Source organism: Haliotis rufescens, unplaced genomic scaffold (genome assembly GCF_023055435.1).
Source record: "Haliotis rufescens isolate VD_foot unplaced genomic scaffold, xgHalRufe1.0.p SCAF_7, whole genome shotgun sequence".
NCBI classification, from domain to species: domain Eukaryota; kingdom Metazoa; phylum Mollusca; class Gastropoda; order Lepetellida; family Haliotidae; genus Haliotis; species Haliotis rufescens.
Window position 1 is genome coordinate 48,945,492 of NW_025964361.1, and position 72,089 is coordinate 49,017,580.

Below are 72,089 nucleotides of genomic sequence, written 5' to 3' on the forward strand. Positions count from 1 at the left end.
CTACCCGTATGTATCTATCCACATGTCCGTGTTCAATGTGGTCATGATCCACCCGTATGTGTCTATCAACATGTCCGTGTTCAATGTGGTCATGATATAACCGTATGTGTCTATCAACATGTCAGTGTTCAATGTGGTCATGATATACCCGTATGTGTCTATCAACATGTCCGTGTTCAATGTGGTCATGATCTACCCGTATGTGTCTATCAACATGTCCGTGTTCAATGTGGTCATGATATAAGCGTATGTGTCTATCAACATGTCAGTGTTCAATGTGGTCATGATATACCCGTATGTGTCTATCAACATGTCCGTGTTCAATGTGGTCATGATCTACCCGTATGTGTCTATCCACATGTCCGTGTTCACAGGTGGGGTCATGATCTACCCGTATGTGTCTATCCACATGTCCGTCTTCAGTGGTGGGGCACAATATACCCGTATGTGTCTATCAACATGTCCGTGTTCACTGGTGGGGCACAATATACCCGTATGTGTCTAACATCATGACCGTCTTCAATGTGGGGCACAATATACCCATATGTGTCTCACAACATGTCCGGGTTCAATGTGGTCATGGTCTACCCGTATGTGTCTATCCACATGTCCGTCTTCACTGGTGGGGCACAATATACCCGTATGTGTCTAACAACATGTCCGTCTTCAATGTGGGGCACAATATACCCGTATGTGTCTATCAACATGTCCGTGTTCAATGTGGTCATGATCTACCCGTATGTGTCTATCCACATGTCCGTCTTCAGTGGTGGGGCACAATATACCCGTATGTGTCTATCAACATGTCCGTGTTCACTGGTGGGGCACAATATACCCGTATGTGTCTAACAACATGTACGTCTTCAATGTAGGGCACAATATACCCGTATGTGTCTAACATCATGACCGTCTTCAATGTGGGGCACAATATACCCGTATGTGTCTCACAACATGTCCGTGTTCAATGTGGTCATGGTCTACCCGTATGTGTCTATCCACATGTCCGTCTTCACTGGTGGGGCACAATATACCCGTATGTGTCTAACAACATGTCCGTGTTCAATGTGGTCATGGTCTACCCGTATGTGTCTATCCACATGTCCGTGTTCACTGGTGGGGCACAATATACCCGTATGTGTCTATCCACATGTCCGTGTTCACTGGTGGGGCACAATATACCCGTATGTGTCTATCCACATGTCCGTCTTCACTGGTGGGGCACAATATACCCGTATGTGTCTGTCCACATGTCCGTGTTCAGTGGTGGGGCACAATATACCCGTATGTGTCTGTCCACATGTCCGTGTTCAGTGGTGGGGCACAATATACCCGTATGTGTCTAACAACATGTCCGTGTTCAATGTGGGGCACAATATACCCGTATGTGTCTATCCACATGTCCGTGTTCACTGGTGGGGCACAACATACCCATATGTGTCTAACAACATGTCCGTCTTCAATGTGGTCATGATCTACCCGTATGTGTCTATCAACATGTCCGTGTTCACAGGTGGGGTCATGGTCTACCCGTATGTGTCTATCCACATGTCCGTGTTCACTGGTGGGGCACAATATACCCGTATGTGTCTATCCACATGTCCGTGTTCACTGGTGGGGCACAATATACCCGTATGTGTCTAACAACATGTCCGTCTTCAATGTAGGGCACAATATACCCGTATGTGTCTATCAACATGTCCGTGTTCAATGTGGGGCACAATATACCCGTATGTGTCTATCCACATGTCTGTGTTCAATGTGGGGCACAATATACCCGTATGTGTCTATCCACATGTCCGTGTTCACTGGTGGGGCACAATATACCCGTATGTGTCTATCAACATGTCCGTGTTCACTGGTGGGGCACAATATACCCGTATGTGTCTATCAACATGTCCGTGTTCACTGGTGGGGCACAATATACCCGTATGTGTCTATCCACCTGTCCTTGTTCAATGTGGTCATGATCTACCCGTATGTGTCTATCCACATGTCCGTGTTCACAGGTGGGGTCATGGTCTACCCGTATGTGTATATCAACATGTCCGTCTTCACTGGTGGGGCACAATATACCCGTATGTGTCTAACATCATGACCGTCTTCCATGTGGGGCACAATATACCCGTATGTGTCTATCAACATGTCAGTGTTCAATGTGGTCATGATCTACCCGTATGTGTCTATCCACATGTCCTTGTTCACAGGTGGGGTCATGGTCTACCCGTATGTGTCTATCCACATGTCCGTCTTCACCGGTGGGGCACAATATACCCGTATGTGTCTAACAACATGTCCGTCTTCAATGTAGGGCACAATATACCCGTATGTGTATATCAACATGTCAGTGTTCAATGTGGTCATGATCTACCTGTATGTGTCTATCCACATGTCCGTGTTCACAGGTGGGGTCATGGTCTACCCGTATGTGTCTATCAACATGTCCGTGTTCACTGGTGGGGCACAATATACCCGTATGTGTCTATCCACATGTCCGTGTTCACTGGTTGGGCACAGTATACCCGTATGTGTCTAACATCATGTCCGTCTTCAATGTGGGGTACAATATACCCGTATGTCTATCAACATGTCCGTGTTCACTGGTGGGGAAGAATATATCCGCATATGTCTATGAAAGTATAATTTACCCGGTTTGGGCTTGACATTGTCCTTCCCTTGGGGGTACATATATGAATGTGCGCGTGTATCTGGTTTTTCTAAATAGTATGTCTTAAATACAAATAAACGACATGTTTCAATGACATTTAAAAGTACAACCTGAAGCACATAAATACGTCCTGACTGTCCCAAAGAACAGCAGAGCATATACGATTACCATGGTTACTGAGGCCCGAGGGGTCGAAGGTCACGTTTACTTAGCCCTGCTGTCCGCTGATTGGTCGAGTTCACTATCCGGGCGCAGTTTGGCGTAACAAGATTATAAATGCAATTCGTTCCCAGTGAACAGGTATGACTACTCGAATGCTAGGTCCAAGTTTCCATTTCATCCCCGTTATAGGGCTGTATTCGGTAGACGTGTCAGCCCGGCTGATGAAATCCGAGTGTGGTAACCATACCCGTGGTTGGCGAAGCGGCAATACAGCTCAATCATTGCAGTCGATAAGGTCAATAAAAACATAAGCCAGTCTTGTATTCGATTTGTTGTATTCATATCAGAACAATACGGATAAAAATATACACAATTACCGTCGCCACCCAACATCGAACAGTCGGACTGGTCGACAGATTCGGGTGACGGCTGACAAATGATCGCAGGCTGTACACAATAACAGTTGTCGTTAGGCGAGCAGCAGCGGGGCGGGCTAAAACCCACGACAAATAAAAAACATATATTAACGTACAAGAGTTGAATACGCAGCGCCGATTTACCCACATGATTTGATTGAAGAGGTCGCTGGCAATGCTGTTGTCTCGCTACGTAAATTCAGTTCTTTACCATGACCATTTACAGAGTTCAGGGAATATATATATTTGCATCTGCACTTAATTTGCATAAAATACAATTTGCCATTTGTGACACCGTGTTGATACATCAACGCCATCATAATGCATTCAAGGAGACGCCACGTCAGACCACTCTGAAGACAGATTTTACGATTTAACAAACTCAAATATTTAACAGCCACAGCCCGGTGAAGCCCTCATCATGAAGTCAGGACAATCTTTTACTACTAATCGCGATATGGCTTCAGTATTGCCATTGTGATGTAAAATTTTAACTCACTCACTCACTTGACCTGTGATACTGATGCAGTAGTTTGATTGGTAGACACGCACCTCTGAACTAAATGAAGCACTTCCGCCATCACGATGAAGAATTGAGATGAAGGTTAAAACATGGTGAAGGTCGCAATGACATGGGTGAGTGTATGATACATGAATTCGCCCGACGTCGAGGATCCACGCTCTGACCCTCTCGGCTCAAACATATTGTCGGATGAAGGAATATTTGACCCCTCTTCGCGACGCCAGGGATTCCAGATCGAGTGGTAAAGCATACCTTTACATAACAGAGACTGTAGATGTTCAAAGGCCTGGTTATTTCGACAAGCCTGGGTTTTCACGTTTACAAATGATGATGTCAGTGTTTGGAGTTGTAACGTGGTTACAGACTATTGTCAGACCTCTCTTACACACAGCAACGTTTCCACATTGTTGGCGGTCAGAACTACAAGGAAAATGGAGGGAGAGAGACTGAGGGTGACGGGTAAACTGAGATTGACGGGTAAACTGAGATTGACGGGTAAACTGAGGGTGACGGGTAAACTGAGGGTGACGGGTAAACTGTGGATGAAGGGTAAACTCTGGGTGACGGGTAAACTGGGTGACGGGTAAACTGAGGGTGACAGCTAAACTGTGGATGAAGGGTAAACTGTGGGTGAAGGGTAAACTGAGATTGACGGGTAAACTGTGGGTGAAGGGTAAACTGAGGGTGACGGGTAAACTGAGGGTGACAGGGTGGTGGTATGGACTTGGTGTGGAAGTTTGAAGTTATTTGATTGGACTGAACAACTAAGAGTGCTTAAGTGAGTGGTATGAGTGTGATGCTCTTTGAACAATATTTAAGTTTTATCACGGCGCAAAGGCTTAATGAGAGGTGAAAAGGTCACAGTCAGGATGAATCTGGATTGGAAACCGCGATCATCGGATCCGGAGACGCCCAAGGGACGCAACTCTACAGTGAACTGTCGCGCTTAGACGATAGGACCATTCTACCCATTTATACTTTTTTATCGGTCGGATAATGCATTCCAAAAACTTTTTAGGTTCTTTGAAAATGATAAAAATGTATAGATACTGATAAAACTTTACCATTGACCAGTTAAGTTTGGTCACACAGGTAATGTATACCACGTTCGCGCCTAGAGCCACACACTTCACCGTACAAGATAGCTAATGTCATTTACAAATAACTTAGGGTCATTTAAGATGAATATCCTCTCATAAATTGATAAAATTCACAGAAATGTCACCGGCCTCGTGCTCAATACCCCTCCCAGCCTGCCCCCTACGTCGGTTCATTCCCTGCTGTGTGTGCTCAACTTTGCCAGTACTTATTGACCGATGTTCAAGCTCCGGCGATGATGTATACCTGGCTAATAGTTTCCTGAAACACTAACCACGGCGTTATCATTGGTGTAATATTAAAAACATAACATTCCCACTATGAAAGTCAATAAAACCCGCCGTTAATTCTCAATACAGATTCGGTGGCAAGGTTGACCTAGGCCCCCTCATATTAATAGACTCGGCCGGTTGTTGGAGCGGTTTTCCACACGACGTATAACGCACGAGTCGGACACGGTTTGCTGCAGTTGAAACTGGTTGTTGATGATTGTTGGTGACCGTCTTCACTCTCACTCAACACGACTTGGGCTGGACGAGTACAATCGATGTAAACAAGTCATGTAGGTCAACCCGTGACCTCATAGCCGGAAGCAGCACGCAGAGGGATTCTCCTCACACAAACATACTGCTTTCCTATCGCCTAGTGTTAGAGTAGGCGCCTGGGTGCGATCCCGTGACGTCACGCGGGAGAATTGTGTCACCGACAATAGACAGGTCGGCTGATTGTCTCAGTTCACTGTAGGCGTCATTCGGAGCCGACCTCCGTCTGATTGATCCGGCGCGATCAGTTTGGCCAAACACAGATAGAGTGAGCGCTTCCCGACTGCGAGTGCAAGCCAGGCCGCGGGACAGTGGTGGCGACACAGCAGTGTGCTTGCTGACAACTAGGTCGCTAGGCCACAGACGAGCCCCAGGTTATAAAAGCTGCTTGACGGACACCCCTAAAGTTATCCAAGCACCGGGTGTCTGATATCAAATCCCGTGACCACAACATCTGCCATAGCACACGGTGTCACATATCTATCAAGGAGTCTTTCATATTCACCTAAACGCCGCCCTGACACCAGGTGTCGGGCATCCAGACACCCATTCAAATCCCAACCTCAACACAACTACTTTTTATTCCAAAATACTGTTTGCGCGTGTATGGGATTGGGGTGTTCAGTCCCTATTACTGTCTGGGCATACAACTTCTTTCTCTGTGTACTGGTATTTGTTGACGGTATCTAGAAGTCAGTAACAAATACACTACCGTTGTGTCTGAACTTACATTAAAACTCCCTGATTAGAATAGACTCGCTGGCGGGTCCAGAGAGAGGTTCCCAGCCACACCCTTCTCCAGAGAGGTTGCACGCCAACCCATCTTGCATATATTCACTCCGAGACTTGGGTCAAGTGCGCTCCCTCCCCTCACCCCAAACCTATTTCAAAATCATGAATCCCCTTTATAAATTCATAATATAAAACAAAAAGTTATCTTTCAAAACGATTCAATATTTGTGACACCGAACAAGGACGGCGGAAGGGGGTGTGTTCCAGGCATCCTATAGCCCTGTCTTCATCCCAGGTGGTGTTCCGTGGCTTCAGCACGCGGGCCATGCAAGTGCGTCACTCATCCACCGCAACCACCTTCCCTCCGGAGGGGATGTTTCTGAGTCGTAATATCAGCCCTACGTCACAGTGCCTGCAGTAATGTGGCATTTCAGCCCGGCTCCCGGTCTACCTGCTACATGTGAAATACATTTACACAAACTTGCGCTCGGTTTAATATGACTCATCATACCGCGAAGGTAGTCGGGTTTTTAGACTGTAATTACCCAATTTCCGACAGAAATGAAAGTGTCATTAGATAAACTCCCGCCCCCTCCCCCTGTCCCCCTCCACGTGCTATATGCACTATTCCAGTTTGCATTGACGTATATACTCCACTAGACAAATTTGCCTCACCAGTAAAATAAATCAGCCTTTTGACAGTCAGTCAATTGTTTTTATATTCAAGTGAGAGAGTCGGGTCATTATCGTTCCTGCTTCGCTAATTACTTACTTTATTAGCCTAGGGAGTAATGTAATCAACGAGGAACTGCCAAATGACATTTTTTGCGAAAAAATCAATTCGTCTGTCTGGTTTCTAGAATATGTCCAGTCCATTCTCAGAATTAATCTGCGAGGTGAACTTGTGTAATTCCGAACGCGAGACTGTCTGAGGCGCGAGTTTCTCAATAGACGGTGTCAGTTGTGTCAGCCGCCGAATGAGGCTCACTGTGGCCGATAAGCGAGTGAAGGTAGTCGTTATGAGTACAGTATATACACGGCTGACAGATCAGTGTTCACTTTGGACTCAACGTCTAATGTACGAGGACTGGTCCTGCCGAGCATCACCGCAGCATAAACAAATCAATAAAATTCAGCATAACACGCTTGGCTGGGTATTTGGTGTAACCGAGTTCGGAGGCAGTTAACGAACTGAGCAGAGCCGGTGACATTGCTGCTGAAGACGAGGTTGACGCGCATCATTAAGTGCATGCTTTCAAGTCTTTCGGAACTCATTGAAAATAAACAAAATACAAGCTTTTTAGTTCAATATTTCCCCCGTTGATAATGTTGGTGATACATTAAAAAATAGAAATTATGAAAAGGGACACATTTGAACAATTTCATTTCGGCAAGGTGAAGTTGATACGTTGGTGACCACTAACGCCATGATATGAGTAGGGATACGCTTCTTCAAGGGTTTGCAATGAGTTTTGGACAAAGATGCTGATTAATCGAATATGTAACGATACATCTTTCATAACATGCCGGTCAGGGGTACATTACTTCCGGTTTAGAGACTACACGTAGCCTCAAACCCGTCGTTGCCATGGTGATGTCATCCGGTACTTCACCATCGTTTTCTATATACGCAAGTATACAAGACTACACCTATATTTTACCCTTGGTAGAACCGGAGACCTTGACTTACACCAGCCAGGGTCAGTCCATAACGTATGACAGGGGTGGGGTTACATGTGTGATATATACTCGTGGTCGACAACAGATGTGGCGTAGAGAAATATAGTACCTTTTGATTTAATCAAATCAAGCGTCAATTTGCTATGATGGCGCCCGAAGGCATCCTATGCTTGGTTGCGACCAGCCTAGCTGCTTGTTCCACTGTTGCGGGTGGAAGCACATACCACTGTTGGTGGAGTAAGACGCGGGATGGGATCCCCTGCCCTGCATATCCCGGTTGCTAGTGGCGCACGCGAGATGTGGGGCGGACTGGCGATATGAGATTCAATACTGATTAATAAATGATACCCCCATAAGCGATAACAGTGGTGCTTGGCGGCCTGCATGGGATAAAGACGTGAATAAGCGTTCTTTGCTGTACCCTCAGATACTCCAGCACAATAACTGGACTTCTAGCATTGTTACACGGACAAAGCCTTTGAAAATTTGAATTTTTTTTTTTCAATTAGCTTAATTGTCAATAAAAGCAGATAGATCACTTGTCAGTTCAAATTTAACAACAGCTTGATACTCGAGATAAAAAATAACATTAAACAGCTTTTACGAATCAATGAATATCTAACGTTCCTGTCATGATAGGTTAACGTGTGTAAAGGGTGTGAATAAACCACCGCCAGGGGTCGTGTTGGAGTAAGAGTTGGTGTTAGTTGCCAGGTAAACAGTACAGAAACAGCAGCTAGACTTCGCTCGCAGGAATGATAATACATGTTGGTAACACGATTGATAGCGATGTGGGTACTTGAGTTTGTGTCTTGTTGAGAATCGAACAAATAAATGAAAACTAACAGCCACAGCCATTTTGTCAGATTTTGCATTCAAGTTTTTTCTTGATAACAAATGGCAAATACATTTACACCAACCCCGACGAGGTACTTTGGTGTTTTAAACAAATGTCCGTAAACCTGTAACATATAGAACACTTCCACTTCGTTAGTTGGAATATATATTTATACTTGACATCACGCATTTCACCCAAACCTTGTGTATTTAAAGGCATTTGTAAGAGGTATGCAGATTTACGCGTCAAAAGGAAATCGACTGGATTGTGAACGTCATCATCATGTCGTTGAGGTTGTCGGAACAGAACTTCATGTAACCACAAGTCATGTAGACTGTTTTATGTCAACAATTCCATTAATGTCGATTTGGAAATAATCTCAACTTGAGATTCGACACTATTCAACATGATGACAGTTACCGTTAAAATAAATACTCACTACATTAAAACCTAGTGAGTGTTACAAGGGAAACGTCCCGCTAACACTGTCAGCAGCGGCCGTCCCGAGCCTAATGTAGGGTCCTGACAAGTATACTCTCCCCGTTACAACACGAAAGGGCCTGGGTAGAGTTGTTGATAACAGGCCTGTTTGAAATTGGCGTGACATATTTATAGCTTTCGTGTGATTTGATATTGATATTTCGTGGATCCCTGCTTACATCGCTTGACTGAACCTGATTGAAATGTCAAGGTTCAATTCGATAGGTTTTGATATACGGCCGCAAATATCTCAAATCGATCGAGGATAAGCACGATGGATTGCCATATTAGTGTTTGACTGGGAAAAGAGTGCTAGTTCACATTCATTTTCAATCTCAACAAGACATAAGGATGCAATAAGTCAATATATTCATCAAATACAAAAATAATTTGATTAAACCAATCTAAAATGTATGTCATCTATTTGAGCTACTGATTCCGGACCGCCCGTCCAAGGTATTAGCGTCCTCGAGATACTATTTGCTACAAAACTAGTTCACTGTGAAGCACAGATGTCCGCGCCAAGAACTAACCTCGGCAGAATGACTTGGAGTAAGTAAATCCAATATGGCGTCATCCGCCATCTTGAGATCGTCAGCAGTGTCTGTTACCATGGTTACCGAGCTATGGTCCCTGAAAACCTCGGAAATACACAGAAGCGGGTTCAGATGATGTCCGAACTATAGTTCATGCAGTAAGTCCTGCGACGCCATAACACCATGCACGTGAATGCGTCCGTCACGTGTCCAAGTATCACTTCTCAAAAGAGCGACATCACTAGTCCTTGTCACTCTGCGTCCTGCGTTGCTGAGGATGTACGTAGCACAAGATGCCATACTCCCTAGACTATCCACAATATCCGAGACCCGCTCACGCCGCCCGTCAGGCCAGCGAAGCGGAGAAAGACACACACGAGGTAGATAATGATGATGGCCGTGTACTCAACACAGGGGGTGTCATGTACGATCGTCCAGCGTTACACAATGCGTCCTCCCAACAAGGTTTGCGTATGATGAAAACATCACATTCAACGCCATCGTGCCAAGTCGCTAAGTCACGTCAGCACTCAAGATTCACAATCGTGGCTGATTTTTGCAATCACAAATAGTGAATTCCGTGTATGTACATATACACATTGTGGAACGACTGGCGGTATTTGCACTGGAACAAATCCTTCCACACACACTTCTATGTGTCAAATATACAGATCCTGTTCCCGGCAAGGTGGTATCATTGCTTACCCAGAATTTCGTCAAGCAAATTAAAATTGTCACCTTGCACTATGCTATCAAAGAAATCTGGGCTTGTATTGTGAGCATTGTCTAAATAGTTCATGAAATCGTCCTGCGTGGACCCCGTGGCGGGATAACCAGATTGTCCTTGGGTAGCACTTGTTGGAACACCCCCTGACGGCACGGCACCTGACATCACTGACGACGACATGTTATAGGCGGCAGTGGTCTGGGAGTTGGGGGCAGCGCCTGGCCTCATCGTGACTCTCTGGGCCATCTGCTGTTGCATCATCACCTGGCTGCCATTTTGCATCATGGCCGCCTGACTGGGCGGCATGGAGTTCATCTGTGGCCTCTGCTGTTGCTGTTGCTGTTGCTGTTGTTGTTGCATCATGCCAGTTTGGCTTGGGCCACCACTGTTTGGATAGGGTCCGTACTGCATCATGCCTGACGCAGACATAGCAGCTGCCTGAGTCATCGTCGCCTGTCCCGGATGTCTTGTTCCAGGCATCATCGGCCGCGGCCACTCTGCACTTCTTGGCTGGGAAATATTTAGGCCATCAGGCCCCACATTCACATTCGGAGGTCTCTGATTGCGCATTATTGCACTGGTATACGTTGATGTTGACTGTGACCTTGGGGCGGCCTGGGGAGGAGTGGGTCCATTGCCTGCCTGGTACTGGGGTCGCTGCATCTGCTGGCCCATCGGTCCAGGACGAGCAGGTGCCCCTCCTCCTCCCGCCACTGTGCTGGACTGCATGGACTGTATGGCAGACAGGTGAGCAGCCTGCATCATGCCATTCTGAGTCTGAGAAGATGTCACTTCACTCTTAACTGCACCATATGCAGTTTGATTCACCATGTTTTGCATCGTTCTCAGGGGATTAGGGCCCCCTCCCGCAGAAGTGCTGCCGAACTGACCACTAGCATTTGGATGCATGTGAGGTGTCGACACAGGGGGAACCTTATACTCTGGAGGAGGGCGATTCATGTACTGGGCTGGCATCTGCCCAGCTGACTGAGATTGCTGCTGCTCAATGAGGTGCAGCCTCTGTTCACGCATCTTCTCCATCTGCTGCATGTTCATCTGTTCACTCATCATCTGCGGCTGTTGCTGCTGGCTCTGCGGCGGGTGCGGCGGCGTCATCATGAAGGATTGCTGCTGTGTTAGTGAGATCTGTTGTGGTGGCTGTTGCATCTGTAGCTGCTGCGTCTGCGACAACTGCATGTGATGCTGACCATGTGACACTTGCATGTGCTGCGTTTGCGTAATCTGCATCTGCGGGTTGGGCGATTGGTTAAAATGAGTTCGCACCTGGTTCTGAAGTTGCTGAAGGGAGGACGGTTGCTGCTGCTGTTGCCCATTGCCGTGGTCCGAGAAATGTGTCAACGGTTTGGTTCCCCCATACGTCAGCATCTCCTTGTTCTGTATATGTTGCGGATACTGTGATGACTGAGCATCTGGCATATGTGACTGTGGAGGAAAGGGGAAGTTCGCAGCCTGTTGGGACTGTCCCTGCTGTTGCTGTTGCTGTGGCAAGGGAGAGTACCCCTGATGCTGCTGGAAATTCACATAGCCATTACCCCTTTGGTAGTTAGGGTCACTGTAAGGGTCAATAGATGGCGATTTCATTGGGTAACCTGGACTGTGAGACTGGTTCTGGTGATGGGCTGCCATTTGTTTGAGGGTCTCAGCAGCGGGCCCAGTGCCCTCAGACATGCTAGACATAGATGGATTCCTCATAGGAGGAGGAACAACACTATTTGATTCATACATATTCAAACCACTTCCCGGCTCGGGGAAGGGTTTTGACAGACCTGGAGACTGAATAGTAGGACCGAACATATCAGTCTGTGATTCACATTGTACCTTCACATTGTCATATATCTCATCAAATTTATCAAGTTCCTTTATTATATCTGGAGGTATTTCACCCTCCTCTTTCTCCAAAGTGTCGAGGATGTTCTGAAGCTCCTCTACATCGCCAACGTCAAAGATTCTATCCTGTGAAGCCTGTGCTGACTGATTGTCAGTATGACTATGTCCGTGAGTATCTTCAGGGGGCTCCTGTTTACACTCAACGCTTGTGTGGATACTACTGACACTGGGTTTGGGGGAGTCAGCCGCCGAACTATAAGTCTTGGTACTGACTGTCACGTTTGTGTGGATTGTCTGAGTATTCTCTGGTCGGGATTTGATCTGTTGGACAATCTTCACCGACAAATGAGGCAGTTGGTTGTTGTCAATACACGAATTTCCTCCCACACTACTCTTGTTCACAGGAGATTCCTGTTCGTCAAAGTTGTATGCGCTCTCCGCGGGGTTAGGCTCGGAAGCGGTGCCGTCGATTTTCTGCTTGAGTTTTTTCTGAAACAGACGAAAAAACACTTTGACATATAGTTGAAAACAATACGATTGGGCGAGAAGATTAGAGTACACAATAACTCATCTCATTTCGTCTCTATGTCAATAAATCTGCAAGGCACTAACAGTTAAAAGCGACCACTTCTCATGAATAAGCAAGCACCAACCACGTTTCAGAGAAGAGCCGATATTAACGAAGACCGGCCTGCTTAGTCTGAAATCGTTCAATAAAATTGCTAATCAGAGTGAAGTCCCTCTCGGCTGACGCGAGCAGTCGGGGGACAATGGCTTATAATAGGGGACAGAGTGATCGCTCTTCCCCAACCAAGGTACACGGTGTCGACGAAGAAATTACTGCAATTTATCACAGCTCCCGCTAGAACTAATCTTGAAATGTACACTCGCGAGTTAATACTATAATTGACAATCTCTAGTATCATATTTTCTAGACTGCAAATAAAAGCTACAAATACTCCCTTCTTTTGATAAGAAGAGGCAGAGATACTGAGTGCGAAAACCCCCGACGACATAAACAGTCTTGACGCAGATAAAAACAGATTATTCTCGATTAACTGCAAAGCAATATTTATAAATACACTAAATCGTAACTGCTGTGCGACTAAAAACGTATCTTAAATGACAGTTCGTTGGATAACACTCATCGCATAAAAGAAGTTAAAATAAAACAGACTAAATATGGTGCTAATATACAGCTATTGTGCGATGAACACGACATATCAATCAGGTTTTCTATGTGCAAAAGGTATGCGCAGGGAGAATGATGTATTACGATAATAAATTCCCGTCTCTTATCAACGTATGAAAGATAATTCTCAAATAGCATGTGTAGAAGAAAAATCGGGCTTAGAACACCCACCGAAAGCTTGTGTCAACACAGCACCAGATCAACGCGAAATTAACTTCCAATCTTTTAAAAACAGAAAATACGTTAATTGTCGTTGAAATTACACCAGGGCGTGAGTGAGGTTTGACGCAACTTTCAGCAATGTTCCATCAAGTTGGGGTACATGCGGTTCAACGTAGCTTCTATATTAAGGTGAGTGAGTGAGCTGAGTTAAACAGGACGATAGCGAGTGTGAGTTAGTTGTTTGTTTTTTATTCAAGCCGCACTCAGCAATATCACAGCTATATGACGGCAGTCTGTAAATAATAGAGTCTGTACTAGACAAGTGATTGATATCATGAGCATCGATTCACGCAATTGGGGTACGATGACATGCATCAACCAAGTCAGCGAGCCTGACCACCCGATCCCGTTAGTCCCCTCTTACGACAAGCATAGTCGCCACTTACGACAATCAAGGTTGCTGAAGACCTACTCTAACCCGGATATTCTTGGGTGTGAGTGAGTTGAGTTTAACGTCGACGAAAGCGTGAGTGACGTGAATGAGGTCTAACGTCGCGATCAAGATTAAGGCACTCATATAGCGACATGCATGCATGCACGTGTGTGTGTGTGTGTGTGTGTGTGTGTGTGTGTGTGTGTGTGTGTGTGTGTGTGTGTGTGTGTTTGTACTAATCCAGAAAAATGCCGGATTAATTGTGCTAACCCACTCAGATACCATGCCGCAGTTTAACATGGAAACCCCGACACAGTGTACTGATTGCGTCTCCTTGTCCTCAATGATTCAATGCAGGAAGGGTAACAGCTAATACAAATCATTTCACGTCTCTATTCACCGACATTCCACTCTCCAGGCGGACGCTCTAGCCACTAGACCACGGTCACATTCTCTCAATAAAAATCACCAAAAATAAGCTATATTTCACCCATGTGTGGAATCGACCCGTTCCTTAGATGTGAAGAGCGAACGCTTCAAACACTGGGCCAATCAATCCACCGCCCCCAGTAGTGAACCAAACTCATTCAAAATATGAAGTATCCTATTGTTGGTGACTGTCCTTAGCCCTTAGCTTGAACGGTGGACACATGCCGTATCTAAAAAGTCTTCACAGCTCTCGTGATATATATCAAATATCTGAAAATGGATCTCACTCACTAACAAGTGTATCAACACAAGAACGACTATTTCAGAAAATACTCCCCACGACTTGCTGTGTCTGCGCAACTGCTGAGCATCATTGTAACAGATGTTATATTTGGGATAACACTTCCTTCGAGTCTACAGATTTTAGTACTTCTTTACTTTATCTGTACTTTACTAAGAAAGCGTTATCCCAAATATATCATTTGTTACACTTGACCGCTTTCTAAATGGCATTGTGTGTACATAGCATAATTGTAATGTGGAGTTAGCAAGTGAGTATGGTTTTACGCCGCTTTCAGCAAATCTCCAGCCACATCACGGATTGGGACAGCAAGAAATGTACCCATGTGAAGAATGGAATCTGGGCCTTCGGTGTCTCGAGCTAAATTGTATCAAAGTGCAGTGCACATTAAAACGTCCGCACATTACCTGACACACGCGCCTCCGCCTCGAGCCTGTCACCCTTCCACTTGGATACAATCGCACGTGCGCATTATGCGGTACCAAATAAAACAAGACGTTATTATTCTACAACCTCAGGTGTTGTTTAACCAATCCGTCTGCTCCACTTCAGTCATCATACCCAACCAATCCAACCAAAGCACCCATCATCAAAGATATATCATAACTCCGGACTCTATGAATGTATGCCTACAGTACTCGTAATAAATTATTTACCGCATGTTTATTCAGATCTGCTCTGAAACCCTCCCCACCCCGTTCTTGAAGCTGCGCCTCATCAATGAATAACCAGTCAGCCTGGACCCCACCTGGCACGCTGAGCTATGTAGCTGTCCGAACTGCGAGTTCGTCACATATACATGAATAATCTTTTCCGTTAATAATTAACGTTGCATCTCTGGAAGACGGCCCGTGAGCGGGCTGATCAGTCAATCAAAACTTCGCGGCATCGCCGACACGGCTCTGCTCATATCTGTGTTCAGGAGCGTGACAGACGCCGTCTCTGGTTGTCGTAGAAGCTCCTTGCACCGCAGACCCTATTAATTTCTTCGTTGATATCACCGAGCTGTGTAACCGGCGAATCCTTGAGGTCAGCGTCCTGCGGCAACGTGGAGTGTTGACGAGGAGTTCGCGCAGAGTTTACACAGCTTATTTACAACTACAAAGAGTACAGGTAAGAAAAGGTGACAAGGTGTAATTTCAAACAGATCATTTTTTGAGTGCCCGCTTTAATACCTCGAAATTGGGAGAATTGGTGACAGATTTAGTGCTTTGGTTGTCTATTGAAAATTGCAGCAATATTTAACCACTGAGTAAAAACAACTGGGTGTTTGAACATAACGTCTTTATATCATCGTACATGTTGGGAGTCGACTGCGTTTTGGAGTTCAAAGCGAACGAAACAAACCACAAGGCTACTTTGCCTCACTGTTAAGATTAGGATATTTGATCAACCAACTACGTATGTCTGCGCAACTTTATATACTTTCACAGCCCGCTACCAGTACTGACTGTGTCAACCCGGAGCTTGGAGTATCAAATGTATCATCGTGACCTTCGGTTATGCCAAAAGAGCTTCGTTCTCAATTTGTCATAGCCCATTAACCCAAGAAAAAATATCAATGGCCATTCATTCACAGTGAAGGAAAAAACTTAAAATCCAGCAATTATGGTATCTTGCTTTCCACCGAGTCCAAATATGTCGCGGACCCGTCGCCGGCCTGTACCGAACATGACGAAGATGTACACAACTCGTCCGAGATTCAGCGAGATTTAGATCCAGTTGCGTGAACTCGGCCTTTTGCTGTTTCTATCTTCGTTTAGTTTTCACATTTTTACTTAAAGCGTCACTTTATCAACATTTGCTTCTTTCGAGCGAGATTTATTTGAGTAAATATATTGTTTTTGCTTGATTTATCAGCCGTGGTATTGGTTTTATCCAATGCTGGAGGTTTTCTTGCGCTGGCGGTCTTGAAACGTGAGATGTGTTCAAGACACAATCTGACTTAATGTAAGCAACCATCAAAGGTGTGTTTATTACACACTGGACACGTGTGAATGACTAGTTCTGTATTGTAACCTTTACCCCAAGAACTATGCTTCATACAACCACAATTCGATGTTTCTGTGGTGCGGGAGCATGTTTTGGGAGGAATTTTAATAACGCATTTCTGAATATAACCGTGAGCGAGTGGGGGCTTAATTCGCCGTGAACAGTGATTCAGTCACACCACTGTGTACCAGCTTCTGGGTGGAGGAAAACCCGACGCGAAACTGGTCCCTGAAGTTTCCCACTTTAGTGAAACCCACGGGTAGGGGTGCTAAGAGATCAATGGACATAATCGAGGCGAATCTGGAATTCAAAACCACGATCAACGAATCCTGGCATAACTAAGGGACAGAACTCGACAGTAAAGACTAACCAAGCGCGGGTAACTGTGCCTGACCTTAAATGAGAGATGACGATGCAAAACTGTGAAAACCCGTTTTCGGTATGGTTGTCTTTTTTTAGTTGAGAGGCTAAGTCAGCAAAATTTCAGCTATTTAACGCACGCCTGTAAATAATTGAGCGTGGGCCACGCCTTGGGGTTCGAATCTGATTATCCAACAAAAATGGATTTCCATAACACGAAATTCACGTAGGGTGGGCATATGTTATGGGGCTCCACATGTCATTCTCAGAGGGTGAGTGGCCCCATTACAACCCTACCCCCGAATCCGCCACGGTAAAGATGCAGGCTTTCTTGTTCCAAACAACCCATCGGATTCGTCCTTTCAAATATAATATATTACACGTTATCCCAAACGCTATGCGGCGTTAAACAGCAACAAACAAACCGCCGCCATCTATCTGGAATGTTGCTGAGTGCGGAGTTAACAACAAACAAACCGCCGCCATATAGCTGGAATGTTGCTGAGAGCGGAGTTAACAACACAAACCGCCGCCATCTATCTGGAATGTTGCTGAGTGCGGAATTAAACAACAAACAAACCGCCGCCATATAGCTGGAATGTTGCTGAGAGCGGAGTTAACAACACAAACCGCCGCCATCTAGCTGGAATGTTGCTGAGTGCGGAATTAAACAACAAACAAACCGCCGCCATATAGCTGGAATATTGCTGAGTGCGGAATTAAACAACAAACAAACCGCCGCCATATAGCTGGAATGTTGCGGAGAGCGGAGGTAACAACAAACATACCGCCGCCATATAGCTGGAATGTTGCTGAGTGCGGAATTAAACAACATACAAACCGCCGCCATATAGCTGGAATGTTGCGGAGAGCGGAGTTAACAACAAACATACCGCCGCCATATAGCTGGAATGTTGCCGAGTGCGGAGTTAACAACAAACATACCGCCGCCATATAGCTGGAATGTTGCCGAGTGCGGAGGTAACAACAAACATACCGCCGCCATATAGCTGGAATGTTGCCGAGTGCGGAGGTAACAACAAACATACCGCCGCCATATAGCTGGAATGTTGCCGAGTGCGGAGGTAACAACAAACAAACCGCCGCCATATAGCTGGAATGTTGCTGAGTGCGGAGTTAACAACAAACATACCGCCGCCATATAGCTGGAATGTTGCTGAGTGCGGAGTTAACAACAAACATACCACCGCCATATAGCTGGAATGTTGCTGAGTGCGGAGGTAACAACAAACAGACCGCTGCCATAGAGCTGGAATGTTGCTGAGTGCGGAGTTAACAACAAACATACCGCCGCCATATAGCTGGAATGTTGCTGAGTGCGGAGTTAAACCCCAAAAAACACCATGTAATCCCAGTGGGCAAATGGCCCAGCTTCCTGTCACACCGACGTCCACATCAACAATAACACTTGTAGTGAACGGCTATGCTAAGTCGATAGGAAATCGTATTTGTGCATCAACGAGTATCTCTGTCCAACAAGCAAGTTAACCAAATAAGTTATCACATTAAACGTTTAAAGTTTCATGGAATATACACACTCCTTTACAAAAGCGAATGTAAAGTCAAATGTTTATTTAATCGCCTGATTTATTCACATCTTTGCTCTCACCTCACGCGGTATTAATGTACACCACGGACAGATGGGTCACCTCCACTAAGCGTTTTCCAGACCCAGAAGTAGTTCTTTCTTAAAGCTGATTGTGATATCGGAATTGCGTGACTGAGGGGCGACCAGTACTCAGTATGCTGTGTGTGTGTGTGTGTGTGTGGGGGGGGGGGGGGGGGGGAGAAGAAGGTTCACCTTACACGGCGTCAACTCCATAGATGGGGGGGGGGAGAAGCAGGTCCACTACAATCGAGCTTCGTCACCTAGTGAAAGATTGGTTGGTTCTCATAGCCTAGACTTCCATTGTACCTACTTGTCCGTGCGTGCTTGCTTCAGACAGGCCACCATGCAATTAAAACGTGACGAGTTCACACCGACATCACTTCACAATTCACAATGTAAGCGTCCCTTGCGTGACAATAAATGCATAAAAACGAACGTATGTGTGCATTTAATATTGCCTTTAAACTGAATCACATAAAAGCTTATATCTTCATATTTTCATCCGTAGTCGCTCAGACGTAATTTAAACCACTCTGTAAAACTGATCAGTTGCATCGGGGCTATCGCCATCGTCATCCCCCAAACCATGTTGATCTTGAGTGTTATGGATACACAAAACCACAACTTTTACAGCAAGTAGCCCTCCGCCAGACTGCACAACAAACTTATCTTGTTTAACACATGTAAAGCGTACACTTGACGCTGCAAGTTATCTCAAAACGCGAAACACACGAGCAAGTAACGACCTACTACCAACCAGGCTCTATCATTAGTTTACATATTTAGGCGGAATTTGATTCCACTATTACTGAGACAGCGTGCTTTGTTTTCTGTGCTGAAGAGGAAACCTGGGCAGCAACAAGTGGGTTGCATCGGGGTCAGAAGCTGGGGGGAGGCTGGGGCACACACACAAGCGACGCTCCACACACCGCGGCGAGGAAGTGAACTCACTAAGGGGTCCTCAGCTCTCGGTACAACCGAGACACTTCCGTAATTAGCCCCCTGCCTGCTTGATACTTTTACACAGAGATTGCGCCATGCATCGTACAGGCTTTTAGATGTGTCAAAAAGCTTACTGATGTGTTTCATAATTTTTCATTATATCTCACGAACAGGTGCTTATGGATATTCGTAAGTGATAAACTATTAAATATAGAATCAAGAACGTTCAAATAATCACATTTTCTCTTAAATTTCAAATAACTTTTTTTTGAGGAACAACAAAGTCACGGGTATACATACACGGTGAGGTGAAATGGGGTTTAACGCCGCGTCCAAAATTATTGCATTAATATAGCAACGTGCATGCACGTGTGTGTGTGGCTGCTTGTACTAGTAGGGACTTCTGTCGATTTTATAGTGCTAGTCCACTGAGATGCCATGCCGCAGTTTAACACTAAGACACAGTTTACTGACCCCGAGCCGACCAGTCATTGTTTTGGCCCCTAATGCCGAGCGCCATGCAGGGTAACAACAAGTACAATCTTTTACCAACGTCTTTTGGTATGACGCGGCCGGGGATCGAACCCCGGACCTTCCGCTCTCCGGGCGGGCGTTCTACCACTAGACCACGGAGGCGGTCCCGTAGAGCAGTGGCGTGAGACATCCGGGTATGGTTTCACACGTCACATATTGCACATTATTATTACGTGCGCTCGTGTTACGTAAATAAGGAGATATACATTGCTTTTATATCCGCACACAACGTTCAGTAAAGTAATGAAAGGGTAGAGTTGATCGAACCCCGGATCTTCCGCTCCCCAAACGGACGCTCTACCACTAGGGTCGGCAAATGGACATGGGATGCGGTCGAGCATCAAGATAATAAACCATTATTTAAACAGACAAAAAGTACACGCATGTCTGTCATCCCCAACTTCCTAATGAATTTTACATTTATCAATATTGACGTTCATTTTTATATCGAAATCAGGAAATAGCACAGCGTACGGCAACGTGGTATTCAAGTACGGCGTTCCGTATCACGGGTACTCAAGTATCTGAACCAGACTCTGTTGAACTCCGCGCAGCGCCATACCCAATGTTTGTTTTGTGTGATAACGAGCCGATCATATGCTGGATGAACATGTAGGGCTACTGCAACAACAAGAACAGTGCGCTTACACAAGATGTGGAGGGCATACGCTACAGGTAAGTAGAGTCGCAGACGACAGATTTCTCCATACCTGGAGATGCCATTACCCGGAATAAATACCTGGTACCTAACACACCAAGTCTTCACAATCCCTTCGTTGCTTAACACCGCACTCAGCAATATTCCAGCTATATGACGGCGGTCTGTAAACAATTGAGTCTGGACCAGACAATCAAGTGACCGACATCGTGAGCATCGATTGGGATGCGATGACATGCATCAATCAAGTCACCTAAGTCAGCGAGCCTGGCCACCCGATTCCGTTAGTTGCCTCTTACCACAAGCATAGTCGCCTTTTACGGCAAACATGGGTTGCTGAAGACCTATTCTATCCGGATCTTCACGGGTAAGATAGACGTTGATCTAATGGGTAACCAACATATCCATGTCATTCCCTTCAATATGACAACCCGTCGTTTGGATGTTGACTTTAAAACGTAACCTAAAATATCCAAGTCTTTAAATATCAACATGGACGTTGACTTCACGGGACCTCTCAATATGACCACACACCGCTACATCAATACCAACATGGACGCTGACTTTAAGTGGTGTTCGTCGAATAAGAACGTTCAAATAATTAGATTTTCTCTTAAATTTCAAATAACTGTCTCGTGAGGAACAACGAATACATGCGAGCACTCAGATGAGATGAGGTGAAATAGGGTTTAACGTCGCGTCCAAAATTCTTGCACTTGCGACATACGAAGTCTTCACAGACTCTCAATATGACAACACACGGCTACGTCAATATCAACATGGACGCTGACTTTAAAGTTGTGTTCGTCGAATTAAAGAACGTTCAAATAATGAGACAACTTTAAAGTGGTGTTCGTCGACATGTACATGAGAACCTGCCCATATCAGGCGGATATCGTTTATTTACAGTTGTATTTACATATCATCTAAACCATTCTTTTATAGATGTAGGGCGGTCGTAAGCCTTGTGGTTAAAGTGTTCGCTCGTCTCACCGAAGACCTGGGGTTGATTCCCGACATGGATACAGTGTGTGAAGCCCATTTCTGGTGTCCCCTGTCGTGATATTGTGGGATATTGCTACAAGCAGCGTAAAACAATACTCATTCACTCATTCATTCATTCTTATAGATGTAGAGTTGTCTAGGGCTGAACTCACGGAGCTGTTCTCGAGACCACATACGTTACAACTTATAGTTTGTCTCAACACTGTATCTTCTAATTTGTATAACCTGTTCTCATTCCCAACAGAAAATTTTGTGAACAAATTCAGAGGGAGTAGGCTCGGTCAAAATGCCAGTCGTTGAAAGTTTGGTTCAAATCAAACACCACTCTCCTTACCTGCTAACTCAGTGCTGATAACCTTGACCTCGTAATAGATTACATACCATAATTACATAAAGCTTGTTTTGTTTGTTTGTTGTTTAACGCCGCACTCAGCAATATTCCAGCTATATGACGGCGGTCTGTAAGTAATCGAGTCTGGACCAGACGATCCAGTGATTGACATCATGAGCATCGACCAACGCAATTGGGACACGATGACATGCATCAACCAAGTCAGCGAGCCTTACCAACCGATCCCGTCGCTAAAGACCTATACCATGAAGACACTTCGTCAATTTCATACAAGATACAAACTACACATCCAGTCGGACATAGTACATAGACCTTAGACAATGAACCCTCATCTCCTCTTAATCAAATATATTTTAAAAAACCGTCTATCTTAACTGCCGAAGTATGTGTTTTGCCTTTTTATTTTTGATGCCGCCTTTATTACCGGATCGTTGTGCTAAGTCAGCGTTAATGACTCAATTTTCACTGCAACCCATAGCCCTTGGAACCCTGCGGCTAACTCGTATCAGTCCCGTTTTCAAACCTGTCCAAGGATATCTATTGATCTGAAATAATGGCGTCAACAAAGTGTCTTATATATCGCTCGAGAAAAGAGCTAAGAGTAATATTTTATGACAGCCTTGAGACGATTGCTTCAGCGTGCATTGATCTAGGCGGGTTTACTCAATTAACCCTGAATAACTGTCATTTGGATGAGTAGAACTAAACCTGGTGTAAAGCAAGCCATGCCATGAGTCAATAGCGTGATTATTGTCGGTACCTGCGCTGACGATGTCACGGCAACATTGTTGGGAATGCGACGGGACTTCCGGTGAAGTTTTTGTCACGAAGACTCCCATTACAAAAACCATTGATTCAGAGCTAATGTCCAAAAACACCTTTCGATCACCTAATACGATAAGTTACATTCCGGTAAGACGTTTCAGGTCACTTGACTTCCCATTGGAACGTTGTTGTTTTTTCACTCCACAATTAAATGCAGGTGGTTGTTTAAATTAACAGTGTATCAAGATAACGACTGCAATCTCGCGAATTAACCATTCAAACCTGTTCTTGTGTGTGTGTGTGTGTGTGTGTGTGTGTGGGGGGGGGGGGGGGGGGGGCGGCGGTCAAGGTTGTTTAAGGCGCCACTATTCGCCCCAATTGCCCTTCACAGAAAGATATTATACCTCTATATCCTTTACAGCAATATACTAAACCTATCTATCCTTTACAGCAAGATGGAACTTCATCAGAGATCCTTTACAGCAAGATATTAAACCTCTATATCCTTTACAGCAAGATGGAACTTCAGAGATCCTTTACAGCAATATATCAAACCTCTATATCTTTTACAGCAGGATTCAACTTTCCCTAAGATCCTTTAAAGGGTGGTATACAACCTCAATATCCTTTAGATCCTTTACAAGGTGGTATGCAACCTCAATATCCTTTTGATCCTTTACAGGGTGGTATACAACCTCAATATCCTTTTGATCCTTTACAGGGTGGTATACAACCTCAATATCCTTTACAGCATAAAAAACAAGACACTAGTCAATATGAATAGACTGACACTTGTTTTCTTATTTCAACACATGGCAAATATTGAGCAGTCCAAATGCTTGTATCATTAAAACATGCATAGACAATATCACTGTTACTGAAATAAGCTGAACAAGAAGTATATTTAGCTAGTCCACACCACCCACCCAGACAAGCACTGATATGGGGGCACAGGTTTAAATAAACCTCCCATGCAGGTGTAAATTGATGGGTAACCCTGTTGGTGTTGGTCATGTGAATTGTGTTTGAGGCAAGGTCATAATAATATGCACTCAACATACAATAACCTTCGTGCACTCCTATACATCCACACATTCCCTGCTACTGAACATAGAGGTCCCACTACACAATTCATGCCTCACAAACCACAAAAAAACATTCTCACACAATAAGACATTCTCACACAACAAAACATTCTCACATTATAATATCCTCACACAGCACTATGATATTACACAATATAATATCCTCACATAACATTATATCCTCAAACATAAAAGTCTCACCCAACAGCCATTACTACATAACATTGTCACACTGTACAATGTCCTCACTACATAACATTGTCACACTGTACAATGTCCTCACTACATAACATTGTCACACAATACAATTTCCACGCTCTACATAACATTGTCACACTGTACAATTTCCACACTCTACATAACATTGTCACACAATACAATTTCCACGCTCTACATAACATTGTCACACTGTACAATTTCCACACTCTACATAACATTGTCACACTGTACAATGTTCTCACTACATAACATTGTCACACTATACAAAGTCCTCACCACAAAACATTGTCACACAATACAATTTCCACACTCTACATAACATTGTCACACTGTACAATGTCCTCGATTACATAACATTGTCACACTGTACAATGTCCTCACTGCATAACATTGTTACACTGTACAATGTCCTCACTACATAACATTGTCACACTGTACAAAGTCCTCACCACATAACATTGTCACACAATACAATTTCCACACTCTACATAACATTGTCACACTGTACAATGTCCTCACTACATAACATTATCACACTGTACAATGTCCTCACTACATAACATTGTCACACAAAACAATGCCCTCACTACATAACATTGTCACACTGTACAATGTCCTCACTACATAACTTTGTCACACTGTACAATGTCCACACTCTACATAACATTGTCACACTGTACAATGTCCTCACTACATAACATTGTCACACTGTACAATGTCATCACTACATAACATTGTCACACGGTACAATGTCCTCACTACATAACTTTGTCACACTGTACAATGTACTCACTACATAACATTGTCACACTACACAAAGTCCTCACCACATAACATTGTCACACAATACAATTTCCACACTCTACATAACATTGTCACACAATACAATTTCCACACTCTACATAACATTGTCACACTGTACAATGTCCTCACTACATAACATTGTCATACTGTACAATGTCCACACTCTACATAACATTGTCACACTGTACAATGTCCTCACTACATAACATTGTCACACTGTACAATGTCCACACTCTACATAACATTGTCACACTGTACAATGTCCTCACTACATAACTTTGTCACACTGTACAATGTACTCACTACATAACTTTGTCACACTACACAAAGTCCTCACCACATAACATTGTCACACAATACAATTTCCACACTCTACATAACATTGTCACACTGTACAATGTCCTCACTACATAACATTATCACACTGTACAATGTCCTCACTAAATAACATTGTCACACTGTACAAAGTCCTCACTACATAACATTGTCACACTATACAGTGTCCTCACTACATAACATTGTCACACTGTACAATGTCCTCACTACATAACATTGTCACACTACACAAAGTCCTCACTACATAACATTGTCACACTGCACCATGTCCTCACTACATAACATTGTCACAGTGTACAATTTCCACACTCTACATAACCTTGTCACACTGTACAATTTCCACACTCTACATAACATTGTCACACTGTACAATTTCCACACTCTACATAACATTGTCACACTACACAAAGTCCTCACCACATAACATTGTCACACAATACAATTTCCACACTCTACATAACATTGTCACACTGTACAATGTCCTCACTACATAACATTGTCACACTGTACAATGTCCTCACTACATAACATTGTCACACTGTACTATGTCCTCACACTACACCTCATCACATTAAATAATTGGGTCTATGTACATATTATCAAACACTGGCTTTTCTGGTCCATACTCAATTTCTTACAGGCTGCAGACTTATAGCTGGAATTTGCAAAGTACGGCTTCAAACAAAGAATATCATCACACATCACAATTCCATCACTTGAGGGTGTCAACACACAACACAATGTCATAACAGCATCACAACATTCTCGCACAACATCACATCATCACACATTGTCATCACACAACATCCTCACATTACATGAGCACACAACATATCATCACAACCCCATTTGGACCGCCTCCGGGGTCTAGCGGTAGAGCGTCTGCCTGGAGAGCGGAAGGTCCGAGGTTCGATCCCCAGCCGTGTCATACCAAAAGACATTAAAAGGTGGTACTTGTTGTTACCCTGTCTGGCGCTCGGCATTAAGGGGTTAAAGCAAGGACTGGTCGGATCGGAGTCAGTATACTGTGTCTGAGTGGGGTATTCATGTTAAACTGCGACATGGTATCTCAGTGAGCTAGCACTATAAATCGGCATCAGTCCGGACTAGAACAAGCAGCCACACACACACACATACATGCACGTCGCTACATAAGTGCAATACTCTTGGACGCGACTTTAAACCCGATTTCACCTCACCACAACCCCATTTCATAATATCCACTCTATATACAGCCTACACCCTTCAAAACATCCACACACCTCAGCAACTATGAACACACTTAACACCGCAAACCACGATTTCAACACACTTAACACCGCAAACCACGATTTCAACACACTTCACAATAAACATGGGTCACTACAACTTTTGCTGATGTACAGATAACGTAGATATGTACAGAGTGAAGCTTCATTGGCGGTTTTCCTTATGTACTGTGGCAAATAGACCAGATGGTCAGCTAAGTGAGATCACCGTGACATTTAAATCCATGTAGGTGGGTTATTATCATTAATGAATCATTAAAAATCGGTTGCAGTAAATGGCAAGTCTAGCACAGGACATATTCCAACAGTGTCAAACTGTTAGCATTGATACCGACCCGTGAAGATCCGGGGCAGAATAGGTCTTCACAAACCCATGCTTGCCATAAGGGGTGACTAACGGGATCGGGTGGTCAGGCTCGCTGATTTGGTTGATGCATGTCATCGTATCCCTTATGCGTGGATCGATGCTCATGTCAATCACTGGATTGTCTGGCCCAGATTCGATTATATACAGACCACAGTCATATAGCTGAGTGCAGCGTTAAACAACAAACAAACAAAGCATTAATACCATCCATGATAATCCGTCATTATCCTCTTAATACAAAACAGACTCCGCATAAATGAAACTTAATCCATCAAGGCATCCCTCCACAAAGAGGTTAAGGCTACAATCCTATGTCTATGTTGAAGTAGGGAGTTAGATCACCTTAGCGCTAAGATCGTTTTATGGGAAGGTGCAAGGTCAACAATTAAATGATAAGGGCGATTGCTTAGTTTTGTAAGCCTGTCTCCACTGCTAGGCACTTACAGATCTCTTGTCACATTCAGGAAGTGACTGCAAACTCTGAAAGGTCACTGAAGTATTATGAAGACCTGTATGAAGTCTATCAACAACAAACACCTCATCACCAACATTCACCAATACGAGAGTCTGGGCGGAACCCTATTGACAAAGTAAATATCGTATATACACCTTTTGAAATCGGTCGCATTGCAAGCTGGGAAAGGCTGAGACAGAAACTTGTCCGTGGGATGATCGTCCACAATCTAAGGGGTTGGGAACAACGGGCAATAACAACCACCCCGGACCGCCTAATAATGGCAGCCTCAGCCCCCAGTGTGGCCAATCACGGGTATAAGTATTATGTACAGTGCATTGAGCAAGCGATTTTCCCAGCCTAGTTGAGTCAGAGCAGTCGACATTCAGCGTAATATCTTTGTTGTTTATGTGTAGCCGCTCGCTCGGCTAGCGTGGGAATGCGTCGAGCTAGTCTCACTACACCGATCTCACTCGTCAGTGATTTTACGGTGAGCGCTCAAACTTTGAAACGGGCATGGGAAGGTCGAGGCGGGCACATCGGATGAAAATGTAAATAAACGCGCATGGATACAGGTTAGCACAGGACCGATCTAATGTACACAGTCGAGACTCGACACACATTATTTTGGTGGTATGCTTGCTGGCGTGAGGACCGGAGATGGGGGGAGGTGGGGAGCGCAGGTTGTTTTCACCCTCCCACTGGCATGCCCCCATGTACCGCACAGCGTCCACTTTACCTACAGCTACTGCCTTCCGGTAAAAACAAAACTTACCGTCACTACAAGGTTGCGGTGGTCTCCTTGAGTGGAGCTGTCTTGTTTGACTTTGGATTGTTTCGCTGCCTTCTTGGCCTTACTTTCCAACCAGCGGTGGTGCAAGAGTTGTGTTTGCTGGCGATGTTCCTCATAAAGTCCGGAGTATCCCTCGTTGAAACGCCGGTGTCGCCCCAGCTGGTGTTGCCGATAGTGTTCTAGACGCCTACGGAGACGATCTACGACATCTCGTCTTTTGGGGGCCGAGTAATCCCCCATGCCTCCCTGTGACTGCTCAGTGGGGTAGTCGCGGCCAGTCTGACGGGCGCAGGATCACTAGTTAAACTCGGTCGATCCCAGTGAACAGGACAATGGAAGTCACGACATGAACGCCGAGTCCTCTCCCCTGCCCTCATATACTCCTGGTCCTTTGGGGAGGGGGTATTGCACAGTGTCACCACTGTCAGAGTCTCACAGCACAGCTCGGGTAGACTGGTGTCCCACATACAACTCACAACAACATTGAAGCCTCGATACAATGCTTACACTAAGCAGAATGATATTTCACGACACGCTTACTGATGCGGGGCGAGTCCAAGTGAGTGGTGAGGGGTGATAGGTTGTTGGGAGTTCCTGACTCCACTGCAGTTGTTCTATCAGATTTCTCAGAGCAAATCTCGGGTCGCTCTGATCAAATTTATTCTGTTCAGTCAGTGATCGCGTGTTGACTTCAACTCCAGTGTGTTTTCACTCCTATGGGGCTGTGAAAATATCCCTGAAGACGCGGATTTCGTGTTACAACCTCGACAAAGTGGTAATTGGGCCAAGCCTATCATGGCTTGATAACTGACTAAGCTATTCTCAGGGTAGGATGTCGATGTAATGTCACAGAAGAATAGCTTGCCTGAGGGGCCATATCGGCAAGTTAGGCCGCGCAGTAACGGGGGGGAGGGGTGATGGGTAACAGGAAGAGGTGCATGTAACGGGGGAGGGACAATAGCAAACTGTTGTCTCTGTCACCTCGGTCGAGATGAGACTCGAGCATGCGCGAGCGTCACTCACGAGCTTGGCTTGTACGCGCCAAAATCCACCAGACACTGCGGCCGGTGAGCAGACGACGGTAATAGCAGACGATACGGGGATTTAAATTTAATGATTACCTTTCAAATTGAGGCCACGCAGTGCAAACGCTCGTGAAACACATCTGAACTGCAGTCATTACACGCCCAATAAGTTTTACTGGTTCTCACTTAAATGGTACACGTGTATTTTGGTCAGATAAACACCTTCCTGTTATCTACAATGTCGATCTTTAAAAACATAATTTGTGTTTCCCAACTTGAAAGATATAGTGTCTCATCATTACTCGACCCTTAAACACTTTCAGAATAAATTGTTAAGAACATAACCTTCAATCAACCCTAAATCCTAATTATGCTGAAGAAAATCGCCATTTCTCTTGCGCTTACAGATTAGGCAAAGCAATTCAATTTGGGTCATGGCTTATAAAGAAAATGATAGTTGCATCCAACTCGCAAATAACCCTTGCCCCCGGCAATGAACATGACAATACAACCGAGATTAACCATTGTTAAAGTGAGTGTATTTAATTACATCAATCCATCTTTAGTCACAGCTAGTGTCGCTGTATACACACGCAGAGTACAGGATGGGGAAGCTTTTAGTATGTGTTAACTGCAAAGTGCTTTTGACAAGGGGAAATTCAAGACAATGTTTTTACACTCATCGTAAAGTGTAGTTCTAATGATCTATGTTTATTATCAATTTTAAGCCACCCCAACACCTAGCAATTTTACGTTATTGCAAAACCTGACAAAGCAAATTTCGTTGAATGATAAAGTTACAGCTTGTGTACAGCTGCAACCCTGCTGATGCGGCACAAAGCACTATTCACTCACGTTTCGTCACCTTCCTAACACAGCTCACATCCCCTCCATGTCCCCACGAGAGTCTCTCACAACACAGTAACTTTCAGTTTCAGGCCGGTTTCATATCTTATTGTTGACACGGAAAATATACACTTTTAAATGGCTACTTAATGCATTTCATCTTTGTTTCCACAAATAAACTGATCATAAAAAAACAGAATATGATTGTCTTCTTTGACAGGTGGCTAGCGGTCCTAAACATCTGTGGTTATCTGTGCATCAACACACTGACGAGTTTATCCGTGATTAATGTACTTAAGTATAAGCAATGGTTCGAGAACGGTGACCATTCAACCAAATTTACACAGTGGCCACCCAGTGAGCACTGTAGCAAGGAATACTGGAAGACTCATATCAATCCTACACAACGCATGGGTCCTGTTTTAATCGTGATAACGCACTATTGTCAAGGTGGTACATTGCTACAACGAACGGTTGTCACGGTGGTACATTGCTACAACGTACCATTGTGACGGTTGTACATTGCTACAATCGTGACAACAGTGCGTTATAGCAATGTATACTACCGTGAAAACAGTTGATTATAACAATGAACCACCGGGACAACAGTGCGTTACAGTAATGTACCGCCGTGACAACTGCGTTATAACAATGTACCACCGTGACAACAGCGCGTTATAACAATGTACCACCCTGACAACTGCGTTATAACAATGTACCACCGTAACAACAGCGCGTTATAACAATGTACCACCGTGACAACTGCGTTATAACAATGTACCCCCGTGACAACGGCATGTTATAACAATTTCTGCAGAGGATATTCACATAGGGTATACATTGGGGCGGTGTGGAAACCTAATGGTTAAAACCCGGGTTCGATTCTGGTGTCTGCCCCGTCCGGATATTGCTGGAATATTACATTGTTTGATAGGCATTACTTAGAAGTTGATGGATGCCAAAATACACAAAATGTATGGATAACAACTTCTTTATTATAATAAAGAAGTTGTTATCCATAACTTGTGTCTCTGGAAAAAAATAAACTGCAATATTCCGAGTCTGTTATCCGCTTCTTCCTCATAATCAAATTCAGTGCAAACGTCTCTAGATCTTATTCCTGACGACCTTCGACCAAATGTCTAGCGGGTGTAACCTGAAAGAAATATATCCCTAACAACAGAAAACAGTTTGAATTGGCTTCTGTCTACCTTAACTATTGCTAAAAGCGCAAGGTTTGTGACGCGTACAAATAATACTAGTTTATGAGCAAGCGACCTTTTTACGGCAGATCGGGTTTTGTAAAATAGCTCGCTATTTCCATTCACGTTTAGTATATTAGCATCCGTTACACTTCTACAGAAACAGCATGCAAAACGTTAGAAACGTGTTGTTGCATTTAATACAATAACTTTATCAAATGCAGGTTTTCAATTTTATAAGTCAACATTGGCGAGTGCGAAAACGTCCGTTGAAGGGGGTCACACGTGTCGAGGTAACATTACAGTGGCTCAGAAGACAATTATAAAGTGTTCGAACATTAAACAACCTGACATACATGACACTACTGGATGATGCATGGATGGATGGGGAATATTTATCATCAAGTTAGTTAGTCGGAATTAGAATCCAGAATTCCAGCTCTTTCTCGTTCAATATCGGCACGTAGTGGATGATAACTAAAAGAACGAACGAATGAAAACTCGTACCGGCGACCAATGAAAGCCGAGATAATTCAGGAAAAAGCTGTAATACCCCAAAGCATTACAGAACATTGAATACCCTCTATCCAGCTTCCCTTATGGGCAAGAAAGGGATCAAGTGATCGTGACAGAAACTGTACGATAGAACACATCTGAAAGTGATATGGAAGAATATGGGTAACATATTGAGGTTTGACGCAACTTTCAGCAATGTTCCATCAAGTTGGGGTACATGAGGTTCAACGTAGCTTCTATATTAACGTGATCTGAGTTACACAGGACGATGGTGAGTGTGAGTTAGTTGTTTGTTTGTTTTTTTAACGCCGCACTCAGCAATATTCCAGCTCAATGACAGCGGTCTGTAAATAATCGATTCTGGACCAGACAATCCAGTGGTTGACATCATGAACATCGATCTGCGCAATTGGGATACGATGACATGTATCAACCAAGTCAGCGAGCCTGACCACCCGACACGGTGTCGCCTCTTACGACAAGCCAATCAATCAATCAATGTTTTATTACAACAGACCACCATAGGTGGTACAGGAACAATACATATAAAGTTATAACATAAACAAGCATAGTCGCTTTTTACGGCAAGCATGGGTTGCTGATGACCTATTTTTACCCGGATATTCACGGGTGAAAGTGATATGGTAAAATTATCCCCCACGCATATAACTAGCACGTATGGACACTGGTGTCAAGGTTTGTGAGTTACACAAGGGGACAGGACGGACATGGCGTGAACCAAAGTGTAGCCATTATAAGGAGCACCATGGAGAACTCCCGACTTACCCCACACCCACTGTGACGTAATGCATTTATACTTTGACCAACCAATGAAATAACTAACAGGAAGTCGACATTAGCCACTAAGAACACAGCTTTCTTGAGCTTTGCGGCACTAGTTTCAAACTGGCGACTTCCATTCCAGACTATGCTTTCAAAAGTATTTTGAATCAGTCAGTAGTAGGTTTGGGTTAAGCTTTGAAGGATGCATGTTCAGATAACAATGTAACATTACAATATTTTTAATTTTTATTACAACGTGTTTGTATCGTTATATATCGTGTAGTTGTCCGATTTTCGACCACGAACGTTGACACTACTTAATTTCGTTTATCCGACATACTCGAGGGGTGTTTTAAACAAAACACTAGATGGTTCTTGGCCAAGTAACCAACTTAAACAAAGACCATGATATGTTTATTGGAGGCTTAGGGAAAGTTGAAAAATAGGAATGAGGAAAGAACGAACTATACACCGGTTACATTATTTTTATTTAAGAACACCATAATAAAACATTAATCTTAATACATTTTACAATTGCAGTACACAGTTCATACATAGTTCATACAGTTACAAGTCATAACAAGACACACACACCCTGTTTATTTGTTATAATTATGCATGCATGTGGCGCCAGCTGGTATTGGAGTGGGGGTACGGCATCGACATGGGGGTGACTAGATATACTGGGTGTAGCGTCTCATATGAAACAAAGTATCGTGTCGAGGAACACTGAATTGAGCTGTCTGGCGACATGAATCACATCACGGTAATAAAACCAATAAAAGATCTTAACTTTAAGTTCAAGCCCCATCGTCACCTAAACAGACTCAGTTATCAGGGTACATTGTTTTGTCACACAAATAGAAGATTTGGTGCTGCGAGGAATGCAATGAATACCAACTTAAGCCAGGGCCCCGTTCCACAAAGCGATCTTAGGGCTAAGGCGGTCGTAACTCTTGTTAACACAGACTGACCCAAATCATAGCGCTAAGATCACTTTGGGGGAGGGGCAAGCAGAACGCCAACGTCATTAATCAACGACGGTCTTCGTTTCAAAATCAACTATTTCAATGATAAACACGGATAAGTCTGGCCAATATTTTCACATTTAATTGGAACAAATACGGTATTTGATATTTAGTGACAACTGTTTCAACCGCGGAAGGATGTTTTATTAAAAAAAAAGATGGGGTCGTATTTGAGATGCATGTATGCATTTGCTAGATGGTTGTAAATAATCTGCGCCGAAGACCCGGATTCAATTCCCGACATGGGTACAATGGGTGAAGCCCATTTCTGGTGTCCCCCGCCGTGATTTTGCTGGAATATTGCTAAAAGCGGCGTAAAACCATACTCACTGTAAATAATCTGCACAGTAAGTGGTTGTGTTTATTTACATTACCGAATTAACAAGTTCCTTTGTCGTAATGCTTGTACACCTATTACTTACCCGGTCATCCTTAGCACGTCTACACAGTTGTGTGCATTTAGACTGTAAGTGTCCCACACCCACCCACGCCCCTACCCGCCCTCTGTATCCGCGTATAGTGTCTGAGACTTAAGCTTCAATAACGTTTTCCTCCTTGTGGCAGTTATTGTACCCAAGAAGCCCACATCCCGAGCATGGCTTTGTAATTACTAATCTTATAGTCATACACAAATTATGGCCAGCAAACACCATTTTGTCGCGTGGCACGTGCAATCAATAGCGCAGCTATTGATGCATGTCAATCATGTGTAGTTTGTCATCTCACGTGAAGACAACGCGAGCTATCTGTCACCACACGAAGATAAATCTCCCTTTCCTGCCAACCAACAAAGCGCTAACTAACCAGGCCAAAACTCAACAATCAATGGTCAAGAATGACCGCGTTGTTAGCCGTGTCCACTCCAACACGTGACCCGTGATTAAGGGCTTCGGCGATAGGGGGACCTTCTCAAAGAATGGTTCGGTGTTTTCTGTAATAATGCAAATATTTAGTTACGAAAGTGTGATATGTGTGCGTGTCAAGACGATTGTCAAACCAAATTTTAATGTAATTTTACGATAGAAATTGTCTATGGAGGCTACACGTAGTAGTAGTAGTAGTAGTAGTAGTAGCCGATTTTATAGTGCTATAGCCCACTGAGATACCAAGCCGCAGTTTATCATGAATACCCCACTCAGACACAGTATACTGACTCCGAACCGACCAGTCCTTGTTTTAGCCCCTAATACCGAGCGCCAGGCAGGGTAGCAGCAAGTACATCTTTTAACGTATAAACCACAGAGGCGGTCCTGACTGCAGTCGAAATCATTAATATACATAATAATGACGTAAATAACATATTTCATATTTTTCAAAAGAAAATTGCCAATCTACCTATCACTATATAGAATATTAACAGCGCTGAGTGATACAGGGGCGGTCGGGTAGCCTAGTGGTTAAAGCGTTCGCTCTTCACGCCGAAGACTCAGGTTCGATTCCCGACATGGGTAAATGTGTGAAGCTCATTTCTGGTGTCCCCCGCCCTGATATTGCTGGGATATTGCTAAAAGCGGCGTAAAACTATACTCACTCACTGAGTGATACAACAGCTTTTCTGCCCACGTAATGAACAATGATGTGAGATAACAACACATCTTATAAAATCGTTAGACAGAATAACGAAGCAGAAATATTGAGACGGTCCCCGAATCTCTTGCTGGGGGCTACTACGCACACGCGACGTAGTATAAAGGTCTTCGGCCACTGGACAACGGTCAGTATGACGTTAACAATAGAACGAGAAATAGAATGAGCGTCTACAGCGCCCGGACAACAATATGGCTGTGATTTGGCGGGCATCAGCACCTGGAGGAAGTGACCAGTGGTCAGTGTGGCGTCTGTTGAGGTTGGGCTCCGGCACCGATCTGTTTGCATGCCCAGACTCTGTTGTCAGGTGGAGACTGTCAGCCAGCCAGCCAACTCGCAGATTAGTGTCGAAAAAGGAAAGCAACTGTCAGCACCGGATTACTCCGCAGATCATAGCATATGTTGACATTTGACTGGGACTCTATTGCCGCTTGTCATCTGGAGCTTTGTGGAAAAGAGGGAACGAATTTAACTCGAAAAATATATGAAATTTGTAAATTAAAAAATTAAATTAATGATATTGTTAACTGTAAGTACCCCATCTGTTCATAAACGTCTGATTAAGTCATCGTCAAAGAAAGTTAGGCTAATGATATCTGAAGTGATAACTATATAATTTTCATGTACCAATTTCAGGAATTCAGAAAGGAATGTCGTTGCAACGGAATTTTGCACCATACTGCAAAAAGATGCTGTAATTATTTTTAAGACGACCCGTTATCATCAGTGCTAAACGTGTATCGTGTAAAATAACCAAAATCAGCTACATTTCGATTTCGTTGTTTTCATCTAAATGACAATTGTATTTGTTTATTAAGGCTATAACTCACACTGCCATGATCACCGATGATTGTATTGTACACGATTTGGTCCAAACTATTGCCCAGCTTCATCGATCCTGCACGAGTGTTAAACACGGACGTTCGTTCATATGCTGACTGCCGCCCAGCCAAGTCCGCGATCGGCCAATAGTGGGAGCCTTCTTCGTCACGCCAATGTCGTCCCTGAAGGAAGCGGAGTAAAATCATCACCGAAGTTTTAAACTTTTCCCAGCCTGGCGTAGACGATATACTAGTTCCGTGAGAGCTCTTTCCGAGTTTCACGACCAGCACAACTGCCAGTGAACGTGCAGTTAACAATACCGTAGAGCGCAGCATGTCTTCTAACCAATAGGACAAATAATAAAAAGGATCTCTCGAGTGAATAATTTCAAGATTAGCTGAAATTAAGCATTTGTATAATTCACATATTTAACACTTAACTCCTACTTTTTATTACGTTTTGTAAAACTTAAGTGCATTGTGTAACATGGACGGGTAATAAATTTAACCCAATACCTGAAATTCGTATTCAAGAAATGATTAGGATAATACCCAATGAGGAACCCAGTTTAAAAAAGGTACCCAGCAACCTATGCCCACCAAACTCACTTCAAAAATCATAGGGGCGGTGGGGTAGCCTAGTGGTTAAAGCGTTCGCTCGTCACGCCGAAGACCCGGGTTCGATTCCCGACATGGGTACAAAGTGTGAAGCCCATTTCTGGTGTCCCCCGCCGTGATATTGCTGGAATATTGCCAAAAGCGGCGTAAAACCATACTCACTCACTCACTCAAAAATCATATTCCAGTTTGATGGCAAATTGGTTCTGATGTTGTCCTGGACAGAGAGCAAAAAAATATAAAAAAAGCCTCCTTCTTTCCACATGTTAATATTGAATTTATTGAGTTCAGCATTGCCATACATATTTAAGTTAATAAAATATTTAAGTAATCCAACACAATTATAATGCCTATTGTCATTGAGCGAGACCTTACCATATCCTGGTTTGAAATGGCCTCCAGTAACATGCTTGTCGTAAGAGGCGACTAAATGGATCGGGTGGTCAGACTCGGTGATTGGTTAATTGGGTGTTATGGTACTCCCAACGGCTGGGGTTTGTTGATGATATCAACCACTGGTTTGTCTGGTACAGACCCGATGATTTAAAGGCTGAGGTATAGCACGTGTATTGCTGAGTAGGCGTTAAACAACAATAAATGATCATATCTATGCCAGTATAGGGGTCGATGTCGGCACAGATTATGCTATGCCACGTAACTGGGTAACTGCGTGCACGCCAGTGCACGCGGCTAATCCAAAATCTTCGCACTTTTAAGTGACCCCGTTTCCTAACCCAGTCGCGCTATCCACTTTTTGTATCAGGGGTGTTTGAAAAGTCCCCGCGATCATAAACTTCATAACGACCCCACAACTAACTGTCTCGCATGTCGGTTAGATTGGGTCCTTTACAGACCGCCATAAACACTGACTGCAATGTGAAAAAGTTACTTCCTGTACAAAAACGTTCGGATTATTGATACCCGGGTAAATCTGAGTGTACTGAGGTGAGGTGAAATATGGGTTTAACGCGTTCAAGATTTTAACACTACTATAGCTACGCGCATGCACGTGTGTGTGTGTGGCTGCTTGTTCTAGTCCTATTGAGATACCACGCCTCAGTTTAACATGAAAACCTCACACATACTATACCTCACTACATACCTATTCTTTATCCTTGTTTTAGCCCCTTAATGCCGAGCGCCAGGCAGGGTAACAACAAATAACATCTTTGAACGTCTTTTGGAATGACGCGGCCGGGATCACTGAGGCGGTCGAGTGAATTGGGAGTGAGTATGGTTTTACGCCGCTTTTAGCAATATTCCAGCAATATCACAGCGGGGGACACCAGAAATGAGCTTCACACATTCTACCCATGTGGATTCGAATCCTTATCTTTGGCGTGACGAGCGAACGCGTTAACCACAATGCTACGCCACCGCCCCGCTGGATTGAGAGGCTAAGAGTTCCGATTAGAAACTGTGACAGTTGAACCCGTGCCGACAGCAAACTAAAATCCTTATTAGTTGCGTTTACATTAATATATGCATCACATCGGGCTTTCCTCCCGCATTAAGCTGACACGCCGTGATATGACGAATATTGTTAGAAGCGGCGTTAAACCAAACTCACTCACTACATTAATATACGACATAAATATTGAAATTATTCCTGTTGAATTTCACAGGAATCTCCACCTCAGTAGGTATGATCGTCATAGATATTCTCGCCTTTTAGATATTCTCATTTGGCCGACTCTAACATGTAAACTAACGGCCAAAAGAAACTTTACCATTTCAAAACGAAATTTCATTTATTTTTTCAAAAAAACACGTCCACGGCACGTTTTTTTGTGTGGGAAATGTAAAAAAACCGTGACGCTTGAGGTGGAAACTACACGTGCAATAAAGGTATATAAGTGATACGGACGACTCTGGGCTTAAGGAATTAGGGCTTACAGACCTTATCTATATAGGATAGTTATTGACCGCGCAGCATCGTCGTCACAGATTGAGATGGGCCCGGACTGTACGTCGTTGGCAGCGACGTGATTGGCAGAGGGTCATCTTCACTTGATTGCGGGTTCTCTCTGTTCAGAGCAGATGGAAGACAGCGTGTTTACCGCCGAAGGGGAGAACGAACAGCGGCATGTTGCGTTCAGGAGGTCGTGCCGTATTTTGGAGTGGGGGTTATGGTGTGAGCAGGAGGGAACACCAGTGGTCATCGTTAACGGAAATTTGACAGGTCACCGTTTCATGAATGACATTCTTCGTCCGTTTGTCCTACTATTTCACAAACAGTTGTCACGTGATGCCTTTTATGAGCATGACAACGCCAGACCGAATCGTACAGAGCTTTCGTGCAGCCAACAACGTCAACGTGTTGCCGTGGTCTGCACGCTCCCCAGACATGTCCCCAAAAGAACACCTCTGGGATGTCATCGATCGTCGTGTTCGACCGTGACATCCTCCAACCAACCGACAAAACTCCAAGAACAATGGCGACGTGTCCCACGTGACGTCATCAGACGCCTGACTATTTCTGTGCGCCAGAGAAGTTTTCTGTGTCTTGTTTGTTTGTGTGTTTGTTGTTTTACGCCGCACTCAGCAACATTCCAACTATATGACGGCGGTCTGTAAATAATTGATTGATTGACATCATGAGCATCAGTCCACGCAATTGGGACCGATGACATGCATCAACCAAGCCAGCGAGCCTGACCACCCGATCCCGTTTGTCGCCTCTTGTAGCAGGGGGTGGTCCTACACGCTATTCATGTGACGTGTTATTGAACTTGAACGATTTTAGATGTGTGTGTGCCCTTCGTCCATTACGTTGAAAGGTTGTTTTTGCTACCCCACCTCAATTCGGGAAACTGTCATGCCAATATCGGATGCTGTATGACTCATTTTAAATGTTGATTTCTTTGAGATTTTTTCATTATATTTTACTTCACGCAATCGCGGCTGTCGGTCATAAGTAAACAAAATCTCCGCGTTTAAGGACGTCAAGCGCTCTGATTGGTCCGCGCTGCAACCATAGCACACTTACGTGGTGATATTTAGCAACCAGAGCGCTCGACACCATTGAACGTGTTTACTTTCATGACCGACAGCCGCGATTGAGTGAATATTTCTATACTTGGTCGGGAACAGGCCTAAAGCATATCCCTATGCGGGAAACGTTGACCCAGTTTCCGTGTAGCGAGATATTAGCACTTTTGGACAGTGTGAATAATTGACGTGTAAGGCTACATGAGTAAACATATTACCATTCGGGAGGTAATTCTCACAGAGAAGTATGGTCCATGGTTTAAAATAACAACGCACTCACTACATTGTGCGTTTCACTTGTTACAATATCTGCATGTTTCCATGAGCAGATCTGCTTCATAATAAAATAATATTACAACATTGTAGCTATTACTTTGAAAAGATTAATTATGAAAAAATATTAATAACTTTACCAACGTAGACATATCAATGTCAACAGTATCATGTATACCACTGCGATTGTGTCAAGTTAGTAAGTACCCCATGTTCCTTGAAAACAATAGCAAATGTGTCAGGAAATCATTGTTGTGAAAAGATATCACCAGTTTTGTTTTCATAATGCTTGCTTTCAGCTTTTATATTATATAAGTATTTAAACTGAAATGTGCCATATTCACATTTCAGATTCTGAAGGTACCACACGCAAATTACATCTTGATTTATCTTCCCGGTTAAACAAGTGCGCTTTATGACAGAATAGGTACTTGAATCAATAGGTAGGTATGCTACATAATTTCTTTGCGCCATGTTGGTCCTCTAGATCAAAGTTATCTAAAATATATATATACTCTTCAAAAAAAGGAACTTGACATAGAAGTAAAACCACTTTTTGCCAAATATCTAAAATAATTACATTAAATGAGAACCAAATAAGTCAAACAGAAAGATGATGTGTCTATAATTCGCGAAAACACATGCAAAGCACATAAACGTAGCGTTTGGGGATACATTTTACAGCTTCATCCAAACGCAACCGCCTGTAAAAAACGTGCAGCACAGGATCCTGCATTTAGGCATGCAGGGCCCCCTGCTGAATGGGTATAAAAATCCACATCAACGGCTGTTCATACAGTCCTTTTAACGGCAGTAGAGTCGGTGACAAAATGCCAAGACTGAACGCAGCTCAACGGAACAACGCCATTAGGAGATTACAAGCTGGAGCAACTCAGCAAGAAGTGGCCAGGCACTTTGGCGTATCCAGACAGACGATCTCCGCACTGTGGACCCGATACAACAACACCAACAGAGTTGATGACAGACCAAGGGTGACAACCCAAGCACCAGATCGATACATCCGGCTGCGACACCTCCGAGACCGCACTACCACAGCCACGTCTACAACCACACAGATCCCTGGGGTACGCAGAATATCAGATCAAACGGTACGCAACAGACTGAGGGAGGCTGGACTTTTTCCACGAAGACCTGTTCGACGTCATGTATTGACCCCATGTCATCTGGCGGACCGTCTGCTTTGGTGCCAACAGAGGGTTAGATGGGCACGTGCAAGGTGGAGAAATGTACTGTTTACTGACGAGTCCCGTTTCCTACTCACACGTGCTGATGGGCGCGCACGTGTCTACAGACGTCGGGGTGAACGTTACGCCTCCAACTGTGTGCAGCAGGTTGTCCCATTTGGCGGCGGGAGTGTCATGGTATGGGCCGGAATTCATCACGGTGGTAGGACGCCTCTCGTGCATGTGGCAGGTGCATTGACAGGTGTGCGTTACAGAGACTTGATCCTACAGCCTTACGTTCTTCCTCACGTCAACGTTCATGGCGGACAGTTCCAGCAGGACAACGCTCGACCGCATATTGCACGTGTTTGTCAGGACTTCTTACAGCACAACAACATCCAGACATTACCTTGGCCAGCCCGGTCACCAGATTTGTCCCCGATTGAGCATCTGTGGACGAGTTGGATCGACGCGTTCGCAGAAGGAATCTCCCCAAACACTTCCGGCGCTTCTTGATGCACTTCGGCATGAATGGCAGCACATCCAACAGCGTGTTATTGACAACTTGATTACATCTATGGGTCGTCGGTGTCAAGCGGTGATTGATGCACGTGGTGGGCACAACCGATACTGACATTTTCTGTACCCCTGTGACATTAACTGTATCGTGTACGTGTGTCTGTCTAAGTGACACGATTAATGTTTTGAGCATTGTGTACATTGATCTTTAAACAGTGTTTCAAGTATGGTTTCTGTGTCCTATTTTGAAACAATCGCATAATATTTTGAAAGTCAGTGTCAAGTTTCTTTTTTTTGAAGAGTATATATACTAGTGTCAAAATGGGCATGTTTCTCGGCAGGATGAAGTCAACAGGTAAAACTGATAACCGTTGGGGTAATATGCGGATAGAGATGCAAATATCAAAGGTCAAGTTGGGACTACATTCAGTGCACACTCCAGCGCAATGGTGACTGAGCATAATACTATGCTGGCTGGCTGCCGGCCGCATGGATCTCTGGGTAGGAGAGTGCATTCGGTGCTTACAAACAAACATGGCGTCGCCCTTGTATTTCGGCGATCGAGTCAGAATTAACCATTGGGAATCTGGAGAAACTAATGGGATAATTGCTAACATTATCAAAACTCAGTGTCTATCTGTGACGTAACTAAGACATTTTACAGGTTTGGGCAACTTTGGAGAAATAAATTGCGAAAACAATTTAGAGAGGACACTAACCTGGCGGGATCAGTTTCCATATCTGTGATTGTAGACCTCTGCAACTTGGAACACTTCCCCAAAAGTAAAACAGTTGGTTTTGACCGAAATATTTCCGAATTGGTACCTTGTTTCGTTTTGTCGTTGTGTGTACATCGTAACGTTATGACAGGACAGTCAGACTCTAAACAAACGTGACGTCTCACTGACTAGGGGTTAGAGTAGCTTCCCTTTGATAAAGGGCAGTTACTCTAGCGGGCGGACCGATGGACTGCCGCAAAAAGCAAGTTGAAACATTGTGTTGAGGCAATAGTTATTTTGTCCATATGTAGTTACGCATCTGTCTAAGAACAGGTTTCAGCTGGAACTATATTGACTGTTGTCACTGTCCGACTGACAAGTCTTTGACCTTCTGACGTAATATATATTAATGCGCACATTCCGAGAAAACGTAGGTAATGTTTGTGACAGATGGGAACAGGTTTTTCCACGACAGAATTTAAGAATGATATTATATGATAAAAAGGTTGTCACGCTTGTATGTGTTTTATGATGATTTATATCTTGTAATAGAATTAAACACTATGTATTCCTAAAACAGGATATGTACCATTCCCAAACACATTCGCGTGATAACCTCTATATATCCGCTCAGAGAAATAATTTGCATGTCAGTGTGTGCGACCTAAAACTTTGACCGCAAACTTTACTCTAAAACTACAGTTGCTTGTCAAACACTTAGACTAGAGTTAGTGAATGAAACGTCGCATCAGCATTATTTCAGCCATATAGCGACGAGAACAAGTTGATATATAAACAACTGAGTCCTGAATACAAAGTTATATATTTAAAAACAAATTTGTCAAACATATTTCGGCATAACCATATTATTCATAACTGTTTTTAACACGAGCAAAAAGCCACAAGTTCCCAAAGCTAGGCCACCTCGTTCATCTTCCCGAGGCAAGTGAGTTAACTGACTTTAAAAGTCCAGTTTCCACCCTTGCCACATAGGCTGGAATTCCTGGGCTCGATCGTAGCGCCACCAGTGGCTATTACGAGTTATGTCCCTTCTATGCCTTTCCTATGGACCAATTAGATTCCACCTCTCGTATCACTTGCATTTGTTTCAAACAAAACGCTGGCGCCCAGTCAAGACGATCTGATCGATCATCAAGATCTATATTGTGATAAAACGAGTCTTACATCGCGAAATGCATCAAATCACGTGAGCACCTTGATTAAAAACATGAAAAGATTTAGAAAATATCTGTTGACAACGAGTTAGCGGTGCACATGCTTTGCAAATCCTGCAGTCGACCGAAATCTGCATGACACTTTATGAACCGGATTTCGATTTCGGTACGCGATTTTGATTGGACTATGCATAGACTCGTTAGTCCAGCCAAAATGTAACTCCATAATAACAGCCTAGTTCGGCAAGGGTGGAAACTGGACTTTTATAGTCCGTGACCTCGTTGGGCATCATGGGGACTTAAGCTTCCTGCACGACACACCAGCAGGATTTACGTCATCCCTTTAGCTACTGGTGGCTGTGTACAATACTAGCCAATATTTAAAAAATACTTTGCAATGATCTGGCTTAAAAACACTGGTTGATGAAAGTTACATCGATTATGATAGGAATTACGTTTCACACTGGGGGACAATCATTTACCGTACTTAAACCTCCTGAAGCAGAGCCTTCGATGATCTTTGTTGATAAAATTATCACACCAAATTTAAAAAAACAAGCAATTAGTACTTACATATTTAAAATTTATGATGCAGACCAATTTCTTTCATGGTGCTTAAGATGAGATGCCCATTACACGTGAAAAGAGATCTTTCAGATTTACTGTTTGATAATGTGAATCCCTTGCAATTGCAAGTCCACACAGTCAAGCAATACATACATGACGGTGAGCCTTTCACCACAAGGGATACACTTCGGAGGCTCGCCCTCATCTGTTTAAGCAGTTATCCGTGGGTAAATAGACTGTGCCCAATTCGACATCGTGGTAAAACGACTTCATCATGTCTTGACTGACAACCCAAGAAGGTATGAACGATTGTTGGTTTCAATTCATAATGTTTATTGATTCCCACCTGGGTGTCCCTTCTCTTTTGATGAGATCCCGAGTATTACTTTTGTTTGTTGGTTTAAAATCGCTGTACGGGATAAGGAGTGGAGAAAACGGTTTGTCAAGAGCTGCTTTAGCTGCAACATCGGCTTTTGAGTTAACTGCTATGCCTACGTGACTTAGTAACCAGTAAAAGACTGTCACATAGGCCAGTAGATCATTGTGAAGTTCGCAAACGTCTAGGATTATAGGGTGATTCGAGGAGACACTTTTAAGTGCCCAAAGGCAATACTTAGATTGGTTTTGTTGTTTAATATACGTCAAAGCTGTTAAGACAGCTTTGGCCTCAGCAGTGAAGACTGAACTATTATCCAGGATACTTAAGGAGTCAGTTTGGGATCCAATGATGATGGCATTTGCAACTTTGCAGTCGTCTGAGGCGCCGCGATTCGCTGTGCAGAGTTGCACACTGTCATTGCTAGCGATGGCCCTCGACAAGGATACTTTCATTTAGCGAAATCAGTTTCCGACGGAGATTCATATTTGTCCATGGTATGTTGCAATATGATATCACTGGCATGGTGTGCATTACGATAAAAAAGACATTTTGAAATACACGAAACCAGTGGCCAGTGCGACGCTGTGTGGATACCAGATCTCCGGCGGGCACCCACAAACCTGGCACAATGTCACGTGTGCTGTTTGAGAGTTCTAAACTGGGGCTTCTCAATATAGCCGAATGCGAGACTGGACTGGTGTATGATTTACAAGATGGCATTTTACGGTTGACTCGTCAACTTGAATCATCATCTGAGTCATAATACACCAGTTTCTTTCTTTCAAGGGAATACAATATTATCGGTTTTTATTTAATAAGTTTACATATCGACAACCAAAGCGATATGTGCCGACACGTATATATATATATATATATATATACATACACAAGGAAAAGGCTAATCACCACGTGTGTATATATACTAATCACCACGCCTTTTATTGATTCGTATAACTTCCGTGCATCTGTCGCAAACACGTCACGAACGATCCCCTCCACCGTCCCTTCACATATTCCATCAACATCTTTGACCTAACATAATCTTCCTTGTCTCTGTTGTTCCGAACGAAACACAGGGACTCGAAAACGATACCTTGTATACTGTAACGGTTGACTACTTGCAATATCGAGTGGGGCCTGGCTGCATTAGTATCCCATCGAACCCTCGCATTCCTAAACCAATACCAACACCGATGCCGTCCCTACCCTACTTTAAGTCTTAGCCTGATCGACCCTTGAAGATCCGGGGTAGAATAGGTCTTCAGCAAACCATGCTTGCCGTAAAAGGCGATTATGCTTATTGGAAGAGGCGACTAACGGGACCGGGTAGCCAGGCTCGCTGACTTGGTTGATGCATGTCACCTTATCCCAATTGCGTGGATCGATGCTCATGATGTCAATCACTGGATTTTCTGGTCCAGACTCGACATTACAGACCTCCGTCACATAGCTGTTATACTGCCGAGAGCGGCGTTAAACAACAAACAAACAAACAAATCTTACCCCGATCTGTTACCCGCTCTGTGGCATCTTAAACCCCCCGTCCGCACCCCTCACCCCCAACCCCCTCTCCCCGCTACCCCCTCCCCTCAACCGACCGATAGATACACCTCCTCGGTGTTTACCAAACATGCTGAAATGAGATTAGCAGGGGGGACTTAAATCCTCCAGAACAGCCCAATTTGCGGCGATGGAGCGACAACAATACACCTCGTGAGCTGATACCTCGGAAACACACCCGGATGTATAAATAGCAGGGTGGAGTGGCACTTTCTCACATGACCCAGTTTGTGTCGCGAAAGTGCAATATTGACATTGAAAAGAACATCGCTATTGATAGCGGAGATAATTGCTGCAGTGCAAGGGATAAATCGTGTTTTCCTCCCACGGATGTCTGGGTGGCTGGCCACGTGTTGACATAAGAATGGATCCTCCTCGGCTTTATTGGGAAGCTCCGTGCACTGATTTGTATGTAACATACACATTTCACGGATAGTGAGTGAGTGATTAATGTTTAACGTTCTTTTGTCAGTATTTCAGCTGTATCCCTGCGTTTCAGTGCAATATTGGAGACACGGCCAAAGAAACGTATGTCTGAGCGTTTGCATGCCACTTAACTAAAACCGACAAATCTTGGCAAAATTAGGATTCGAATCGAAAGACATCGGATCCTGACACGGCTAAGGGACACAACTATGCAAATTAGGTTGTATCGCTGAAGACCACTATTCAACCAAGACCAATCTCTCCAGAAGGTATCGAAGATATTCAACTGATCAGAATAGCTGCATATTTCCGTTATTATAAGAATGAAGAGTCGTGTTGGTTCTTTTCAAAAATATTTATGAAGATTGACTCAACTTTGAAATTAAGCATTGTTCTTGGCTCCATTTGGATTTTATTTTGTTATTTTGTAGATATATATTTTCAGTTTAGATGACTTTATTTCTGGGACTAAATGTTAGTCTAGTGTAGGACTGTATTTACTGAAAGATCCTAACACAGACATAGCTGATTGGATTATAAACATCGCTCACTGCCGTCTAGATATTACGAGGAGGACGGGTAATGTTTTCCATTATTATTTTTTTTCATGCGGACATTAACTTGAATGTTTCATTAACAGTGTTGTAGTCACGGACTGTCGCCTAGAGGAGTGACGTCATCTAGCTTGTCCCGGTAGTTAAGAGCGCATGTCAGGTTTCCGGCCTCCTTCGCTTCCGGTGTACATCGAATCCAACTCGGATCGAATGTTTCCGCCGATGTTGAGATCGATTTAAGACCAACATCCAGTCTTTCGGGAGTTTTTTGTCCTTCCTAATCGTAGAATGTCTTCTGGATATTCCGTGCGATGCAGCCCTGTCTTCCGCCCGAAGCACGTAGGCCGCCAGAGGCGGATGTGAAATGCGACAGGTTGCTATTAAACTAACGCGCAACTCTACACTCCGGGTCCTCACATTCAGTCGCATTTTTATGTCTCTTATTTCAACAACGGTCGTTATCGGTTGAAATCAGGGGCATTCGCGGATTCTTTTCAATGAAATAATTATAAATATTTCAATAAATGTGCGTTTCGTAAAGGCAGTAAATCTGCAGCAAAAGGTATATGGACTGTATCAGTAACCAAGTACTATTGTGAGTGAGTTGGACGCTGCTTCGAGCAGTATTCCAGTTATATCACGGAATGTCAGCTTTTTGTGGGAGGAAAGCCCGAAGTGATGCAAGTCTCAGACGTTTACCACTTCGGTGAAACCCACGAGCTCGGGTATGGTTCTGACAAACCTAGAAACATGATCGGGGTAAGCCGGGATTCGAACCCAAGGTCATAGTTTCCTGGCGTGCCCTAGAGACACTACCCCACACAGCGAAATGAGGCGCCTTAAACGACCGGGCCACCTGTGCCCCGCAGACAGTCAGTGTTTGCTGGACCCGTGAAATCCGGGTTAGAATTTTCAGCAACCCATGCTTGCCGTAAAAGGCGACTATGCTTGTCGTAAGTGGCGACTAACGGGATCGGATGGTCGGGCTCGCTGACTTGGTTGATGCATGTCATCGTATCCCAATCGCGTGGATCGATGCTCATGATGTCAGTCACTGGATTGTCTGGTCCAGACTCGATTATTTGCAGACCGCCGTCATAAAGCTGGAATATTGATGATTGCGGCGATAAACAACAAACAAACAGTGTTTGCACATGGTATGATACGGTTGTTAAGCTCAGCAAGCTATGCCACATGATGTCAATGTTCTTGTACGGCCACCCATCCCGGCTGACTCACTTTTACTGTCGCTGGTGAACCTTCATTAACCAGAGGCGCGTTCAGCGTGAAGCAGAGATTACGTTATGTGAGCAGGTCGTCCTGTGCGGGACTCGCTGCATGCAACAATCGTGCTGGGGAGCAGCGCCACGTGTAAGGGCTTCTTTCAACGCTTCATAAAGAATTCAATTTATTTCGAGGATTTTATTTGTGATGTGTAATATTTCATCTCATAATTCCCGAGCTTTGACAAGATCCGAGCTCGTTTTTCACACATCCAATTTGTAACCACCCATATTGATTGATATCGTGTTGTGCTCTCAACTCCCCCTCAACACCCCTCACCCCTCACCCCCCTCGTTCTCATCACCCCCTCGCAGGGAGTATACCATCAGTGCTATGCTATATCATATAACCGGAATTGATCTACCCCTTCAGTGATCTCCGTCAATGATCTACGCCGCCAATGAGCTACCCAGTCAATGAGCTACCCAGTCAACGAGCTACCCAGTCAATGAGCTACCAGTCAATGAGCTATACCCAGTCAATGAGCTACCCAGTCAATGAGCTACCAGTCAATGAGCTACCAGTCAATGAGCTACCCAGTCAACGAGCTACCCAGTCAATGAGCTACCCAGTCAATGAGCTACCCAGTCAATGAGCTACCAGTCAATGAGCTATACCCAGTCAACGAGCTACCCAGTCAATGAGCTACCCAGTCAATGAGCTATACCCAGTCAATGAGCTACCCAGTCAACGAGCTACCCAGTCAATGAGCTACCAGTCAATGAGCTACCAGTCAATGAGCTACCCAGTCAATGAGCTACCCAGTCAATGAGCTATACCCAGTCAATGAGCTATACCCAGTCAATGAGCTACCCAGTCAACGAGCTACCCAGTCAATGAGCTACCCAGTCAATGAGCTATACCCAGTCAATGAGCTACCCAGTCATTGAGCTACCCAGTCAATGAGCTACCAGTCAATGAGCTATACCCAGTCAATGAGCTACCCAGTCAATGAGCTACCCAGTCAATGAGCTACCAGTCAATGAGCTACCAGTCAATGAGCTATACCCAGTCAACGAGCTACCCAGTCAATGAGCTACCAGTCAATGAGCTACAAATCAATGAACTCTACCCAGTCAATGAGCTACCCAGTCAATGAGCTATCAGTCAATGAGCTAACCAGTCAATGAGCTACCCAGTCAATGAGCTATCAGTCAATGAGCTACCCAGTCAATGAGCTACCCAGTCAATGAGCTACCCAGTCAATGAGCTACCCAGTCAATGAGCTACACCGTCAGCTATTGCCCCATCATACCAGCCCTCACTTCCCCTACCCCCTACATCGGACCCCTTCCCTACTTCGTAGGGTACTTGGGTATATCTCTCACATACTCTCTCTTCCTCTACCCCTTGGGTAGATCTCTCACATACTCTCCCTTCCTCTACACCCATGGGTAGATCTCTCACATACTCTCCCCCTTGGGTAGATTTCTCACATACTCTCCCTTCCTCTACCCCTTGGGTAGATCTCTCACATACTCTCCCTTCCTCTACCCCTTGGGTATATCTCTCACGTACTCTCCCTTCCCCTACCCCCTTGGGCAGATCTCTCACATACTCTCCCTTCCTCTACCCCTTGGGTAGATTTCTCACATACTCTCCCTTCCTCTACCGCTTGGGTAGATCTCTCACATACTCTCCCTTCCTCTACCCCCTTGGGTATATCTCTCACATACTCTCCCTTCCTCTACACCCTTGGGTATATCTCTCACGTACTCTCCCTTCCCTTACCCCCTTGGGCAGATCTCTCACATACTCTCCCTTCCTCTACCCCTTGGGTAGATTTCTCACATACTCTCCCTTCCTCTACCGCTTGGGTATATCTCTCACATACTCTCCCTTCCTCTACCCCTTGGGTAGATCTCTCACATACTCTCCCTTCCTCTACCCCCTTGGGTATATCTCTCACATACTCTCCCTTCCTCTACCCCTTTGGTATATCTCTCACATACTCTCCCTTCCTCTACCCCTTTGGTATATCTCTCACATACTCTCCCTTCCTCTACCCCCTTGGAAATATCTCTCACATACTCTCCCTTCCTCTACCCCTTTGGTATATCTCTCACATACTCTCCCTTCCTCTACCCCTTTGGTATATCTCTCACATACTCTCCCTTCCTCTACCCCCTTGGAAATATCTCTCACGTACTCTCCCTTCCTCTACCCCCTTGGGTATATCTCTCACATACTCTCCCTTCCACTACCCCATTGGGTATATCTCTCACATACTCTCCCTTCCTCTACCCCCTTGGGTATATCTCTCACGTACTCTCCCTTCCTCTACCCCCTTGGGTAGATCTCTCACATACTCTCCCTTCCTCTACCCCCTTGGGTAGATCTCTCACATACTCTCCCTTCCTCTACCCCCTTGGGTAGATCTCTCAAGTACTCTCCCTTCCTCTACCCCCTTGGGTAGATCTCTCACATACTCTCCCTTCCACTACCCCCCTGGGTATATCTCTCACATACTCTCCCTTCCTCTACCCCCTTGGGTAGATCTCTCACGTAAACTCCCTTCCTCTACCCCCTTGGGTACATCTCTCACGTACTCTCCCTTCCTCTACCCCCTTGGGTATATCTCTGACATACTCTCCCTTCCTCTACCCCCTTGGGTAGATCTCTCACATACTCACCCTTCCTCTACCCCTTGGGTATATCTCTCACATACTGTCCCTTCCTCTACCCCCTTGGGTAGATCTCTCAAGTACTCTCCCTTCCTCTACCCCCTTGGGTAGATCTCTCACATACTCTCCCTTCCACTACCCCCCTGGGTATATCTCTCACATACTCTCCCTTCCTCTACCCCCTTGGGTAGATCTCTCACGTAAACTCCCTTCCTCTACCCCCTTGGGTACATCTCTCACGTAAACTCCCTTCCTCTACCCCCTTGGGTACATCTCTCACGTACTCTCCCTTCCTCTACCCCTTGGGTATATCTCTCACATACTCTCCCTTCCTCTACCCCCTTGGGTAGATCTCTCACATACTCACCCTTCCTCTACCCCTTGGGTGTATCTCTCACATACTCTCCCTTCCTCTACCCCCTTGGGTATATTTCTCACATACTCTCCCTTCCACTACCCCCTTGGGTAGATCTCTCACATACTCTCCCTTCCTCTACCCCCTTGGGTATATCTCTCACATACTCTCCCTTCCTCTACCCCCTTGGGTATATCTCTCATGTACTCTCCCTTCCTCTACTCCTTGGGTATATCTCTCACATACTCTCCCTTCCTCTACCCCTTGGGTAGATCTCTCACGTACTCTCCCTTCCTCTACCCCCTTGGGTATATCTCCCACATACTCTCCCTTCCTCTACCCCCTTGGGTATATCTCTCACGTACTCTCCCTTCCCCTACCCCCTTGGGCAGATCTCTCACATACTCTCCCTTCCTCTACCCCTTGGGTAGATTTCTCACATACTCTCCCTTCCTCTACCGCTTGGGTAGATCTCTCACATACTCTCCCTTCCTCTACCCCTTGGGTAGATCTCTCACATACTCTCCCTTCCTCTACCCCCTTGGGTATATCTCTCACATACTCTCCCTTCCTCTACACCCTTGGGTATATCTCTCACGTACTCTCCCTTCCCTTACCCCCTTGGGCAGATCTCTCACATACTCTCCCTTCCTCTACCCCTTGGGTAGATTTCTCACATACTCTCCCTTCCTCTACCGCTTGGGTATATCTCTCACATACTCTCCCTTCCTCTACCCCTTGGGTAGATCTCTCACATACTCTCCCTTCCTCTACCCCCTTGGGTATATCTCTCACATACTCTCCCTTCCTCTACCCCTTTGGTATATCTCTCACATACTCTCCCTTCCTCTACCCCTTTGGTATATCTCTCACATACTCTCCCTTCCTCTACCCCCTTGGAAATATCTCTCACGTACTCTCCCTTCCTCTACCCCCTTGGGTATATCTCTCACATACTCTCCCTTCCACTACCCCATTGGGTATATCTCTCACATACTCTCCCTTCCTCTACCCCCTTGGGTATATCTCTCACGTACTCTCCCTTCCTCTACCCCCTTGGGTAGATCTCTCACATACTCTCCCTTCCTCTACCCCCTTGGGTAGATCTCTCACATACTCTCCCTTCCTCTACCCCCTTGGGTAGATCTCTCAAGTACTCTCCCTTCCTCTACCCCCTTGGGTAGATCTCTCACATACTCTCCCTTCCACTACCCCCCTGGGTATATCTCTCACATACTCTCCCTTCCTCTACCCCCTTGGGTAGATCTCTCACGTAAACTCCCTTCCTCTACCCCCTTGGGTACATCTCTCACGTACTCTCCCTTCCTCTACCCCCTTGGGTATATCTCTGACATACTCTCCCTTCCTCTACCCCCTTGGGTAGATCTCTCACATACTCACCCTTCCTCTACCCCTTGGGTATATCTCTCACATACTGTCCCTTCCTCTACCCCCTTGGGTAGATCTCTCAAGTACTCTCCCTTCCTCTACCCCCTTGGGTAGATCTCTCACATACTCTCCCTTCCACTACCCCCCTGGGTATATCTCTCACATACTCTCCCTTCCTCTACCCCCTTGGGTAGATCTCTCACGTAAACTCCCTTCCTCTACCCCCTTGGGTACATCTCTCACGTAAACTCCCTTCCTCTACCCCCTTGGGTACATCTCTCACGTACTCTCCCTTCCTCTACCCCTTGGGTATATCTCTCACATACTCTCCCTTCCTCTACCCCCTTGGGTAGATCTCTCACATACTCACCCTTCCTCTACCCCTTGGGTGTATCTCTCACATACTCTCCCTTCCTCTACCCCCTTGGGTATATTTCTCACATACTCTCCCTTCCACTACCCCCTTGGGTAGATCTCTCACATACTCTCCCTTCCTCTACCCCCTTGGGTATATCTCTCACATACTCTCCCTTCCTCTACCCCCTTGGGTATATCTCTCATGTACTCTCCCTTCCTCTACTCCTTGGGTATATCTCTCACATACTCTCCCTTCCTCTACCCCTTGGGTAGATCTCTCACGTACTCTCCCTTCCTCTACCCCCTTGGGTATATCTCCCACATACTCTCCCTTCCTCTACCCCCTTGGGTAGATCTCTCACATACTCTCCCTTCCTCTACCCCCTTGGGTAGATCTCTCACATACTCTCCCTTCCTCTACCCCTTGGGTATATCTCTCACATACTCTCCCTTCCTCTACCCCCTTGGAAATATCTCTCACATACTCTCCCTTCCTCTACCCCCTTGGGTATATCTCTCACATACTCTCCCTTCCTCTACCCCCGTGGGTAGATCTCTCACATACTCTCCCTTCCTCTACCCCTTGGGTAGATCTCTCACATACTCTCCCTTCATCTACCCAAGGGGGTAGATCTCTCACATGCTCTCCCTTCAGGGTAGTTCTCTAACATCGTACCCCTTATCCGACCACCCCACCTCATCTTCACCCTTTCAACAAGCATGTGCGCCGTCGCGTGCCCATCTCCCCCTCCCCCACAGCCCCGCTGGATACATGCAGCCCCCGAACAACCCTCCCCACTCCGTCCCAAAATTAACCCCTCCCACCATCACTACCTCCCCTCAACTTGACAGAGGAGTTTTATTGTCCATAGTTTAACGTCTCCCATCCATTCACGCTGATTGATGACGTTTCATTCTCGATATTTTCACATCCCGTTTTTAGAATTTATGAATTTAAGCCCAATACTGAACATTTTCCATTCCTACTTTCAAGAATCATCCCTCACTTGATAAATGCCCTTATACCCAAATCTTTCAAATGTTTCTTTACAAATCTAAATTCAATATTTAAAATGGTTAGCTTTTCGTCACAGACCTTCCCGGTCTTGGGTCTTGTATCGCTCATAATTGAGTGACGCATTAGATTGATATGGCCATAGAAAAAACGTTCTGTGAGTTATGATTAAATCGTTACCTCTTCATCAAGTACGTTGGCAACCATAGCTCAACGCCGGATGACGTTGACAGATGACCACACGACGACATCGACGATGACAGGAGGCAATTAACAACTAGATTGATATGTTATGGTATGCCTGTCGCTAAATCAAATATGAAATCGACACGTTAGTGCTGGCCACGGATTACGCCATTGTCATTGATAACTGTCAATGAAGAATCACAGGATCGTTCTATTAAGGCGAGCGATTAATTCCAGATTAATGACGACACACATTTGTTTGGGTATATGTGTCCCGATAACAATGGGCATGGGGTGACAGTAATCGGAGCAGGGTGGGGCCTGTCCCACCGTGAAGGTTTGTAATTATACTGTTAACTGGAGGATCGCGTGAAGCCTGTTATCATTGAAAGAGAAACGCTGGTGTTTGTTGACGACACACGCTCCAACAAAACATTAGTTATTGGCGAGTGTGTTTTACGCCACTTTTAGTAATATTCCAGCTATATAACAACGGGGGGCACCGGAAATGGGCACTAGTTATTGGTGGGCCCAGGGGTAGCCTAGTGGTTAAAGCGTTCACTCGTCGCGCTGCAGGCTCGGTTTGGATTCCCCACACTGGCAGGTACATTTGTAGAAGAGACCAAGACTAGAGGAGACACGAGGCTAGGAAGGACATGAGGCTAGAGGGGACAGGAGGCTAGAAGGGACAAAGGCTAGAGGAGACACGAGGCTAGAAGGGACCAAGGCTAGTGGGGACACGAGGCTAGAAAGTACAAGGGCTAGAGGAGACACGAGGCTAGAAGGGACAAAGGCTAGAGGAGACACGAGGCTAGAAGGGACAAAGGCTAGAGGGGACACGAAGCTAGAAGGGACCAAGGCTAGTGGGGACACGAGGCTAGAAGGGACAAAGGCTATAGGGGACAGGAGGCTAGAAGGGACAAAGGCTAGAGGAGACACGAGGCCAGAAGGGGCCTCAAGGCTAGAGGGGACAGGAGGCCAGAAGGGACAAAGGCTAGAGGAGACACGAGGCCAGAAGGGGCCTCAAGGCTAGAGGGGACAGGAGGCTAGAAGGGACAAAGGCTAGAGGAGACACGAGGCCAGAAGGGGCCTCAAGGCTAGAGGGGACAGGAGGCTAGAAGGGACAAAGGCTAGAGGAGACACGAGGCCAGAAGGGACAAAGCTGGAGGAGACACGAGGCCAGAAGGGGCCCCAAGGCTAGAGGAGACACGAGGTCAGAAGGGACAAAGGCTAGAGGAGACACGAGGCCTGGAGGGGCCCCAAGGCTAGAGGAGACACGAGGCTAGAAGGGACCAAGGCTTGTGGGGACACGAGGCTAGAAGGGACAAAGGCTAGAGGAGACACGAGGCCAGGAGGGACCAAGGCTAGAGGAGACACGAGGCCTGGAGGGACCAAGGCTACTGGGGACACGAGGCTAGAAAGGACATGAGGCTAGAGGGGACACAAGGCTAGAAGCGACCAAGGCTAGAGGAGACACGAGGCAAGAGGGGACCAAGGTTATATGGGACACGAGGCTAGAAGGGACCAAGCCTAGAGGGAACACGAGGCTGGAAGGGACAAAGGCTAGAGGAGACCAAGGCTAGAGGGGGAAGGCTGGAGAGCTGCAAGAGGAAGTTGATGAGGAAGAAGGGTCTAGAGGATAAACGACTGGAAGGTTCTTGGGGACAAAAGGAGGAAGAAATCAGACACGGACGATGAGGTGGATGACGACTGCGTGCGTGCGTGCGTGCGGGTGTGTCAGTTTGGGCGTCTCAATTTCGCATTCTAAGATTTTGGAAAAGAGTGTTTTTGTTATTTTGTTTTGAGGAATATGTATAACAATGTATGTTAATGTGTTTCATATCTCTCTTGTGTTTGGCAAACTATTCCCAAGCGACAAGATCGCTAAACCCTTCCAAACGTTAGTAAGTAACAAGCACTACATCACGTTCCACTTGAAAGAGACGGATCAATATATCTGTCATTCGGTGCGCTTCTGAAATATGTTTGCAATTAATTAGGGTTTGTTTTATAATTAAAATTAACATCTAAAACAACTGCACATCCATGTGTGAACATCTTATCTCATTTTGCAGTTAAATCCTTCTGTCTACAACTCAGCATAGTTCGCAGTGTCCAAGTATAGCTATGATTATATATATTATATATAAATTACAAGGATGATATTTCAAAAATGAAATTTATGTTTTTGGTTTCACATTATGAGCCAATCACTCAACATTCATAATCAGAAAAGGTCGATAGGTCTCTTTTTAAAGTTTAACATTTACAATAAATTAGATATTGTCATAAATCCAGATTACATCCCTTAAACACACAAGATCATAAATTAAGTATTAGTAATTTAGTAGTACGCGTCTTTAAAGTTTCCGCACTGGCCTTGAAAGTTAAAACGAATAAGAAAAAAATGCTTTTGCCTTGCATTATTCTGATTCACGTCAAAGCATGTTTTTTATTCATGCTGGGACTTTACCTCCTGAACCAAATTAAGTTTCTTTCCTATGTTTTAAATACTTTGATCGCCAGCATGCTAGGGAACTACCTATACCGATACGAGGACATATTTCCATCACTCAGCTTACTCACTCGCGTATTGATTTGTGAAAGTAGTCCCTTGTCTTACGACGGAGGGGAAGGGGTATTGAAAGGTGATGAAGCGGAATTACTGTAGAAGTGATCGAGAGACGCTCAGGATATCTATAGATTAGAAATGAATTTATTACAGTCAGTGTACAGCTAACAAAAGCCACTAACATGTTTTTGAGGATATAAATCCCATTTATCTGTCTAGCGTTTGGGATATGGGCGATCATACAAACATGATTGAATCATACAGGCATGCCGGAGTATGACATGGCGTTGTGCTGAATGCAATGGTACTTACACATCGATAACATCGGTTACTCTAAGCCGCCGAGCTCCAAACTTATTGCATTATTCCCCTGTACTTTACATTTTCTACTTTTATCATGACATGCTTGCCGCTGAAGAGAAAATAAAATACATAATTCATACACATAATTACTTTTTAATCAGACTACGGACATTAAGACCAGAGATGAGATTTCCATCGTTAATAACTCTATGTATGTAGGTTTTATAACTAATAAAAATATTGATAGTTTTGGAAGCAGATTGTTGCGGGCAGCTTAATGTTTGTTTACCAGCTATGTAAACAGTTTATTAGAAATACACTCAGTCACAATGTTCTATACCCTTAGAGAGACACAGGTAGGTCAGTTGTAGCGACTCGCTGTGATTGAGTGTGTATGGTTTTACTCGTCTTGGGCTATATTCGAGAAAAATAACCAGAAGTGGACTTCATATTTTGTACTCATGTGGGAATTGAACCCAAATCGCCGGCGTGACTAGCGAACGCTTTAACCACTAGGCCACCCGACACCAGCAACTCTTAGAGTTGACTCTCTTAGCACCACGATCTGCTAGTCATCGGTTCAAATCCATGAATTGGGCTATATTATCATCTACCAGCAACAAACCCGGGTTCGCGTGTTACTTCAACATGTAAACCATCTGCGACACGCTTCAAGTTAAAATGGGGATCGCGATTCGCTGTGCAGAGTTGCGTCCAGTGGGAACGCCAGAAACCTATGATCGTGGGTTCGAATCCCGGTTCGCCCCGATTATGTTACTAGGTTTGTCAGCACCATACCCGTGCTCGTGGGTTTCACCGAAGTGGTAAACGTCTGAGACCTGCATCACTTCGGGCTTTCCTCCCACATTAAGCTGACACGCCGTGACATAACTGGAATAATGTTAAAAGCGGCGTTAAACCCAACTCACTCACTCACTCAAGTTAAAATGCTTTCGAAACGTCTCTAAACCCAACCATTCACCCATATCCGTTGAAAACGCAAGAAGCAGCGTTTGAAATAATATATTGTAATGAAATCTCTGATTTTAATATGGGCACCACGCCAGCCATCTTAAAATGGGGTTGATGGTATCATTGTGAATGTTTTCTTTGTCGGTCTGAATGACCCAACACTGGCTGTGTCTGAGTTGCGTGATCGAGGAATGGCGGTTTGACGTGACCGGCTGTGTACAATGCCCGCGTGTTAGTGGTAGCCTAGATGCTCCAGACGATCTCAAAATCAATTTGAAATTAAGTTTAAAACTATCAAAGTGCTACGGCTTACTCAACTTAAACTGCAAGACCGTCGGAACGAATTGGGGCTTCCTGCTATCCGAGGTTAACGACAAAACATGGAACTTTAAGCGCTAATAGCGTCGATGGTGATGAATTTGAATGAACCTTGTGAAGTGCAGCGTCATTTTTTTTTATTATTTCAGTAGATCGATTTGTTTGAACCGTCAAACAATATTCACCCACTTACCAAAGCCGCCCTGGCACACCGACTGTTCCTGGAGGTCACCCCATCACTCGTGCCCACATATACGCTCGACATGAATACTTACACCAGCCGCCTGCCTGACACAACCCTCCACACAACCCTCCACACAACCCGCCACACAACCCTTCACACAACCCTCCATACAACCCTCCACACAACCCGCCACACAACACTTCAAACAACCCTCCACACATCCCTCCAAACAACCCTTCACACATCCCTCCACATAAATCCGCCACACAACCCTCCATACAACCCTCCATACCACCATTCACACAACCCTCCACACAACCCGCCACACAACCCTTCAAACAACCCTCCACACAACCCTTCACACAACCCTCCATACAACCATTCACACAACTCTCCACACAACCCGCCACACAACCCTTCAAACAACCCTCCACACAACCCTTCACACAACCCTCCACACAACCCTCCATACAACCCTCCACACAACCCCCCATACAACCCTCCACACAACCCTCCACACAACCCTCCACACAACCCTTCACACATCCCTCCACATAAACCCGCCACACAACCCTCCATACAACCCTCCATACAACCCTCCACATAAACCCGCCACACAACCCTCCATACAACCCTCCATACCACCATTCACACAACCCTCCATACAACCCTCCATACCACCATTCACACAACCCTCCACACAACCCTCCACACAACCCCCCATACAACCCTCTACACAACCCTCCACACAACCCTCCATACAACCCTCCATACAACCCTCCATACAACCCTCCACACAACCATCCATACAACCCTCCACACAACCCTCCACATAAACCCGCCACACAACCCTCCATACAACCCTCCATACAACCCTCCATACAACCCTCCACACAACCATCCATACAACCCTCCACACAACCATCCATACAACCCTCCACACAACCATTCACACAACCCTCCACACAACCATCCATACAACCCTCCACACAACCCTCCACACAACCCTCCATACAACCATCCACACAACCATTCACACAACCCTCCATACAACCATCCACACAACCTTCCATTCAACCATCCGCACAACCATTCACACAACCCTCCACACAACCATCCATACAACCCTCCACACAACCCTCCACACAACCATCCATACAACCATTCACACAACCATCCACACAACCATCCACACAACCCTCCACACAACCCTCCACACAACCATCCATACAACCATTCACACAACCATTCACACAACCCTCCACACAACCCTCCACACAACCATCCATACAACCATTCACACAACCATCCACACAACCATCCACACAACCCTCCACACAACCCCCCATACAACCCTCTACACAACCCTCCACACAACCCTCCATACAACCCTCCATACAACCCTCCATACAACCCTCCACACAACCATCCATACAACCCTCCACACAACCCTCCACATAAACCCGCCACACAACCCTCCATACAACCCTCCATACAACCCTCCATACAACCCTCCACACAACCATCCATACAACCCTCCACACAACCATCCATACAACCCTCCACACAACCATTCACACAACCCTCCACACAACCATCCATACAACCCTCCACACAACCCTCCACACAACCCTCCATACAACCATCCACACAACCATTCACACAACCCTCCATACAACCATCCACACAACCTTCCATTCAACCATCCGCACAACCATTCACACAACCCTCCACACAACCATCCATACAACCCTCCACACAACCCTCCACACAACCATCCATACAACCATTCACACAACCATCCACACAACCATCCACACAACCCTCCACACAACCCTCCACACAACCATCCATACAACCATTCACACAACCATTCACACAACCCTCCACACAACCCTCCACACAACCATCCATACAACCATTCACACAACCATCCACACAACCATCCACACAACCCTCCACACAACCTTCCATTCAACCATCCACACAACCATTCACACAACCCTCCACACAACCCTCCATACAACCATCCACACAACCATTCACACAACCCTCCACACAACCATCCATACAACCCTCCACACAACCCTCCATACAACCATCCACACAACCCTCCACACAACCCTCCATACAACCATCCACACAACCATTCACACAACCCTCCACACAACCATCCATACAACCCTCCACACAACCCTCCATACAACCATCCACACAACCATTCACACAACCATTCACACAACCCTCAACACAACCCTCCATACAACCATCCATACAACCATTCACACAACCCTCCACACAACCCTCCACACAACCCTCCACACAACCATCCATACAACCCTCCACACAACCCTCCACACAACCATCCATACAACCCTCCACACAACCATCCACACAACCCTCCACACAACCATTCACACAACCCTCCACACAACCCTCCACACAACCCCCCATACAACCCTCCATACAACCCTCCATACAACCATTCACACAACCATCCACACAACCATCCACACAACCCTCCACACAACCTTCCATTCAACCATCCACACAACCATTCACACAACCCTCCACACAACCTTCCATTCAACCATCCGCACAACCATTCATACAACCCTCCATACAATCATTCACACAACCCTCCATACAACCATCCACACAACCCTCCATACAACCCTCCATACAATCATTCACACAACCCTCCATACAACCCTCCATACAACCATTCACACAACCCTCCATACAACCATCCACACAACCCTCCACACAACCCGCCACACAACCCTCCATTCAACCATTCACACAACCATCCGCACAACCCTCCACACAACCATTCACACAACCCTCCATACAACCATCCGCACAACCCTCCACACAACCCTCCACATAACCATCCACACAACCCTCCATTTAACCATCCACACAACCATCCACACAACCCTCCATTTAACCATCCACACAACCATCCACACAACCCTCCATACAACCATTCACACAACCATCCACACAACCCTCCATTCAACCATCCACATAACCATCCACACAACCCTCCATTTAACCATCCACACAACCATCCACACAACCCTCCATACAACCATTCACACAACCATCCACACAACCCTCCATTCAACCATCCGCACAACCCTCCATACAACCCTCCATTTAACCATCCACACAACCCTCCATACAACCCTCCATACAACCATTCACACAACCATCCGCACAACCCTCCATACAACCCTCCACACAACCATCCACACAACCCTCCATTTAACCATCCACACAACCCTCCATACAACCCTCCATACAACCATTCACACAACCATCCGCACAACCCTCCATACAACCCTCCACACAACCATCCACACAACCCTCCATTTAACCATCCACACAACCCTCCATACAACCCTCCATACAACCCTCCACACAACCCTCCATACAACCCTCCACACAACCCTCCATACAACCCTCCATACAACCCTCCACACAACCCTCCATACAACCCTCAACACAACCCTCCATACAACCATCCACACAACCCTCCATACAACCATCCACACAACCCTCCATACAACCCTCCACACAACCCTCCATACAACCCTCCACACAACCCTCCTTACAACCCTCCACACAACCCTCCATACAACCCTCCACACAACCATCCATACAACCATCAACACAACCATTCACACAACCCTCCATGCAACCATTCACACAACCCTCCATGCAACCATTCACACAACCTACACACTAGCATTCAAACAACAATTCACACAACCACAAACATACACATACACACACACACCTCCAAGCAACCATTCAAACAACCATTCACACAACCTTCCACACAACCCTAAAGATACATCCCTCCGTACAGCATCCACGTACCCCTCTATACATCCTCTACGTCGATTGTAACGAGGCCCGTGTGTTGTTTGGTGGGTGCAGGATTTCTGCAATAATAGGATGAACCTAGATGAGAAACGAGCAACCCCTATGACCTTCACACACAATGTGAAAAGCTGACACACATTGTGAAGACCTGACACACATATTGGAGATTTGATACTCACTGTAAAGATGAGAGACACATTGTTGGGATCTGACACACATTGTAAAAAAATTACAAACATTCCTAAGATTTGACACATATCGTGAAGATTTGACACACATTGTGAAGATTTGACACACATTGTGAAGATCTGGCACACATTGTAAAGATTTGACACACATTGTGAAGATCTGGCACACATTGTTAAGATTTGACACACACATTGTGAAGATCTGACACACACACACACACACACACACACACACACACACACATTGTGGAGATTTGACACACACTGTGAAGATCTGACACACATTTTGAAGATCTGACACACACACACACACACACATTGTGAAGATTTGACACACATTTTGAAGATCTGACACACACATTGTGGAGTTTTGACACACACTGTGAAGATCTGACACACATTGTGGAGATTTGACACACACTGTGAAGATATGACACACATTGTGGAGATTTGACACACATTGTGAAGATTAAACACATCTGACCCACATTGTAAAGATTTTAAACACATTGTGATGATTAGACACACATTGTGAAGGTCTTACACACAGATTGTGGAGATTTGACACACATGTTGAGATCTGACATACATTGTGGAGATTTGACACACATTGTGGAGATATGACACACATTGTGGAGATTTGACACACATTATGGAGATTTGACACATCTGACACACATTGTGAATATTTGACACACATTGTGGAGATATGACACACATTGTGGAGATCTGACACACATTGTGGAGATTTGACACACATTATGGAGATTTGACACATCTGACACACATTGTGAATATATGACACACATTGTGGAGATTTGACACACATTGTGGAGATTGGAAACATTTTGAAAAAAAGATTTGACACATCTGACACACATTTGGAAGATCTGACACACATTGTGAAGATTTGACACACATTGTTGAGATTTGACATTCACTGTGGAGATTTGACACACATTGTGAAGATTTGACACGTTCTTTGAAGGTCTGACTTCCAATGTGAAGATGTAACACAAGTTTAAAGATAAACACACTGAGCCTAACAACGAAGGATGAATAGTACACCCTTAGCGTTTCACATGTATTAAGTACGAAAGTAACCATATACACAACCAGGCAGCATATTTCTGCAGGCATCAGAGTGACTGGGTATTCACTGTTGATGAGAAAAGACAAAAGTGACTACCATGCTGTGATCAAGTATCTCCAACTAACTGAAAGGCCAAACTCCAACAGCCATTGGTGTCACCCCTATGAGATGATGCTCCTTCCCTTGCCACTGTTCAAGAGGAGGTCAGCAGACTCCAAGAGAGGAAGAGAAGGCCTCGGCGATGATCCAAGATCAGGAAGACCTGCCACCACTAAGGAAAACGTTGACAAAATACATATGACCATAGCAAATCGACGACTCATGACACGTCACATAGCCAATACAGAAGGCATCTTTCATGAGAGAGTTGTGAACATTCGGAGGAATGACGTGTGCAGGACAAGGGTTTCAGAGTGTTCCAAGGCTTCTGACTCATGATCAGACACGTTCCAGTTCAACTTCCCGAGGCCAGGGCGTTAACTGACAATAAAAGTCCAGTTCCTACCCTTGCTAAACTATGCTGGAATTCTGGAGTTACGTTACGAGCTAGACACCCGGTTCGTAAACAACATGGATTTCAATGTGCAGATTTCGGTCGACTGCAGGCTTTGCAAGGCATGTGTACCATCCACACATATCGACAGATATTTCGCAAATCTTTTCGTGTTTTTATCAAGGTTCTCAAGTGATTTGATGCACTTCGCGGAGAAATATCGTTTTATTACAATAAAGATCTTGATTATCGATCAGATCGTTTTGACTTGGTGCCGCCATTTTGTTTGAAGCAAATGCAAGTGATATGAGAGGTTGAATCTGATTGGTCAAAAGGAGGGACATTGAAGGGACATAACCCGTTAAAGCCATTGGTGGCGCTACGTTCGAGCCTGGAAATTCCAGCCTGGTTCGGTAAGGGGTTGGAAATGGACCTTTATAGTCAGTTAACTCTACAGCAGCTTACAGAAGCACACATGTTGCAGCATCAACATCACGACGGAGGACACTGCAACACGTAGCATCATCATGACGGAGGAAACTTCTACGCGTAGCAACATCACGCCGCAGGAAACTGCAACATGCATAAACATTACGGCGGAGGACACTGCAACATTTAGCAACATCACCACGGAGGACACTGCAACATGTAGCAACATCACGACGGAGGACACTGCAACATGTAGCAACATCACCACGGAGGACACTGCAACATGTAGCAACATCACGACGGAGGACACTGCAACATGTAGCAACATCACCACGGAGGACACTGCAACGTGTTTCAACATCACCACGGAGGATACTGCAACACATGGTAACATCACGACGGAAGACATTTCTACGCGTAGCAACATCACGCCGCACGACACTGCAACAAGTAACAACATCACGACGGAGGACACTGCAACACGTAGCAACATCACGACGGAGGAAACTTCTACGCGTAGCCAAATCACGCCGCAGAACACTGCAACATGTAAAAACACTACGGCGGAGGACACTGCAACATGTAGCAACATCACCACGGAGGACACTGCAACATGTAGCAACATCACGACAGAGGACACTGCAACATGTAGCCACATCACGACGGAGGACACTGCAACGTGTAGCAACATCACCACGGAGGACACTGCAACGTGTTTCAACATCTGCACGGAGGAAACTTCTACGCGTGGCAACATCACGCCGCAGGACACCGCATCATGTAAAAACATTACGGCGGAGGACACTGCAACATTTAGCAACATTACCACGGAGGACACTGCAACATGTAGCAACATCACCACGGAGGACACTGCAACATGTAGCAACATCACCACGGAGGACACTGCAACATGTTGCAACATCACCACGGAGGACACTGCAACATGTAGCAACATCACCACGGAGGACACTGCAACATGTAGCAACATCACCACGGAGGACACTGCAACATGTAGCAACATCACCACGGAGGACACTGCAACATGTAGCAACATCACCACGGAGGACACTGCAACATGTACCAACATCACCACGGAGGACACTGCAACATGTAGCAACATCACCACGGAGGACACTGCAACATGTACCAACATCACCACGGAGGACACTGCAACATGTACCAACATCACCACGGAGGACACTGCAACATGTAGCAACATCACCACGGAGGACACTGCAACATGTACCAACATCACCACGGAGGACACTGCAACATGTAGCAACATCACCACGGAGGACACTGCAACATGTAGCAACATCACCACGGAGGACACTGCAACATGTAGCAACATCACCACCGAGATGAAACACATAAAACATCAGCAAAACAGATGTTGACATGTGGGTTTCTGTTCTGTGGCAATTTTAAAGTTAGTTATTGTCTTAAAGTTGTTGTTTTTTCCTCATCAGTCACCTTCGTGTTGCTAATGCTTACCATGTATGTCACGACCACGCTGCTGATCGAGTTAGCCGTCCCAGATGGGAACTGTCGGGAATTAACCGGCTGTCAATCCCATGTCAGGATGAGAGTTGAACAGCAAATGTGATTATGTGGAGATCTGGCTGCCACTTGGCATGCCTTCCTATTACACTGTCATCTGCATTATATATTGTCCCGCCACACCGAGGTTGTCTTGTCGGCAACACAGCATGATTGCTGCACTGACAGTGCTATCAGCTTAATATTGACTCACGGCAACACTGTTATCATATCTCACGTGACGCAAGAGTAAAGTATCTCCAAGTCAAACTAATCGTGTTGCACGTGTTGCTTGCGGAAACACTGCACGTGCAGCCACTTCCATTACCTACATGACGTTTTTTCGCAATCAGCTGAGACATTTGACGTTAATTGTTCTGCGCCGAGTAATAACATGACATCGTAATTGCATGTGCGCGTAAATAAGCATTGTATATATCGCAAAGGTTATTTACAGTTACATCAACGAAATAAGCAGACATCCTTATATATGTATTTCATAAATAAGGGATAGGGGACAGGGTTGATGGGGAGTATAAACGGAATTGGCGTCAAGTATTGCTTCGTGCATGGTCTCCTCATGCGGGGGTATTTCTTACGTTTTAACTTATTTTAAAGTTTGAAAGAGGACCTGGTCTTCAGCAACCCATGCTTGTCATAAGGGGCGAGTAACGGGATCGGACTGTCAGGCTCGCTGACTTGGTTGATACATGTCGTCATATCGCAATCGCGTAGATCGCGGCACATGATGTCAATCACCGGATTGTCTGGTCCAAACTCGATTATTTACAGGCCGTCGTCATATTGCTAGAATATTGCTGAATGCTTTTTGGGGATCCAGTTTTCCACGTGTAGTACAGAACGTTGTGGAAAACCGTACGTTGTCTTCAAAACATACATCTAGAAAAATTTGAAGTAACCGACATTTTACTGTTGCTGGATAGGGCGAAGCGAAAGGGCATGGCGATATTCATAATCGTATTCTAAAGGGCATAGCTACACACATATCTAAACGACTATGTACATTATTAAACGCTTCACTTTTGCTTTTGAAACTTCCTGTTATATGGAAACATTCTTCTCTTGTTCCAACACATAAGAAATAATATATTCATGGTTGCTCAAATTACAGTCTTGTCGCTCTTACGAGTTGTTTATCCAAGGTACTGGTGTGTTTATTAACATGTCTCAAATTGTTTCCCCGATAATGGGTTCATATGAGGAATACAATCAGGATTTAGATAGGGCGAATCTACTGTGCATTAGTTAACTAACTTGTATGATGTTATTGTAAAAAAACATCCGATAATAGTAAAGAGTTTACAGCAGTATTGTGAGGCATTAGCAAAGCCTTTGAGTTTGGCATACATGTCTTTTACATAAAAGAAACATTAAACTGCTTACGTGCACTACTTGTGGATTGGTTTGAAAGCTATTTAATCATCAGAAAACAGTATACTGTAGTCAATGGATTTAAACCAAATACCATGATTGTTTCCCAAGGTTCAGTGATGGAGGCGCTCTTATTTCTAATATACATTAATGGTATTGTTGAAGACATACAATGTCATATCAACTTATGTGTTGGAGAGACTTCATTATATGCTGTTATCCGGTCACATCAAGTGAATACTTAAATATGTTAGGCGAAATTGGGTTTAACGTCGTGTCCAAGATTATTGCACTTATATAGCGACGTGCATGCCCGTGTGGTGTGTGTGTGTGTGTGTGTGTGTGGTGTGTGGTTTGTGGTATGTGCGTGCGTGCGTGCGTGCGTGTGTGTGTGCGTGCGGCTGCTTGTACTAGTCCTGACTGATGCTGATTTATAGTGCTTGCTCACTAAGATACCATGCCGCAGTTTAACATGAATACCCCACTCAGACACAGTATACTGACTCCGAGCCGACCAGTCCTTGTTTTAGCCCCTAAATGCCGAGTGCCAGACACGGTAACAACAAGTACCATCTTTTACCGTCTTTTGATATGACGCGGCCGGGGATCAAACCCCGGACCTTCCGCTCTCCGGGCGGACGCTCTACCACTAGACCACGGAGGCGAAGTGATGGTCAACGGCAACAACATATAAATGAAATACACCTCCAATGGTTAATTGCTTAAACAGTTTAAAACATCGTCTAAATAGAAAGAGTATACAGATTTTATATTTTTCTTTCATATTACCTTTGTCTTTATTGTCTTTATATCTGGAACAATTGCGGCAAGGGTCCAGAATTACTTTAAGGAAGACTTAACTTCGATGCTTTAAGAACCATATGTGGATCTGTCAGAGTGAGTGAGTTGGGTTTTACGCCGCTTTTAACAGTATTCCAGTTATATCGCGGCGTGTCAGCTTAATGTGGGAGGAAAGCCCGAAGTGATGCTGGTCTCAGACGTTTACCACTTCGGTGAAACCCACGAGCACGGGTATGGTGCTGACAAACCTAGAAACATAATCGGGGCGAACCGGGATTCGAACCCAAAATCATAGGTTTCTGGCGTGCCCAAGGGACGCAACTCTGCACAGCGAATCGCGGCGCCTTAGACGACTGGGCCACCCGTGCCCCCGAGTCAGTATCAGAATTTCAAAAGCATTATGGAAAAAGTATTATCTGCAAAGTACATCATTTATTCCAATATTTTGGTTCTAGAACAAGCCAGATAATTCACCGTAGACCTCGACTCAGTTGTGTTGATCACCTTGGGTATCTCAAATGATCCTTCTTGTAGTTGTGGCAATTATGACAAAGCCATTGTTCATTATTTATTTCCATATAAAACCTTTACAGACAAAATATCAAAGTGTTTCCTTTATGTAAGGTGGGTGAAATTCGACGTGCAAATACAGTTTCAGGAAGGTGAGCTTCAGAGTACAAATACAGTGTCAGGAAGGTGAGTTTCAGTATGCAAATACATTGTCAGGAAGGTGAGTTTCAGTATGCAAATACATTGTCAGGAAGGTGAGCTTCAGAGTACAAATACAGTGTCAGGGAGGTGAGTTTCAGTATGCAAATACAGTGTCAGGGAGGTGAGCTTCAGAGTACAAATACAGTGTCAGGAAGGTGAGTTTCAGTATGCAAATACATTGTCAGGAAGGTGAGTTTCAGTATGCAAATACATTGTCAGGAAGGTGAGCTTCAGAGTACAAATACAGTGTCAGGGAGGTGAGCTTCAGTATGCAAATACAGTGTCAGGGAGGTGAGCTTCAGTATGCAAATACAGTGTCAGGGAGGTGAGCTTCAGAGTACAAATACAGTGTCAGGAAGGTGAGCTTCAGAGTACAAATACAGTGTCAGGGAGGTGAGCTTCAGAGTACAAATACAGTGTCAGGAAGGTGAGTTTCAGTATGCAAATACATTGTCAGGAAGGTGAGTTTCAGTATGCAAATACATTGTCAGGAAGGTGAGCTTCAGAGTACAAATACAGTGTCAGGGAGGTGAGCTTCAGTATACAAATACAGTGTCAGGGAGGTGAGCTTCAGAGTACAAATACAGTGTCAGGAAGGTGAGCTTCAGAGTACTAATACAGTGTCAGGAAGGTGAGTTTCAGTGTGCAAATACATCTAGGAAGGTGAGTTTCAGAGTACAAATACAGTGTCAGGGAGGTGAGCTTCAGTATGCAAATACAGTGTCAGGGAGGTGAGCTTCAGAGTACAAACACAGTGTCAGGGAGGTGAGCTTCAGTATGCAAATACAGTGTCAGGAAGGTGAGCTTCAGAGTACAAAAACAGTGTCAGGGAGGTGAGCTTCAGAGTACAAATACAGTGTCAGGGAGGTGAGCTTCAGTATGCAAATACATCTAGGAAGGTGAGTTTCAGAACCCTTGGAGAATGGAGAAAAACAAGCTTTCCAAAAATTGCACATGCGGTTTGATAGCTTGATACATTTTGAAAGTGTTTGTTTGTTGTTTAACGCCGCACTCAATATTCCAGCTATATGACGGCGTTCTGTAAATAACCGAGTCTGGGCAGGGCAATCCAGTGATTGACATCATGAGCATCGATCTGCGCATATGATGACATTTATCAACCAGAGAGCCTGACCACCCGATCCCGTAAGTCGCCTCTTAAGACAAATGTAGTCGCCTTTCACGGCAAGCATGGGTTGCTGATTAATGCTGAAGACATTCTAACCCGGATCTACACGGGTCTGCTGGAATACCATTCAGATGATGATGATGATGATGATGATGATGATGAAGAGGCAAGAAGCATGCCGTCATGCTGCACGGAAATCATGAAGATACTACCACCATATAGTGCTATGTATCTTCCTTCCTACTACTAAGTGCCTCTCCGACGTTTACCATGAAGATACTTAGTTATCTTTAAGTCATGATGGCAATAAAATAGCAAATGTAGCCACATTGCGCTCGCGTTGAAATGCGTATTTCTAAGAATCGCCAACCATATTGTTATAAAATCATATCAAATCTCAACCTTGTACCATTTGATCGAAGAAAACGACTTCGAGTCTCGTGATTGTTTCATTTGATTTGCAAAGACTGACAGAATGCTGATGCGTGCACGAGATTTACGTGTCGTCATGACGCTTAATCAAGATCAATTATGCAAGTTAATTGAACTTTTTCCCAAACTCTCGTTCGACTTCTCGCGCGCTGCTCACTGTCCGCTCTCAATAACGGTGCTTTTTGTGTTGTTACGGCGCATTGTGGTGGACAGCGGGAGGCTGAATGGCCGTGACACGGAGTGCCCGGATGTTATTCCCATCTTGACAAACGCTATCAAGCCTGGAGGAATACATGAATACAAATACTCCTCTAATCTGGTTTCTCCCGGTGTTAGTCCGGTTTATGACGCCATCGATGTTAGCACGCGCCTTTTCCCGCCGCCAGGCGGCTGGGGGATTTGGTCTACAACACTAATATGTATTCATGTGGCCTGAAGTTATATTAAATCTTCTCCATTTAAGGGGGCGTAAAAAACAAACGTCAGATTCTGTGACATATGTGTCAAACATTTACTTGTGTGTAAAACTGCCGATGGGAATTTGAATATTTGTCTCATTGTTCATGTATGTGCCGGGACACTGGTGTCCCAATGGTCACATTCGCTGCATTTCTCTGTCTAGGGTTTCGGCCCTTTGCAGTGCCAGGATCTGCTGATTTCTGCATTGACCAGATAGTCAGAAGGGCTGTTTTCCTGGCAGCAAAGCCGAGTACTCTCCCAATGTCAGCCAGCAGATTGGGAGGTACCAAACCTAAGGCACCGAGAACAATGGGGAGTCGGACAGCCTGGAACTTGGAATGCAAGCGTGACATTCCAAAAGTGATGTCCGTTTGCCATGTTTTTCCTGAATCTTGTCAAACACATCAGTGTCAAAAGGGACAGAAAATTACAAGATATAAATGATTTCATTGGATTTATCAAAAAGGACAATATCAGGTTTGTTGGCATGGATAGGCCTGAGGCTGTACACAGGCCTGTTCCAAAGAATTTTGTATTTATCATTTTCCATGACGCCCTATATTCTGGGTCGTACCATGGATGAGATGTGTCAAAACCACAGCATGGTGAAGACGGTAATAAAATGATCGAGCCACTCCATCATGTCGCTTAAGATACTGTGTTTGTGCCAAAGCTGGGCATCCATTGACAATGTTTTGGACAGTCTCATTAAATTCACTGCATAATCTATATTTCATATTTACATTTTGATGCAAAATCACACATAGTGACGGGTCCGGACTGGTCTCAGTGGCATGTGATGGTCCTGAGCAGCAAACAGAAAGCCTCCAGTTTCACTTTTCAGGCCAGCCGAAGTCATCCAAGCAAAT

The 72,089-nt window shown here is 44.8% G+C and overlaps 2 protein-coding genes across 2 annotated transcripts; one reads left to right on the plus strand and one right to left on the minus strand.

Moving 5' to 3' along the window:
• Positions 1 to 3,145: 3,145 nt before the first annotated feature.
• On the minus strand, positions 3,146 to 29,148 carry LOC124110462 (neurogenic protein mastermind-like). The gene is made up of 2 exons (XM_046469840.2): positions 28,311 to 29,148; positions 3,146 to 12,736 (listed from the first exon to the last, which is right to left on the minus strand). Exons 1-2 carry the CDS (start codon positions 28,566 to 28,568, stop codon positions 10,367 to 10,369), a joined length of 2,628 nt encoding a protein of 875 aa, XP_046325796.1. The 5' UTR covers positions 28,569 to 29,148; the 3' UTR covers positions 3,146 to 10,366.
• Positions 29,149 to 64,855: 35,707 nt separating this feature from the next.
• On the plus strand, positions 64,856 to 66,154 carry LOC125376225 (agglutinin-like protein 7). Its single transcript, XM_048388193.1, has one exon. It carries the CDS (start codon positions 64,856 to 64,858, stop codon positions 66,152 to 66,154), a length of 1,299 nt encoding a protein of 432 aa, XP_048244150.1.
• Positions 66,155 to 72,089: the final 5,935 nt, after the last annotated feature.

Coding starts and splice junctions, on each gene's coding strand:
- LOC124110462 (XM_046469840.2), bottom strand. CDS start 28,568: ATGGGGGATTACTCGGCCCCCAAAAGACGAGATGTCGTAGATCGTCTC. Junction 12,737..28,310: donor ACCGCAACCTTGTAGTGACG/GTAAGTTTTGTT, acceptor CGTCTGTTTCAG/AAAAAACTCAAGCAGAAAAT.
- LOC125376225 (XM_048388193.1), top strand. CDS start 64,856: ATGACGGAGGAAACTTCTACGCGTAGCAACATCACGCCGCAGGAAACT.